Below are 62,890 nucleotides of genomic sequence, written 5' to 3'. Positions count from 1 at the left end.
AGTTGCACAAATCCAGCCACAGTCTGGGGCTCCTGGCCCTCCTCCTCAGCTGGTTCCCTAAGAACAGTCTGCTCCCAGGTCTCTGGGCATGCAGGAGGCCGGGTGGTCTCTGAGCCATGGGGAACGGGGCTGTTTCCTCCAGGATTAGTGCTGAGGAATCCTGGGATAAGGCTGCATGCTCTTCCTCATCCCAAGAAAGGGGAGGCCAGTGCAGGCCCCAGGCACCTCCTATGCTCCCATGGCTGTGGAGGGCCAGCAAGAGAACTGAATATGGAGGAGCTGCTCAGGGAAATTGTGGAGTTTCCTCCTCTGGAGATATCCCAAACCCATCTGGATGCATTCCTGTGTCACTGCTCCACGTGGCCTTGGACAGAGGGGGGCTGGGCCAGATGTTCTCCAGGGGTCCCTTCCAACCCCAACGATTCTGTGATTCCGTGAGGCTTTTTTAGCAACAGAAACTGCACCATTGCCATTTCAGTCGAAATCCAACAATTCAGGGGCTGTTTATTACAGAAGTGAAAATGGAGGAATTCCCCCCAGCCGGTTTTGGTTGCTTTTTCTGTTGGTGCTGGGCGGTGGGTGAGAGGCAGCGAGAGGAAGCACTGCAAGAGCACCCGGGCTCCAGCCGCATCCCTCTGTCCCTGGCCACACGTCCCATCCCAGGGACAGCCAGGAAGGAAACACAAACCAAAGCCTGTGCGGGGAGAAACCAAAACCAGAGCCCAGGGAAAGCCCCTGGAGCCCCCCAGCCACAGGCAGGACTTTTGCTGGAAAATCTGTGGGATTGTCCTGGGGAAAGGTGCCATGGCCAGGGGCTACAAGGCAGCACGGAGGCTTTGGGGCACGGCACTGGGGGATGGGGGGGACAGGGGGATGTCCTACCTGCTCACCAGCCCAGCTCCCACCTCACGGCCCCTGGTTGTGGAAGGGCTCGTAGCCGCTGCCCGAGGTGCCCAGCGAGCCACTGATGCTGAAGGGTGGCACCAGCTCCAGTGCCACTGACCCCAGCCCGCTGCAGGGAAAGCAGAGAGGTCACCAAGCTGCCTGTCCCCCTCTAGCCCCTGCCAGCCCCCTGGCAACAGCAGAGCTGGGTGGATTTGGGAGTGGGGAGGGTGTGTGACACCTTGGCACTGCACAAAGGGAGCTGCCAGCCTGCCCTGGTCCTCCCATGGTGTCACTCACCGCGAGTGGTAGAGGTTGAAGACGAAGTCAGGCCCTGGGGAGGCAGGAGGAAGAGGAGGGAGAGGTGTCAGAGCCATGTGGCGCCATGAACACACCTCTGCTTTGCCGTGAGTCTGTGTGGCGGGGGGGGGGGACAGGCAGGACAGCCAGCGGGACAGCACCAGGACATCACCGTGCATCCCTTCCTCACCTCAGAGTGCCCCCAGCTCGGCCCAGAGCCCCCGTGCACCAGGGGACCCCATCCCCCCTGCTCCCCACATCCCAGTCCCTGCAGCCCCATGCTCCCCACATCCCAGTCCCCGCAGCCCCATGCTCTGAGCCCTCCCTGCCCTGTCCCTCCTGTCCCCTGCCCTGTCCCTCCTGTCCCCTGCCCTGCCCGTACTCACGGCGCCGGGAGCGGCCCCTCCGGTACCACCGGATGAAGGTGTAGCCAAAACTCGCCAGGATCAGCAGGGCCAGCCCAATGCCCAAGACAACCCCGATCACCTTGATGGGCTCTTGTCCTGGAAAGCAGAGGGAGGAGGGGGTCTGCAGACAGACACCTCCGGGAGCCTGGGGGTCCCGATTGTCCCCTGCAGGGTCAGGACACCTGGGAGCTGGGGTACAACTCTCCGGCGTGCGCTGTCCCCACGGCCGGGAGGGACTGCACCCTGCAGGGCTGCCCAGGATTGTGGCACAGAGATTTTTGCTACCCCCAAAGGCCCATGATGGAGACCACCGCTGTCCCAGGTGAGCTGGCAGGTGGGACGGTCACTGGGAAGGGAGCTGGCCACCCCGACAATGCTGTATCCCCACTCCTGGTCCCACTCACACCTTCGCGGGGTGATTCTCCTTTCCTGGTGGCACTGGAGCGGCCGATGCGCGCAGCCAGCCCCGCGCAGCCCCATTTCTGGGCTGGCAGTTCCCTCTAGAGGATGTTCTTGTCAGGACGAGCAGCCTCCTGCCGCCAGCGCCGGGCGGGGACGGGGCACGGACGGGCTGTGCGGGACATCTGCGGGCTCTGCACCGCTCCATCCCCCCCAGCCGTGCCGCAGGGTCTGGCAGAATCCGGCACCGACCAACGATCCTGGCACTGTCAGGACACCAAGGTGCCCAGCACAGCCCCTGAGTATCGATTCCTGTGCTGAGAGTTCTGCTGGGGCTGTGCCAGGAGGGCGCAGGGGGTGTGGGCACTGCCCCGCAGCATGGTCAGTGCAGGGCACAAGGACGCGGTTCAGTGCGGCACCGGGAGCGAGGAGACAGCGGAAAGGGATGACCTAAGAGCAGCTAAATTTAGGCAGATGCCATCGGAGTGAGAACATTTCCCCTGTGGTCACGGTGTTTACACAGCGAGCAAGGTCCCCGGGCGTCCTGCAGCCCGCAGCACCCGCTCCACTTGATGGATCCACAAACAGCCGCGGCCGCAGAGCATCGCGCCGCAGCTCCCAGGGTTCGTGCAGAGGAGCAGGACCTGCCTGTCCTGCCCTGCCCCTTCCAGCCGGCGCTCCTGGCAGGGCTCAGGGTACGTGGGCAGCCGGTGTTTCTGCTGGGGCAGGAGCGAGCCGGAGCCCCGGGACCCCCGGTGTGGGTGAGGTCAGGGAGCTGCTGCAGCCGTGACTCACAGCGGGAGCTGCGGGGCAGGAGGAACGTGGTGCAACAGCCTCCCTGAATCAGCCGGCTGCCGAAACTGCCCCGTCTCCACGCCCACTGCCCGTGGGAGGGTGACGGCGTCGTGCCCAGGCCCTGCCCCGTGCCGTGTGTGGGAGGCGTCCCTGCTCTGGCCCCCTCGGGAGCAGAGATCCCCACATCCCGGGGGATGGCTCCGAGCAGCACTGCTCGGGCAGAGCCACGCCAGCACTGAGCCCCAGCCCCAGCTCACGGGGCAGAGGGGAGGGAGGTCACCAAACCACTGCCCAGGCATAAACATCCCACCTCTGCCCCGTGAGGGTGACAAAGGCCACCCACTCACCTGTCCGGGGGTCCATGTCCCGGTGTTTTGCCACAGGAGCTGCTCTCGGTTATCCCAGGCTGGAGGCCGCTGCTGCAGAGCCCTGTGTGTGCTGGAGCCTGGCACGTTCTGCCTGTCCCCTCCTCTCCTGATGGCACAGCTGTCTCACTGCAGCGAGGCTGAGCACCAGTCCTGGCCCACTGGTCCAACTGGTTTGCAGGGAGAAAGCAGAGGAGCTGCAGCAGACACGACAGACAGCACATCGCCGTGCCCAGCCCGCCTGCGCGGGCAGCTCTGCCCTCCCGCTGCTGGAAGAGGCTGAACTGGGAATACTGGGAGCCTGAGGGGCAGGGACACCCTGGACACAGGTGTGTCTAGCTCTGGCAAGATGCCGGGGTGGCCGTGTCCTCCGACTGCCACCTCCTGGCAAAGACCAGCAGCCAGGAATGTGGCCGAGGCCCACGCAGAACCCAGGCTTGGAGCCTCATGCAGGACCCCAGGGGACAGGGAAGGACGGGGTGACCCTCACCAGCTGCCCCCCGTCAGACATGTCCCAGGATGGTGCACTTACAGCTGTATTGGATCCTCTTCTCAAAGTCCCAAACCACGGGGTCAGGCGGGAATCAACTCCTGCTCGTAGAAAGGGAAAACCACCTCCCGTGGCTGCAGGGAAAAGTGACAAACAGGTACAACCATTAACAGCTGGAAACTGGGCATCCAGGGGCAAAATTCCCCCCTGCTTCGTGCTGCACAGCCTCCGACCCTGCCGTGCCCAACGTCAGTGGCAGCGGGCGGCCAGGGCAGGAGCCAAGCCCGCAGCAGCCCTGCCCAGGGTGAGGACCTCGGTGCCAAGAGCAGAGGCGATGCCTAGGGCCTGCAGGGGTGCAGGGCCAGCAGAACACTGATGGGACAATGGGAATTGCAGCCCCCCAGGTCCTGGCAGTGGTCCCAGCCTCTCTGAGCTGGGACCACTCCTTGCTGGACAGCGAGAGGAAGGGGATGGGGGTGTGTCCGTGCGGCTCGGGGATGCTGGTGGCCACTCAGAGCCCTGGGTCATCCCTGAGTCAACCCTGCCTGACCCCTGCCTGACCCCAGTGGAGCCAGACGCCCAGAAACCTGTGTCATGCTGGACTCTGGGAGCAGGGAAGGGTGACTGGCTGCAGCCAGACTCCAGGAAGCAAAGCCCCGGAGCCTGTAACGCATCTGCAAACCTGAGCTGCTTCCTCAGAGCCTTCAGAACCTCAAAGGAGGAAGGGCTGCTCCTGCCATGCCGCCGCTCCTGGGCTGCTCTCCCCTCCATGGCAGCAGGGCTGGCACTGGGATGCTCTGGGGAGGCTGCCAGGACCTGCCAGGTGCACCAGCGACCCACAATGTGCCCAGCTCCCACTGCTGCAGCCCCTAAACCATTTTTCAAGCTGAAGTCTGCCACAGTAGCACAGGCAGCCTCTGGCTGGACCCTGCATCCCCTATTCTCTGGGCATCGCATGGACCACGAGGGCTGAGGACGCAGCCAGACGAGGTCCCCACACCTTTCAGGGGGGCTGGATCCTCAGTGTGAGTGTGGGGAGCTCTGCCCCTTACCTGCAGAGCCACAGGTGGATCCCTGGCCAGGCTGTGGGAGCGGGCAGGACCCCTCTGGCAGGGATGAGCTGGCACAGCGATGGCACAGCTCCCTGAGGTCGTGGGTGCTCCGCAGTCTCCCGCTGGCACAGCCACACGCCTGGCAGCAGCAGACTGTTGGGAAAGCCGGATTAGCACAGGGGAAGGGGGTAATTAGCTGCTCAGCACATCCTGAGCACCCAGCACCTGCAGCATGAGGGTGCAGAGGACAGCCCGCAGCCTCCCCGACCCCAGCCCGCTCCCTGGGCCACTCTCACCCCGCTGGGGCAGTGGCTCCTGCACCGTCAACCTTCCTCCCACCCTGCCAGGCTAAGGCAAACCGCTCCATCCCAGAAGGGTTGATTATTCCTGGATAACCGCAGATCCACGGCCCTCAACCATCCCTGAGAGCGCCCTATGGTCCCCTCCTGGGGTAGCCTTCCATGGGCACCCACTTGCCTTCCCTTCCCTTCAGCTTCCCCCAGCTGTGACCTGGGGCTGGTGGGGACACACAGACCGAGTGACCCGAGAGCACAAACTCTCCTCCTTTCCTCCTCCACCTACTCAAACATCGGTTTGAAAACAACCCAGCGCAACGCGGAAGAGCCGGACAAAGAGCGGGATGGCCGTGGATCCTCTTATCATCAGGAGGAGCAGGAAAAATCAGTCCGTTCACTTCTGATAAGCTATTTGGTGACAGCAGCCCCGCAGATGAGTCACCTCCAGTGGCAGATGCTCGGGAGATTACCGCAGGTGGTGGTGCTGCTGATAGACCGGTGTTGTATTACAATACAAACCATAATTCCTGTTTCACAACTCCCCTTGTGGGTTTTAAGGAGGGCCGGGGCGGTGCTGCCCCAGTGGGAGCGCGGCGTGGGCACCGAGCGCAGGCACAGGGGCACGGGAGCATCGCCGGCCCGGCTCCAGGGCACCGGGGCAGCCGCAGCCTCCCCGGGTCCCGCACCGGGGCAGATTTGCCGGGTTTCTGCGGGCAGAAGGACCACACCGGAGCTGGATGAACATGGTGAGTCACTGGCAGCGCTGCCCCTGGCCCCGGGATGGGCACCAGCCCCCCGCACACCCCGTGCCTGGCCCTGCTCCGGGCCCGGAGCGGTTCTGAGAGGATGGGACAGCCCAAGTCCACAGAGCTGCTGCTCCCCGGCCTTGGCAGCAGCCAGGGAAGGGTTTTCCCCCCGTTTCTCACACCCCGCCATGGCTGGATACAGCACTTGGGTACCCCCATGAGCTCCTGCTCCCACAGTTCTGGGGCTGCCTTCCCCTCTCCCGGCCCCGAGAGCAGACAAGCAAGGCAGTGTCCCCCCTGCCGAGGGGAACAGGCCCTTCTGAAGTGTCTCATCCCATCCCTCGAGAAGGGGCTGGTTCCTGGGCACCGCCTGGGTGATTGCCAGGCCCTGCCACCCCCCAGTGCAGCTCCCAGCGCGACACTGCCGGTCCCTCTGCTCGGCACAGGGGACACACCTGTGCAGGAAAAGCCATGGCCACCAAACCCCAGCCTGGCATGCAGTCCCTCCTTGGGAGGGAGACGCTTCCCCGAGAGGGCAGGTACCTATGACCAAGCTCGCTGGGCACTGTAAAACCCTCCAGCAGAAGCACACTGGGACATCAACCCCTTCAGGGTGGGGAACTCACTCGCCACAACATCTACACACATCCACGGGTTAAATCCCCGCAGCCAAGGAGTCACCCTCGGAATCTGATCACCCCATGAAGCTTGGTTTGGTGAAGGAACATCCCACCTGCTCCTGAGGGAGGGATGAAACCCAGCTCAGCACACCCTGCAGCCCCCCAGCACGGCTTCCCAGCTGGCGAGGGGTGAAGAGGTTCATCGGAACCCCACGGCTCTAGGGCCGGCACTGGCACAGCCTGAGCCTGCAGTGGCCGTGGACACCAAGCGCTCCGAGAGAGCACAGCAAGGGAGCTCGGTTAGTTTCGGTAGCATTGAGCTCTGCAGGGAGTCATGTGCCTCCACTCCACGCAGGAGCAGGCATGGCTCTCGCCTTGCTTTGGATTTAACCAGTGCAGCTCCTGCTCATGGTGTGGGTTTGAGAGGAGTCATGGTGAGGCAGCTCCAAGCTCTGAATCCCATTGAAACAGAAGTTCATGGGCTGAAGAAAATGCAAGAAAAACCCCAAAAAACCCTAATAATCACCTATCTCATCTGCATCAGCACCAGACCTGGTGTCTTGGAAAGGAGCCCAGTGCTGGATGATGTGATGGGGACAAGTGTGGGTAGTGTGGGGACAGGCAGGGGCAGCCGTGCTGCTGCAGTGGGGCCTGGAGCATCCATCACGACCTGGGACCGTTCCTGCAGGGAACCGTTAGGATCCCATTATCCAGGTGGTGCCCAACCCAGGCCCATGGTGACACAGGAGGTCAGCATGAGGAAGGACCGGCCCCACGTTCCCTGGGCTGGCTGTGCTGAAGATGTTGGTGCAGCATTACAAAATTCCCAGGCCTTCGGGAGCTTTTCCCTTCTCCGCAGAGAAGCGCCTCAGGAGGGGCAGCCGAGGTGGGAGATGCAGGACCCAGGTTCCCTTCCCATCCTGCCCTCCTGCTCCCAGCATCTCCCTGCCACCAGGAAACAGGCTCTGCACCCCAGGAGCTGAGCAGAGCCCATCCAGGGGTGGAGAATTTGGCACAAGCTGCCCACACTCGGCACAGGCGCCGGCTGGGCCTGGCTTTAGGAGAAAGGCTGCTGGCATTTCCTCAAAGAGCCAGACACCAACATGCTGGGACACAGCCACATGGCACCAGGCAGGATCCAGTCCTCCCCGGCACAGGTCACTTCTTGTTCCCAAAACTGGCAGCCCAAGCCATGCGGCAGGGCCACGACAGCGAGGCACCGTTTCCTGGCACACACAGCCAGCCTGCCTTTGTGAGCTAACCCAGGGATAATGGCTTGGCACTTGCTGTAAAATCCTGCTGGAAGAGCGTGTGTGCATGGCTAAACATGCCCTGGCACCGTGACCCGGGCAGGGAGGGCTCAACTCTCCTCTGACCTGCTGAGGGCTGGCACAGCCCCCTTCAGCTGTGCCACATCCCCAGTGCCCCCACAGCGCCCTGCCAAGCCCCAGCCTCTGAGCCCTGGCATGGCACAGGGACCTCTGCTCTCATTTGAGGTGACAAACACCATCATCTCCAGACCCATGCTGCTCTTGAAGTTCAGCAGTTGGAGCAAAGGCTTCCAAATCCCAAACCCTCCTGGATCGTGCACCTGGATCTGTGGGTTTATCGCAGCGGGTTTAACCTTCCTTCCCTCTGTCCATGCAAAAATCTTGTCTTACCTGTGGTGGCACAGTCCAGAAGCAACAGCAAAGGAAAAGAGCTGACTGGGACTGGCGGGGCATGGAAGGGACCAGGCTCAGTGGAGCAGGAACCCTTTTCCAAATGGCTGCTTGGTGGCACAGCACAACCGGGGCTGGAAAGCACGGAGCAGACACCTCCAGCGCCCACCTGAACCCTCCCAAAGGGGCTCTGGGCTTCAGCCCATCCACCAAGCACAGGCTCACAGCACCTGCCCTCCCATCGCCGGGGGTTTCTCGTAGAAGGGATTGTCACAGGAGGATAACTTTGAGGAGCTCAAGCGGATCAATGCCTGACTCATGCCCACTCCAGCCCTGGCTGTGTTTACCTCGTGTCCTAGCAGCAGCACAGCTCCCTCCCTCTCCCTCCCTCCCTCCCTCCCCGCCCTGGCAGTGCTGGTTCCCCTGGCTCGGGTTGGTTCCTCCGGTGCTCCTGCAGCCCGTGGGGAGCACTCGGGCTGTGCCACCCCGGTTCTGATCCTACTGAAGACACAACCCCGTCGTGACATGCCCGTGTGCCGCAGCCCCGCAGGCGTGTGTATTTTGACTCAGGGTTTCTCGGCACATCAGACAGCGCCTCTTTTGCAACATCTGTGACTTTTTAAGCCTCTGGTGTGTTAATGGCAGTAACTCTACACCACTGAGAGCCAGTTACTGGAATTGCACAGGTGGTGTCTATGGGAACAGGGCAGCAGGTGACCGCAGAGCCAGGCGTTGTCACACAGGACGTGCCACCCCCATTCCCAGCAGCTCCAAAGCCACCTCTGATGGAGGCTGGGGCAGTTTCCCTGCTGCCCTCCCAGGACTGTGAGCTCACCATGGGCTGGCTATCCACACTCCAACACACCCTCCCATCTCCCAGCTGCTTTTTGGCTGCTGTTTCAGCTCATAACTGGTTTTCCCCTCTGCTTTGCAGGACTCGGCCTTGGAGCGGCTCAACAGTAGAGGTAACACCTGTGGGAGCTGGGAGAGATGAGTGGTGCCAGGCTGAGCCCAGCCACGCAGGGCCACGCTCCTCTGTGTTGCAGATCCCTGCACGAGACCCAAATCCTCCAGGGTGTCAGAGTCCTTCAAGCGGGTCGGGATCCTCGTCCTGGCCGTGGTGCTCACCCTCGCCTGCCTGGTCGCCATCGGGTTCCTGGGTACAGCTCCTGATCTCCTCTTCCCCTCCTTTCTCACCGCCACAGCCCAGCAAACGCAGACCCAGCTCCTTGCTGAGCCCCCCGTGCCAGCCCTGAGCCTGCCCAGGAGCTGGGGCTCTGCGCTGAGCCCCCCTCTCCCTCCAGTGAAGATTTACCTGGACCACCACTACCTGTTCTGCAAGCAGCCCCTGAAGCTGGTGCCGCTGAAGCAGGTGTGTGACGGGCAGCTGGACTGTCTGCAGGGCGAGGACGAGGCCAACTGTCCCCAGTGGGTCCCCGAGGGGCCACCAGCCAGGGGTGAGTGCAGGACACCCCTGCAGAGCTCTGGGGGCTGGGCTGCTGCAGCCCCCTGTGCCAAAGCTGACTTTGTGTCTGCCTCCAGCCCGCGTTTCCAAAGACAGATCCATCCTGCAGGTGCTCAACAGCAACACTGGAGCCTGGTCCTGTGTGTGCCACGACCACTTCACCCCGGCGCTGGCCAGGGCCACCTGCGAGCAGATGGGCTACAGCAGGTACCTGGCTGCTCCCCCTGCTTCACCTGCCCCTCTCCCTTAAAAGCTCTTCTGGAGCGGGGCTCTGCTTATCTGCAAAGCACTCAGAGCTCTGCACTAATGGTTTCAGTCCATCCCCAGCACGCAGAGCACTCTGTGAGTCCCCAGGAGCTGGCTCGGAGCCCTGGCAGCCTCCTGTGAGAGCAGAGTGCCGTGCTCCACTCTGTCACAGCCCACGGGCACCCTGCCTTGCTCCTGCTCTCCCTCCATCCCCCCTACCTGCAGCCCTGCCCTCCCCAGAGCAGCCCAGGGTCTCCCTGCCAACACAGCTCATCTGAGGAGGAGGCTCAGGGCCCTGCACTTCCCTTTTAAGATGGGTTCTGGTGTTTGAGCCACTGTAGGAGCCCAAACTGAGCCAAACCTGGTGTTTTCCAGGCCCAAAAAGTCATTGGTTGAGGCTTTGAACAGAGTTCCCAAATGTCACAGCAGCAGGGACCCCCTGAGTTCTCCCAGAGCCAGCTGCTCACCCCTCTGCATTGCAGGGAACACTCTCCCCTCCTTCAGTTGCTCCTGTCCCTGGTCCTGGGCTCAGTGTCCCGGCCCTCCAGGGCTCTGACATCCCCACTTCGGCATCCCTGTCCTGAGGAAGCCCCTTTTTGCTGCGGGATCCAGGCTCCCGAGGTGCTGGGGCTCCAGTGCCTGTCCTCCCCCACACCTGAAGTCCTGTCCCCCCGTGTCTTCCAGCACCCCGACTTTCCACGGAGTGGAGGTGGGTGCGGAGCAGCTGCCACCTCCCTACGAGGTCGTGCTGAGCAATGGGAGCATCCAGGTGCTTGAGCCGGGCAGGTGAGTGGGGAAGGTGTGGGCCCCAAGCAGGAGCCTGTGGTGCCTGGCAGAGGAGCCAAATCCAGCTCTTTTCCTTCCTCTTGCAGGAAATGCCTCTCGGGGTTGGTTGTGTCACTCTTCTGTTCCAGTAAGTACCACGGTGGTGGCTGCACCTTGCGGGCTCTGGGGCCTCGCCCTGCTCCAGGTCCTCGCTCCTGGCACGGCCCAGTGGGAGCGTGGCTCCATCCCAAACCCATCCCGCAGTGCTTGCGCGAGGAAAGCTGGATTTAATTACTGCTAACCTCGTTAAGGCAGCACAAACCTCCCAGAAACAAAACTCCTAAAGGAGGCTTACCCAGCTGCCTGCCTGGCTTTACTTTTACCGGCGAATTACCCTGATTAAACTAATTATCCTGGGGGGCTGGACCGGGCAAGGGATGTCTGGATCCCTTCCAGCAAGCCTGGGGATGAGGGGTGACAGCAGTGCTGTGGGCATGAAGCACGCTGGCCACGCTCCTGTCCCTGGGAGCCTCCGTTTGCTCTGTCCCAGCCAATGTGTCGCCTCACAGGCTGCGGGCAGAGCGGGAGGACGCCGCGGGTGCTGGGGGGCAGCCCGGCTGCCATCGAGACGTGGCCCTGGCAGGTCAGTTTGCAGTACAGGAAGGAGCACATCTGCGGGGGCAGCATCATCGGGCCCGGCTGGGTCCTGACGGCCGCGCACTGCTTCAAGTGAGTGGGCACCTCCCCGCTGGGTCTGAGCCGTGTGTGGGTTCAGTGTCCTGTGATTCCCAGTTTGCACAGGGCTCTGGGCCTGTCCCCGTGGGGGGACGAGCGGTGACAGCGCTGTGTGTGTGCAGGAACAACCCCATCATCCAGAGCTGGCGCGTGAAGGCCGGCTCCGACCTCCTGTCAGGCGCTGCCACCTTCGCCGTGGAGAAGGTGTTCCTGGCAGAGGTGACACCCGCGTCCCCCAAGGACAATGACATCGCCCTGGTGAAGCTGCGTTCTCCTGTGCATGACACAGGTGAGCCTGGCAAAGCCCTCCTGTGGCAGGAGTCACCGGTGTCCCCTGATGGCACTGGCATGTGGGCTGGGAGGGTGATGCCCGGCATGGCAGCGTTCCATGGGCACCGAGTGCTGGGGCAGGAAGCGGGGTACCCGGCTGGTGGCTGTCCCCAGCCAGTCCGGGCCCCTTCCCTGTGAGCCCCTCCAGACATCTCTGTTCCAGACAGCACCAAGCCCATCTGCCTGCCCTATTTCGACGAAGAGCTGGTGCCGGGCACGCCCCTGTGGGTGATCGGCTGGGGCTACATGGAGGAGCACGGTGAGCAGCACAGCGTGGGGGTGAGAGGGACAGGGCAGAGCCCCCCAGCACTGCTGGCAGGAGCAGAGGGGCTGGAGGGCTCCCTCCTCACCCTGAGAGGCTGTGGGTCACGCAGGGAAGCTGTCAGAGCGCCTGCAGCAGGCCGAGGTGCAGCTCATCGACAAGCGGAGCTGCAACCAGGCCGCCTACCACGGCGATGTCACCGACAGGATGCTGTGTGCCGGCCTGCCCCAGGGCGGCGTGGACACCTGCCAGGTGGGGGCCCGGGCTGGACACGGGGGTGGGTCTGTACCCATCCATGACACGGCTCCTCTGAGGGAGGAGCTGTATGGGAACAGCTGCTGTGAGCAGTCAGGTGTGCAGGCCCATCCTGAGGGTCTGTCCTTCACAGGGGGACAGCGGCGGGCCCCTCCTGTACTCGAGCGGGCACTGGCAGGTCGTGGGCATTGTCAGCTGGGGCCAGGGCTGTGGGACCCCCAGCACGCCCGGCGTCTACACCAGCGTCCGTGCCTACCTCGACTGGATCTACGCCGTCCGCAGGGTCAGTGCTGTCCTGCTCGAGGGGCAGAGGCGGCTCCCTTCAGCTGAGCTGCCTCCTTAAGGACACAGCTACTTTCCTCTTGGTTTTGGCTGTGCTTTCAAAGCTTTCAATTCCTTCTGTTCCTTTCTCTCCTTGCAGTCGGAGCTCTGAGACCTGCGGGAACAAGACACTCTTCGTCCCGAGCCTCCCTTCCCATCCCTCTGCCCTTGCTCTGGCAGCAACAGGGACACAGATCTCTGGCCACGGAAGGTGAGCAGAGGCTCCCAAACCATCGCTGGCAGCTGTGATTTAGGGCACCAGAGCCCAGCCAAGGAGGCAAAGGGTGACTCGGAGTGACAGCCGCTGATCCCATGAAGGAATCTCACCAGCTCAAGCTCCCTTCCGGAGAAAGATTAATTTATTGCCCTGTGCTGACCCTGCTGTGGCAGGGTGGCTCCTGGGGGGCCAAGCTGCTGTGAGCTCACTCCTGTTGTACAGAGAGAAATTATGTTTGATGTTAGAGCGTTCCCCTATTCCCATTAAAGGAAAGGATTTGTTTTTTCATACAGCCTCCCCAGCCTTTGTCCTGCTTCCTCACAGGGTTATTTTTACCCAGCTGCCCCCCCAAACCTAAACAGACACCCCAGACACTCACAGCAACCCAAAACCACAGCGAGTTTCTCTAGTAAACGTAAACTTTATTTCATTCAAGGCAAAGCTAACTAAACCTCTACAGTGCAAAGATGTGCTGTAAGTCATCACACAGCCCGGCGCGCACACACCCCGTGCTCACACGCAGGTTCCTCTCACACAGCTTTACATCTGCTTGGACACACACACGTGCCTGTGGCAGCACACTCTCCCGGGGGCCCCTCTCCCCGAAATGCCCCGGAAAGCCTCTGCAGCCCCCCCAAAGCCCCGGTGACAGCAGGGGCCCCACCGGTGCTGGCACAAGCCCCCGAGGCAGCCCGCTCCCCCGGAGCACCCGTGTGCACATGGAGTCACATTCCAAAAACTGCTTATGTGGACTTTTCCCATCAAGCCAGAGGAGTAATCCATGCATAGTGCAGCATTGCATATCCGGCGGGAAGTGGAGCTGCGTCCACTCACCGGCTAAAAAAGGCCAACAGGTTAGGACAGCTAAAAATAGTTCTTTAAAAAAACTCCCTTCCTCCCCTCGCTGTCCTCCCCCACGGGAGGGCTCCTCCAAGGGCGGGCCGGGGGTCTCTCGGGGTGACTGGGAGGTTTCACAGGTGGCAGTAGTGTGTCACAACACCTGGCACCAGAGCGCCTTCCTCCCCCGGATGGTGGCAGAGCCGTGCAGGGCACCTCACACCTCCTGAGAGGTAGCTCAGATTCTCTGTCCCCAGCTTACAAATGGGGACACTGAAGCACAGAGAGGTCAAGTGATTGGCCTGAGGGTCCCACAGACCATCAGAGAGAAGATCAAGGTCTCGACTCCTACATGTCTGTCTTAGCAACAGCCAAGGGAACCTGCCTGGGGCCAGGTGCCTGTCCCTGTCCCTTGTCCCGAGCACACAGCCCTGCTCCAATGGGTGCCCCTGAGCCCAGCCTGGGGTGACCAGCCCGCTGTGCACCAGTATCTCCAGAGAAGGTAGCACCCAGCCTTTCCTTGTTCACCTTGGCCACCAAATCCTTGCCTACCTCCCACTCCAGCACCTCTGCCAGGGCACAAGCCCCCACAGCAAGTCGTGGCTCAGCTGTGAATCCCAGTTTACTGTGGGGACGGGGGAGCCGCCTGTCCTGCAGCTTCACTGTCAGACACCCACAAATTGGAGAAATAGGGAACAAATCACATTTTAAAGGACATTGACAAGCTCATTTGTAGCTCTCTCACTTCGTGTCTCACATCCTTGTGAGTCCACTCATGAAGACCCCCCGGCTTTCTGCAGCACCCCTCACCCCAGAGCACTTCACCATCATTAGCCAAGGACCCCTCACACCCACCCCGTGAGGTAGAGCAGTATTATTGTCCCCATTTTACAGATGGGGAAACTGAGGCATGGAGAGGCAGAGCAACTTGCCCAAGGTTGCCCAGTGGGCCGGTGGCACAGCCCTGGCCCGGCTCCCCTCGCCAGGGCTCGGCTGTGCTCCCTCCCTGCGTGGCCATGGACGCCACGGTGAAAGGGAAACGCAAGTGGCTGCTTTCCCCCTGGAATCTCATACAAAAATATCCACGTAACGCGTTCAGCCTTGGCACCAGCATCAAAAGCATCGCTGCTCTGAGTGCCGAGCTCCAGAGAGAGGGGAGGGGGCGGCACAAAGCCGGGGAGCGCTGCCAGGATGGCTGCCTGGGGAGAAGCACCCCTGCTCCCAGGGATGGCCCTGCACGGAGACAAAGCCAGTGTGAAATGTAGCATCCCCCCTATCGCGGGCCAGCAGTGACCCTGGGACACGGCCAGCCGCCCAGCCTGCTGTGGGAAGGACCGAGGCACAACCAGGGTCTCTCACGGATTTGGTTCTCCATTGTGCTTAACACAGCCCTGCTTCCTCCCGTGCTCCTGTGCCACTCCATCTGCACGGCCAGCTCGGAGCATCCTTGCCCTGCTCCAGAAACCTTTCCGACGAAGCAGGAGCTCCCAGCCACCTCAGGTCAGCATCGCCAGCACCCACCGTGCCACCCTCCGGGCACGCCGGGACCCCCGCTGGCCCAGCACCCGCCCCCAGACCCCGGCCCCAGCCCTACCTGCCCGGCACCCTCCTGCCTGTGCTCTGAGCGGAGCCGGCGGCTCCGTCTGCCCCAGCAGCCTCCCAGTCCGAGTCCGCGAGAAGCTCCCAGTCCCCCCGGCAGCCGCAGCCTTCTCCGAGAAGCAGTGCAGGTTGCAGGCACGTGTGTAATAGAAACATGTCTCAAGCGTTGGCAGTTCGGAAAGAAAACAAAAGGGGAAGGCTCGTCCCCTGCCCGGGCTCCCGCGGCGGGGCGGGGCGGGCTCGGGGCGCTGCTGCTTCGTTCATGCCTTTGGTGGTGCTTTTTGTTCCGCCTTGGAGCCGGCCAGGCCGTTCTCGGTGTTGTCGTTCCCTGACGAGCTCACCAGACACTCCTTCCTGCACGGGGAGAGCACACGGCCAGCTGGCAGCCCCTGTCCCCCGGCCCCGCTCACCGCGACCCCGCGGCAGCAGCCCCGCACTCACTTCCCGTCCTGCATCTTCTTGATGATGAACAGGACCACCCTCTTGATGAGCATGAAGAGGATGAGGAGGCCGATGAGCCCCCCCACCACGCCCACGATGATGAGGGTCACAGTGTTGTCTGTCTCCACCACTGCAAGAGAGAAGGTGCTGAGGGGGCTCGGGAGGGGAGCAGGGAGCTCCCAGCTGCACATCCCACCCCAAAAAGCCATCACCCCCTCCACCTGAAGGCCCCACGAGGCTTCCAGGGATGTCAATCACCTCCATGCATCACCACAACTGTGAGCCAAGGAGGCTGTCACTGTGTGTTGGCATTTCCACCAGCCCAGTGCCACCCCGGTGCCCTGGCCAGCACTCACTCTTATGGACCACGGTGAGGAAGATGGTGGCGTTGTGCTGGGCATTCTTCTCCTTGGGGTTCTTGACATGGCAGGTGTACTTGCCGGCATCGCTGAACTCCACGTTGTTCAGGACGATGGAGATGTTGTTGTCCTTCTTGGTGGTGGAGCCGACAAACTCCACGCGCGGGTTGTGCTGGATGACGGTGGGCTCCGAGGCTTTGTTCTTTATCTTGCCATGGTAAATCTGCAGAGGCAGGGAGGCAGGATTAGCTGGGTGAGGGAAAGGCTCACATCCTCCTCAGGGTGCCCAGACTCAGCTCTGCACGCACAGACACCCGTGCCAAATGTCCCATTACACCCCATTAAAGCAGGAATGGCCGTGGAGAGGAACCTGATGCACATCCTGCTGGGAAGCAGCAGATCCAACCTGTCCTGAAGTAATGGAACAGACTATGCAAAAAATGGGAGATCCCTAGAAGCGAGCTCTTTTGCTGGCCAGAACTGCTCCAAACCAGCTGTCCTGCTGAGGAATTGAGGAGCCAAATATTCCCAGCAGGAAGCAAATCTGTACAGAACCTTTCGTATTTCAGAGCAAGCGAAGGAGGAGGAAATGAACCATATTTTGCCCCAAGTGCAGATTTGCACCTGAACAGCCAATTTATGAAAACAAATGAGCCTGTGGGCAGCAGCAAACCTAGAACAGCTTTGTGCCAAAAGCACAGATGTTCTGGGGTATTTGAGTCACCCCGTTTGCACAGCCCTGTCCCCCCCAGAGCTGGTGGCACTTGAAGAGAAGGGCATCCTGCACGAGGAGAAAGGGAACAGCAAGAACTGCAGTGCTGGGCTGTGCTGGGGAAGCACAAAAGGACCTGCCAGGAAAGCAGAGGCAGAGCCCAGAGAGCCACCCACCAGCTCTGTCGAGTTGAAATACCATGTGAAGACCAGGTCCTGGAAGCCTATGCAGGTGGTGAAGGTGCAGGGCAGCAGGACATTGGAGTTATTCAGAGCCATCACCGTGTTGGTCTTCCCCACTGACACCTCCAAGGCGAAGGCGATGGCGAAGACGTGCAAACCTGGCAGGGAGAGGGGAGGAGAGAGTGAGGCCATGGGTTTGTCACCCCTCATCCCCTTTGGCACACCAGGCTGCCATGGCAGGAGCAAAGGTGCCTGTCCCCAGCCCCAGAACTGCTCGGTGACAGAGGGGACCTGCTCCTGCAGAAACTGGGGCTGGGTCACCCACAGAGACAGCGCGGGTTCAAAGGGAACCAGAATATCCCCACGAATAAAGCGTGCAAATGAGAGCCCTGATTTGCATGTTATCCACAGGCCTCCAGCTAGACCTTCAAGGGGGAGAAGAAAGCCAAAGCGAAGCAGAGCTCTGTTCTTCAGGCGGGAGCTGGAGCAGTAATTAGCGTGGCTGTCCTGGCCGCCTGCCACCCGCTCGCCCTCCCGCAGCCCTGCCCGGCCCTCTGGAGCAGCCCCTCACGCCCGGGAGCCGAGAGTCCCAGCTCCCTCTGGAGCTGCCAGATGACCTTCAAACTGCAGGATGCAGCTCTCCCTCTCCTCGCCTCCCCACGAGCAGGGAGAGAGGAGCAGGTAGGAGCCCAGCTGCAGCTGAACGCTCCTGGGGTGCAGGGACTGGCATTGCACTGGGCTGGGCCACCACTGTCCCCACAGATCCTCTCTGGGGGCACAGGGATGCTCTGGTCCTGGCCAGAGAAGCAGCCCCGCTCCCCATCCCCATCCCACCACAGCCCCATCCCGTTGGTGCGATGTGGCATGGCTAAGATGTGACACGGCCCAGAAAAACACTGTCCTTCCCTTTCCCGGACCTCAGCCACCCCTGCAGAGCTTTCCCGGGGCACAAAATCCAGGGGACACAGCTTTTTCCATGGCTACAAGCTGATTCCCAGCTGCCCCAACACCTCAACTCAGACAAGCTGCCCTCAGTCTGGGATTCACCTCTCTCTGCAGCCACCTCAGCTGCTGATTTATTCTCCCACACAAGCCAGTGCTAACAACTCCCCAGGCACATCACAGCCGGAGCCAAGCCCGGGAGCCCTGCATCCTGGGCTCCAGGCCCTGCTGCAGTGCTGCATTGCAAGCACTGCAGGAGAGGAGTTATTTAACTTTACACAGAAGCACTCCTCATTTTGCTCGAGAGGCCGGAGCTAACGTCAGGGAGTGGTTCCCGGCAGATGGAATCTCCTGCAGTTGTCAGGCTTGAAGAGCAGCCCTGGGGATGCTACAGAGGGGACTTCATAGGCAGGAAGTTGTCCCCCTGGAGCAGGAGTTGGCAGAGGGATGCCTGGCTCTGCAGGTATGTCTGAGCCTGCAGCGTGCTGCAAGCGGACACTCACTCACAGGAAAGATGATTCCTTGCAGCTTGTAACACTTTAAATCCTGTCTGCCACCCTTAGAACGCAATCTGGATTGAATGTGTGGGGTAAATCGAGGCTGACCTTGTTCCTGTCATCCTGTGCTCTCAGGAAGACAAAATTGATACGTTACCACTAAATAAAGCACCAAGGAAAACACGCTGGGGAGCACTGACTGAACCTGCCACGCACCAGCTCTCAGCGCTGCTTCTCCATACACGCCCAAAGCTGATGCACTTTGCACCAGCAACCCCCCAGCCTTCAGGGCGACTCCCTGGGAGCTCCAGGCTCCCTCCCGTTGCCTGCGGGCACCAGCGGTTCCCAAAACACAGCCCAGGGAAACGGGGAGCGGCCACTCCTGCTGCTGCCAGAGCCTTGGCTGCCCGCGCTTTGCTCTTGCCGAGGGTGAGCCCCCCACAGTGAGGGGGCTCGCTGTGCTCCCCCAGGACTGCCATCTGTGGGAAAGCTGCTCTAGGAAAACTTTCACTGCCCATAAAAGTCAGCGTGACATCCTGGCGCAGGCAGCAAGCCGTGCCTGGCAGGCTGGCCGGGCTCCTCTCCAGCGGGGATCAAAGGGAGGCGCTCCTTGGCCAGCCCGAAGCCAGGTACGGTGCGCTCTGGGACAGGACACACGGCCCGCACCCCTCCCATGGAAGGGGCTCTGCCGTGGCTCCCTGGTGCAGCCAGGAGCCCGCTGCCACTCCCTGCGGGGCACGGCATCCCCGAAACCTACAGAAACAGGGAGACCCGCCCCGCACTCCCCTGCCCAGCGCCCTCTCCAGCTCCCAGCCCACCTGAGCGACCCGTGGCACCAGGTTCCCACCTCCACGCCCTGGACCACAGATCCCCGAGTGGTCTCAAGCGTGTCCAAGTCTCTCCTACCACCCCTCTGCCAGCCCTGGTGCTGGCACCCAAATCTCGCAGGGGGTCAGGTACTTACATGAATTTTTGTGTCTCCAGCACCCTTAAACTTAAGAACTATGCCCTCTAAAACGCATCCCACAGGAGTTCCCCAGCAGCTGAGCGCTGCACAGCCAGCCCTCGGTTCCAGGCTGACATGAGGATGACCCACGGGAGCAGGAGTGCAGCGGGTGCGTGAGGCCGATGCAGGTGGCTGGAGCCTGCCCCAGGTGTGCAGTGGGGAGGGGACGGCTGCCAGCCCCTCCCCGCACCCTGTGGCAGGGGATTTCGGGCATCCCTGGACACAGGGCTGGGCATCATGCTCCAAGCAGCGGCCCTGCAGCGCGGGTCGTTCTCCGCGCCAGGGACAAGCACATGCGAATGGTTGTTGTACCAAATGAACTGTAAGACAATGACCTGTCGGCGGGCGTGCTGGCGCTGAAGCAGTGCACGGCCTCCCCGCGGCCATCCCCCGGTCCCGGGCAGGCAGGCAGCGCGGTCCCCGCTCGCCGGGCAGCGCAGGAGCGGGGCAAAGCGGGGTGCAGCCGCAGTGCTCGCAGGAGAAGCGCTGGCGACGGGAGCGCCGGTGCGGGCAGGGCAGGGGCTGGAGCCGGGACTTCGGAGCTCGGGCTCGGCTGCGAAGTCACCTTGGCCAAGTGACTTATCCCCGGCGCTCCGGACCGTCCGTCTGCAGAGCGGAGAGCGGCGTTAGCGCCCGCGGGCGGCATCCCCGGGCGCGGCGGGCGGGGTGCAGGGGCTGGGCGCGGAGCGGGGTTCCCCCGCCTCGGGCTGCCGCGGGTCCCCGGGGCAGGGTCCCCGCGGGGAAGCCGGGGTGGGGGGACACAGGACGCGGGCGGTACCCGGAGGGGTCCCCGCAGCCCCCCGCGCCCCTTACCCAGGAGCGCGGCCAGCAGGCGCGGCGCGGCGCGGCGGCGAGCGGCGGGCGAGCCCGGGGCCATGGCTGCAGCGCGGGGCGGTGCGGAGCGGAGCGGAGCGGTCCCTGCTGCCCGCAGCGCCCGGCTCTGGCCGCCCCCGCGGAGGGCGAGCGGCGCCGGGCGGGGCCGCGCCGGGCGGGGCCGCGCCGGGCGGGGCCGCGCCGAGCCCTCCTCCGCGCTCCTCCGCGCTCCTCCGCGCTCCTCCGCATCCCCCCGCGCATCCCCCCTCGCTCCCCCGCCCCGCGCATCCGCCCGCCCGGGGGATCAGGGAGCGCTCCCTGGGCCGGGGCAGTGACGGTCCCCCTGTGCTCGGCACGGATGCAGCCGCACCCCGAATCCTGGGTGCAGTTTGGGGCCCCTCGAAAGAAGGAGATTGAGGTGCTGGAGTATGTCCAGAGAAGGGGCTGGAGCACCAGTCGGAAGAGGAGAGGCCGAGGGAGCTGGGGGCTTTTAAACTGGAGAAAAGGAGGCTCGAGGGGACCTTCTCGCTCTTGTCAAACTCCCTGACAGGAGGGTGGAGCCAGGTGGGGGTCGGGCTTTTCTCCCGGGTGACAAATGACAGGACAAAAGGAAACGGCCTCAAGCTGTGCCAGGGGAGATTTGGGTTGGATATTAGGGAAGATTTCTTCACTGAAAGGAAGGATTGTCCAGCCCTGGCACAGGCTGCCCAGGGCAGTGGTGGAGTCACCAACCCTGGAAGAGTTCAAAAAACACGTGTCTGTGGCACCTGAGGACATGGTTTAGTGATGGCCTTGGCAGTGCTGGGTAAATAGCTGGACTTGATCTCAGAGGTTTTTTCCAACCTCAGCAATTCTGTGGTGGCCTGCAAACACTGGACTGGTGTTGCCCTGGGCCACCTTGGCAAGAGGCCAAAGTGCCACTATGGCCGGTGGCTTCCCAGGACAACAAAACAGGACAAGGCTGGGGCTCAGCTCTCATTCGGGGCACCTCTGCAGTGTGACACCGGGTGTCCCTGCCCTCCATCCCCAAGGCAGACAGCAGACACGGGTGGGGATGCAGAGCCAGACCCCGATGGCTGCAGAGGGACCCGCCCGGCGCCAGAGAGAACGCTCTGAGAACTTACTTTTCTCACCGTGAGCTTGTTCCGGGATAATTGGCTGCACAAAAGTTCATGTCTCAGCAGCCTTTCCCTCGCCGTCGCATCCATTAGGCCTGCCCTCGGCACACCGCATCCCGACGGCGGCGGTGGGGGCCCTCCTAATGTAAGCCCGCGGGGCGTGGTGTGGGCAGGCAGAGCTTCACCTTCGTGCCCAGGTCCATTAGACAGCGAGCCCTGCGCAGGGAACAGCGTTTGCGGGAGGTGACGCATCCCAAAACAGGCACGGCGGGAAGGGGAGGAGGCACTGCCACACTCCCGGAGCAGGCACGGCGCTGACTTTTTCTCTGGCCTGCAGTGACACGGGGCACACGTCCTGCCAAAGCTCGCCCCAGGGACCGGGCATGGCTTCCTCGAAGTGGATTGATTGGATTTTGGGTGTGAGAGCAGCTCACCTGCAGGGATGCTGCCTGCATGTCCAAGGTGCCGCGACCTGTCACCTTCAGGGCACGATGAGGCTCCCCCTCCCCATCCAGCCTCCTTTGCAGCAGCATGAAGCAGCAGGGAGGAGGGAAAGCAGGAGGCTTTGCAGGGCACGGGGACATCCCAGGGGAGCCTGAGAGGATGCCAGCAGTGCCTGTGGGCTGAGGCGTTAGGGCTGCAGAGCTGGCAAGAGAGGCAGGAAAAGTACAGGCGGAGCGGGCTAGGCAGCGCTGGCAGCCGGCGCTGCGGGAGCGGCGTGCACGGCTCTGCTGATGCAGCAGAAGGTGCCTTGGCGGGCGGCTGGGATGGATTCAGGGAGGGGATGGAGACAGGGAGGGGATGGAGACAGGGAGCTGATGGATACAGCGAGGGGAGCGGAGCCGCAGGCGCTGTGAGGAGACGGCAGGAGGAGCGCAGCGTTTGCTGGAGCATCACTAATTGTGAGAGGGCAGGCAGAGAGAGCCGAGGGGGTGGCGGGACGCCTGTCACCCCTGCAGGGGTGCCTGGTGGCTGCTGGGGCCAGAGGCACAGGTGCAGGTGAGTTTGAGGCCAGCATCCAGCACACAGGAGCATGGAGACCTGCAGCAGTGGGGACCTGGAACAGGAGCACCCCTACCCTGGTGCAGGGAAAGGTGTGCAGGAGCCCCTCCTGGGACGCTCAGGTGCCTGCCAAGTTTGCTTCTGAAACGAGGGGTCAAGCTGGGACGGATTTGGCCAAACTGCCACTGGGAATCTCGCCAGCAGAGCCCTAAATGCTTCTCGAAGCAGGAAGGTTGGGAAACCTGGCTGGAAGGGTTGGCCAGTAAATACAGCGGAGCTGCTGTGGGTGCTGGCACCAACAGGGTGCACTGGGCAGGTGGGCACCCAGCTAGATCCATGCTGACATGGCCCGGCGGCCACGCCTCCCTGCTGAGCATCCCCGCAGAGCTGACAGCCTGGCATCCCCCTGCCCTCTCCCCTGCACGCCCGGGGCAGCTGTGCCCACGCAGCCCTGGGGCTGGGAGAGGGATGCTGGCTGTCACCAGCGCCTGATGGAGCTGTCACACTTGGCAGCTCCAGCCGGTCTCCTCGGCCGACTGATCCCGTGAGACATCTGCCACTGCCGCGGGCCTGGACAGGGCTCTGCTGTCCCCCAGCCCGGCCGCTGCCGTGGCCGGGAAGGGCACTGGCAGCAGCTGGCCCTGGGATTTCGGCAGGACGCAGATGTCCGGCGTGGGATCCGGGATTCCTGCGGCTCAGCGGAAACTTGTCCTGCTGAGTCCAGCACCAGGCGGCTGCGTCTGGTTTCAGGGAAGGCGAGCCCCCTGTGCTCGGACACTGTCACCTCCCTGGGGGACAGGAGGGAGGGCTCAGGTGTGCTGCCAGCTGGCTCACAGCCTGCCGGGGGGGCACTGTGGCTGCTTGTGTGCCCTCAGCCCCTCTCACCTTGCACTGGCGGAACTGGGAGGGTTAAAATGCCAGGCTGCTGCTCTCCGAGGAGGGCTCCTGCCTCCCTCCACGTGGGCACCGACCAGGTAGGGCTGAGCAGAGCAGTTGGGCTGCAGCTCCCAGCTCAATGCAGCAGGCGCAGCGCTGGCCCCGGCTGCCCTGGAGCATCCTGCCAGGGGCTGCCCCAGGAGGACACTCCCAGCCTCCTCCCAAACCTCCCCGAGCCAGACGATGCTGTGCTCCCGGACCCGGAGCAGGCAGAGCCCTCCTGCCGATGGAAGGGGAGGAGGAGGTGGCAACGCTGGAACAGAGCTTCCCATCAGCACGTTATGTTTACTGCAAGGTCCTCTGGCTGTGACCTTTAAAAGACAAGGTGGCCTGGCATCCCGGGAGCTGGCAGTGGGCAGGAGGCACCGCAGGGATCAGGCTCTGCAGGACTGTCCTGGCTGGGACGGACTCGCCGGGCTGGGAACTGAGCGAGAGGTCCCGGGCACAGACTGCGGGTGAGTACCTGCCTGCTTTTGTCATTCCAGCTCTCGGCTGCCTGCAGCTCTCCCTCGGAGCGGTGCTTTCCCCTCTCCCTGCCAGCGCTGCCGCTGCCTGCTCGTCCCCGCCCGCAGAGCCGCCTGCCCTCCGGAGCGCACAGGTTCCTCACCCCCCTCCACGGGCCCTTTAAACACGCGGGGGAAGAGCGGCCGTGTCCCCTGGCAGCCACTGCAGAGCATCTGCAAGAACCGCTGAGGCAACCCTGCTGTATCCCAGGAGAAAGTTTGTTCCTGACCCTGCACAGCCCGAGGCCACCTCCAATGAACCGTCCCCACTCTGTCCCCCCAGAGCTGCCCTTCACACCCCTCACTGCCCCGGGCCTCACTGCCCCAGGCTGTTCCCTTTCCAGGTGCCCCCTCATTCCTTCCAGCCCCAGGAGCAGGGCGGCATTGCAGGGACTGTGGCTCTGGACTCTCCCTGAGACACCCCAGCAGTCCCCCGTGACTGCACAGGACCAGGCAGAGGTCCCTGCCACCTCCCACCCCTTCTCTTGTTCTTTAACATCTGTAATCCCACCTGGCCCGAAGAAATGTTCTTGTTCTGTAACAAGAAATGTCCCTGGTTCTGGAGAATCCGTGAAGCCCCAGTGCTGGGGGGTTGCTGTCACTGCCCTCAGTCCCCTGCAGTGATGAGAATTCACCCTTCTTGTGTCCCACGGGGTCTCCTCTGTGATCCCACCACTTCCCTCAAGTTTTTTGCCAGCAACATTCTAAGAAGTATCCTGAAAGTGCCAAGCTGAGGGTCCCCCATCCCCTTTGCCTGTGACTGCATTTGACCCCCTGAAGCTGGGTTTGGATAACTCCATGTCCTCCTCCGAGGAGCCGCTGCTCCCTGCATGGCAAAGTTGTTCAGTGCCATGGGCCAGGGATCGATTGGCTGCACCCCCCGGCAGCAGCCCAGCACTGCAGGACTGTGTCAGCAGCACAGTGGAGGTGATTTGGGTGCCCTTCCTCAGGGAGGGAGAGGTGCCATGGGGAGCTGGAAGTTTTCCGCAGCACTGACCCCACGCTGAGGTGTCCAGGGCGCAGTGTCCGGGCGGGCAGGGACAGGGACACTGCGAGAGCTCATCCCACTGGCACTGCTGCTGGGAACAGCGGTGAGCTGAGAAAGGCAGGGGGCTGGGGAGGGGGCAAGGCACGGCTGGAAGGTGGAAAGAGGTGGTGGCAGTGCCTTGGGGCAGTGTGTGGCCAGACCCTGCTCGTGTGAGGAACTGGGATGCGCCAGCACTCGGCAGCCCCGAGTGAAGGGCAGCAGGGAGAGGCACAGCAGAGGGCGGCTGTCAGAGCTTCCCTCGTGTCTCCACGGTGGGTGAACTGATGGATGTGCCTATTAACTGTGCCCCAGTTGTGTCGTGCTGCTCCGGAGCATCCCCATGGCGTTGCTGGGTTGGGAGAACAGCTGGTTACGGGTGTCCATCACCCAGCACATGCCCTGGGCTCTGCTGGAGCCTGCTGAGCCTTACCTGCCGAGAGCAGCTATCAATCCCAGCTCTCTGAGAAGCACGGGTGGAGAAGCTGACAGGGCACAGGTCCTGGAGGTCCTGCAGTGGGTGTGGAGCACCCCTGAAATCTCCCTGTGGGGAGGCTGGGGCAGCACTGGCCACACTCCCACCCCCAGCACTGCCCTGGCTCTGCAACGGCTCCCAGGGACAGAGCTGTGGACACACAGGGTGCCCTGGGCTCCCTCAGCACCCAAAGCACCCCAGCAGGACAGAGCTCCACACTGGAGCGGGCTCATCCCTCCAGGCAGAGCAGATGAGGGACCCATCCTGCCCCTCCAGGCAGCGGCACAAAAGCATCGAGGGCAAAGTCGGTGTTTTGTTGTTCTTTCGTTTGTTTGACTGTACAAAGAGCAATAAAAACATCCTGCGCTCGGCAGAGTGCTCGGCAAGGGGAAGGCGCACACCCAAGGCCCCAGCACGACCCACAGCAGCTCCTCCTGTGTGTACAGATCTGTATTTGTCTCTGCTGTGTACAGCCATGTACAGACAGATGCATTGGCAAGTTGCAATCCAAGGATAGTGCACGAAAGAAATGAAAGGCAGATGCAAGACTGGTCATGTGCAACACTCAGAGGCCTCTGTACCCCCGAGGTGCTGGCTCAGTCCCACCAGCAGCCAGGGACAGCCCGGCTCTGGCGGAAGGCGGTGCGGGAGCCCTGCGGCACGGGGCACCGCTGGCACTGTGCGGGGGTGCGGGGACAGCCCGGCCCTCCCTGGGCAGCAGGGCCCGGGGAAGGGAGCCACGCGTGGGACACGGCACATTCCTGCTGCGGATGGGAGGGGAGCAGCGTGGAGCCCAGGGGGGTCGAGTGGGATGGACAGGGCACGTAGGGCTGGGGTGGAAAGCGATGGGGCAGAGCAGGGAGGGCACAGCTGTCCTGCCATCCCTGGGGCCTGATGGCATTGCCGGGGTGGCACCTGCACAGGGACATGGCAAAGGTGTCCCTTCTCTCCACAGGGACACTGCAAAGGTCTCCCTTCTCCCCTGGCAGTGCTGCTCGTGGGTGACGGGACCTCCACCACCTGCCCCTGGGCAGTGTCCCCCGTGGCTCCGTGCACTGTCCCCCTCCTGGCAGCCACGGGAGAAGAAAAGCTCAGGCCCGGTGCCACAGGGGACACTGCCCTGGGTCATTCCCTGCCTGAACCCCTGGTGCTGCCCAGCACAGCTCACCTGCAGGGGAGGCAGGTGGCACACGGGGCTGGGCACGCTGGCAGTGCATTGCCGTGGCAGTTACGGGTGTGCAGTGCTCTGTGGGGAGGCTGGAGGAGGCAGTCTCAGCATGACAGGGCTGCTCCAGGGTGACAGAGCTGTCCTAACTCCGGGCCTGCTGTTGTGCCCAGTCCTTCCCAGCAAGTGCCCAAAAGCTGCTCTTCCTCTGAGCAGCTCTTTGTCTCCACCACCTCAGTCTGACAAATCAGCAGGACATTTCCCACCACAATCACCCTCCCCAAGAAGGAAACAAGCACAAAAACGTCAGCCCAGCACCTTGGGCTGAGATGCTCAGACCCAAAAACAGCCCGAGAGGCAGAAGGGTCCATCCCTTGCACACCTAGAGCCATCAATGGTTCCCAAACACCGCAAAGCTCCAAGATACCAGGTGTGCTCATGGCCTTGGCCCCTGACTTCTGAGCAGCCTGGGACAGTCCCTGAGGAGCACGAGCTTGCAAGGAGGAGACTGGAAGCTATCGGAATCCCTCGGGATGGGAACGCCAGTGCCAGTGGCCCAGGCACAGCAGGAGCACCTCGGGATGAGCTGTGACCCGCAGGGCAGACTGCTGGCCCCTGCTCGCATCTTCTACTGAGACAGAGAGCAGACAATGGGGCACGGGGCTCTCCAGAGCCCTCTGCCCCTCCTGGCACCCCCTGCTGCAGTCCTTCCATGTCTCACCTGCCCCAGCCTGTCCCCAGCACCTCCTCACGGCTCTCTGGCACTCAGAGCAGGGGACAGGCTGGTCCCAGCTCAGCCTCAGGGGCTGCAGCCCCCCCTCCCCAGCCCTGCCCAGCACAGCCAGGCTCCAGGGACCTTCCCTCTGCGCCCTGCTCCAGGCTGGGTTGGGTGTTTGGATGGAAGGAGGGATGCTCTGGGGAGACAGAAATCCTTGCTCTGGGAAGCACATCAAGAGGGTCACGCTGTACAGGGGAGAGGAGGGAGGGGGGAGCAGGGGGGCGTTACTTGGTGCCCTCGTCCGGGTTGCCTTCGCCGTCCGTCTTCCCTTCCTCCTCCGTCTTCTGGTCGTCCGTGTTGAGCCTCTGCTGCTTTTTCCGGCGCACGCATTTCACCACCATCAGCACCAGGATCACCACGGCCAAGAAGCCGCCCACAGAGGCGCCCACGATGACGGCCACCGTCGAGTCGTGCTTCGGGGGCTCTGGGGACACATGGCAGGAGCTCAGGGCACACAGTGTCCAGCGGGAATGGCTGGGAACGGGCAGGGCTCTGGGAGCAAACCCTGCACCCGTGGGTGCCCTGCAGCACAGGGGACCACTGACCTTTGGTGAGCACCTTCAGGCTGATCTTGCCGTGGCCCCGGTGCCGGTCTGGGGGGTTCAGGACGTAGCAGTTGTAGGTGCCCTCGTCCTCCAGCTGCACGTTTTTGAGGGTGAAGGACACGTCGTACTTGGCGGGGTTGCCGGTGAACTCCACGCGGTTCCCGAAGCGGTCCAGCTGCTTGTTCATGATCTTCGTGCGGAACTGCAGGAACTGGGCAGCCATGGGGACAGCAGGTGAGGCACCCCACGGGCTCATTCCCCAGCCAGGCACCCCCTCCCTGCACACGCCGCCCTGTAAGGAACTCCGAGGAACACCCTTTGAGGCGGTCCCAGGACCTCCAGCAGATCCCCAGTGAGACTCACCAGCTCCTCCGAGCAGTTACTGCACTCCTGGTACGTCCAGTTGAGGGAAAACTGCTTGTTCTCCACCTTGTAGCAGGAGTTGAAGGTGCAGGAGAGCTTCACAGAGGAGCCATTCAAGGCATTGATGGTGGCAGGGGCCATGACCTCCATGCCCAGTCCCGGGGGTGCTGCCAAACGCAGATGAATTAGGGGGGTGTCACAGGCAGCCGTCCTGTGAGCCCACGTCCCCACCCTGCCCTGCCTGCACAGAGCTCTCCCTCGGGCCTGGCACTGCCTTCCAGGCACATCCACGCACTCTGCATCCAGCCAGGACCGGAATTCCCCTGCCCAGCAGGAACAAGAGGAGCAGCCCCCAACCCTGGCACCGTCCCTTGGCTGCACAGGAAAAGCATCATCCCTGCGCTGGCAGGGCTGATGAGCCTCCTGTGCCATCCCCGGTGCTGAATGCTGCTGCCTGCAGGCCAGCCCTGCTCCCGGCCGTCCCCCGGGGCTGTGCTGCTGCGGGATCGATGGCGCTGTGCGAGGCTGCAGCGTCAGCTCGGGGGCCCGGCGCCACAGCCACACGGAATTTATGGCTGCGCTCATCACATTTCATTCCCAGCAGGACACAGCTACGGCAGCGAGGGCTGGGATCTGCCAGGGCCGGCCCCAGGGGCTTCGGGGGGGGAATGCAGATGCTTTCCCCTGCCAGCAGTGCCCACGCAAGGATTCTCCAGCTGGGAACGACCAGAGCAAGATCTCAGTCGCTGCTGGGGGAGCAAGGCCAGTCCCTGCTCCCCGGCCTTGCTGAGAAACGGGGGCATTACCTGGTGCAGCTCACAGGGCAGGACTCACCTGGGGAGTGGGCAGGGATGGGGGGTCTGCCCTGCTCCCTCCTCTACTCGTTCCCTGCAGCTCCCCTCAGCAGCACCCAAACCCAGCGCCTGCATCCAGCACCTGTCCCCAGGCTGGGCGACAGGAACAGCCAAGCTGGCTGCAAACACGAGGCCAAGCCCTGAGAAGCGCAGAGACAGGGGGACAGCGAGCCCTGGGAGGGACCGACGGGTACAGGGGGGCTGTGACACCCTACAGGGCAGGGACAGTGACGCTGCCCCCAGGTGCTTTTATGATCACCTCACCTCTCCCCTTGGGCTGCTGCTCTTTGCTCTCAAACCTTCTTCCCGAGGCCAAGCTGGGTGCATGTCAGGGCTGCTCCGCTGGCCGCTCCGCTCCGCCTGCAAGCAGGGCAGGAAAGGGGCCAGGCTCTGCAGCCAGGGAGAAGAGCCTTTCCCAGCTGCAGGTACGGCTGTGTCGAGCCCCAGGTCCCGCTGCGAGGTGTGAACCAGCAGCGCCCTGAAGCTCCCTGGAGGCAGAGCGGTGCCCTCGGGTACGGCCAAGCCCTGGAGACGGCTCCTTGCTGTGCTGGCAGCTGTGGGGAACAACCTGCACCCAGCCCCAGAGCAGGGAGGGCTCCCACAGGGCTCAGGGACACAGGGATGGCACAGCTGGTGCATGGGGACGATTACAGCACCCAAGGCAGGAAGAAATGTCCCAAGCCAGTGTTGCAGCCTTGCCTGGTGGCAGCCACCACCAGGGATGGGAGAGAAGAGCCAGGAGCCGGCCTGCGCCAGCAGGAATGGTTGGAGGAATCCCTGCATGGAATCACTGTCTGGGTGCCCCTCACACGATGCCCTGTGTGCCTGCGGGTGGGTGGCATGGCCTTGTCCCATGTCCTCGGGGCTGCCCCGGGCTCTACAGAGGGATGAGGTGCCACCAGCAGCAAACCTGCCACCCCAAGCAGGGAGACCACGGCCTGGCAGGACCTGGGAGCACCCACGTGTGTGGGTCCAAACTTTGCCACTGTCCGGGCACTCAGCCCTGGGGGACAACAGAGGTGGGGGAAGAAAGCCCCAAAACCCCTGGGACCATCCAGGCCGCGTCCTGCGGCGCTGCGCAGGCTCCCAAACGCTCTGTCACGCTGCACCCAGGCTGGGGGGGTACAATTGCGGCAGCCTCTACAGCAGCCCTGGCTAGGTTTTGTATCCTCCTTTCCCAGGCTGTCTCCTTGGGGAAAAGCAGCCCATCAGGAGCTCCAGGACAGCACTTCAAAGGAGCGATGCGTGCCCGGCTGCGATTGATGCGGCTGCCGAGCTGCTGACACAACGCTGCTGCTGCGGGGCCGGGCAGCACGCACGGACCGCGGCCCCCAGCACAGCCACCAGCCCAGGGACAGCCACAGGAACAGCCACAGCACCCCTGCCAGCACCCAAAGGACAGCCACAAGCCAGCCCAGCCCACCCACCAGCACCTTCCCAGCCCTGTCCCCACGCCAGCCCGCTCCTCTGCCTGACATGCAAAGGGCTTTGTGCTCAGCCCCCAGCGAGCAGCATGCAGGGCATTTTTAGGAGAAGATGCAGTGGCACCATACCCCCCACCCTGCCCGAAAGCAGGTCACCCTGGCTGGTGGCTCTCTGCAAGGTGCACGCCAGACCACCTCCATCCCCATCCCTGCGGCACGGCGCTTCCCGGGGCTGGGACACGGGCAGGGGGCTCCTGGCCAGGGACACGGGTGTCTCCCCACCTCGGCACATGCAAGGGGGCTCAAGCCGACACTTACCCAGCGAGAGGAGCAAGGTGAGGCCAGTGAGGAACAAGGTGGGCTGCGGGAGCCAGGCTTCCAGGCTCATTTTGACGGACTTTTGTGTGTGGAGAGGACGTGGTGTTGGTGTGGATTGTGGAGGTGGTGGAGGTGTTTTTTCGAACGCCCGGGTTATTTGCAGGTGACATAGAACATTAGAGCCGCTTTCTCCCCACAGCCCAATATGGCTGGAGCGGTGCTGGGGCGAAAAAAAGCAGTAAATGCTGTGGTTGGTGGATTGCAGCCGCCGGAGTGGGAGGGCGGAAAAATTTTCCCCTGAACTGCAGGCGACAGCTCCTGGCACTGCCGGCTCCCTGCTCTGAGCAGGGGCTGTGGCACACGGTGGGTGCCCGCGGCCCCCGCAGCCCCCCGGGTGCAGTGGGGACGTGCAGGTGTGTCCCCTGTGCCCTGCTGGAGGCTGGCGGCCAGCCCCGCTCACACCGCCCGCAGCAGCAGTTCCCGTTCTGGAGAGCCCAGCGGGGCCCAGGAGCGTTGGAAATGCCCTCCTGGAGCCGGGCAGGGAGCAGAGGGGCTGCTCCGGGCTGGGGAGAGCAGAGGGGCCCGAGGCGCCCAGCCGGGATGCCCCAGGTAGGCTGCAGCAGGTGGAGGTGCTCCCGGTCACCTGCGCGCTCCCGGACAGCTCCATCGCTTCCCAGGGCTGCCAGACTCTGCTGGAGGCTCCTTCCGCTTCTCCAGCAGCACCTCCTCCCAGGATAACAGTTCTCTTCGCCCAGCCCTTGGGACGGGGAGCCTCTGCCCAGCAGTAACAGGGCTGGAGAAAGTCTTTGGTCCCCTTCGCACCATCAGTCAAGGAAGCGTTTTGGCCCTGGGCTCCAAACCTGGATTCAGGCTGCAGAAATGGGTGCAGGAAAGACAAGAAGACCTCCTGGAGACCGGAGTGGCAGTGACAGAGCTGCTCAGGCCCCGGGACACGGGGTGGTGGCTTTTGCTGGGACAGCATCACTGGGGAGAGAGGAGAGGGATGCCCCGGAGCCAGAGAACACCTTGGTTCCTGTGCAGCAGAGCCCTGGGGAGGCACGGAAAGGGCAGCAGGGAGGCAGGAGGGGTGCAGGGGGGCTCTGCTGCCTGACCAGAGTCCGGAGGGGAAGCAGGACAGCCGGGAGAGAAGGCACGGGAGTGTCCCAGCAGCCCCGCTCAGCAAACCCTCACTGCACACACAGCCCTTTCCCACCCACCCTGGGCAGGCAAAGCCCGCTCTGCTCTGCTGCTACAGCTCCCACGACCCTACAAAGGCCCTGTGCGACCCCCGACCCTCCCAAATCCAGCTCCGGGGGCTGGTTCCTCCCGAATCCCGTCCCGCGGCTGCCTGCGGGAAAAGAGAGCAGGGTGTCAACGAGAACCAAGGAGCGCAGCGCGGCGCTGCAGTCTCCCGGCAGCGGTGGGAGGTGGAGGGTCCCGGCTCCCTCCGCACCTGGAGGTGTCAAACATCTAAAGATAGAGCGCGACAGCGGGGATAGCGCCCAGCACCCAGAGACACAGCGGGAGCAGCGCCAGCGCCGGCCCAGACGCTGCCCCGGCGGCCCGGGAGGGGTTGCCGGGCTCCCCCCGGCCAGCGCTGCGCGTCACCCGGCTGCTCACCCGTGGCCAGGGGACACACGTGGGGGACCCCACTGCCCGCGGGCTCTTGTCCTGAACCCCTCCGTCCCCATCCTGCTGCCAAGGGACCCCTTTTTTGTCCCGTTTGGCTTTGTTCCCGCCTGGAGCCAGCGGGGCTGGTGGGTGCCCATGCGAGGCTGCACAAGGGTGCAGGGGCTCCCAGGCCCTGGGCCAGGCAGACTTTGGCACACTTGGACATCACACGCTTAGGCAGGAGGTAAAACGAAGATAGGGTCAGGGAAGACTCCCTGAGTTTTATTATCTACAGAAAAATAACGTGACGGCTCCTGCTGCATCTCCCCCCTGGAGATCCTTATCCTGTGCCAGGATCAAAGCTGGAGCATGAGGCTGTGCCCACTGTGCCCCTCTCCAGAGACCAGGGGGCAAGGCCCAGGTGTCCCCTGGTTCCCTGCAGACAGCTGGGCTGGGCTGTGCCACAGCAGTGCCCTGGCACGGAGCACACAGTGACGTGTCACCAGTTCTCAGTCCTCAGGCGGACGAAGCTGTCTTGGACACTCCTGGACAAGGGGCTGCTATCCCACAGCACAGCTATTTCTCCCGTTCTGGAGCCCAGGGAAGTGCTTCCTGTGGCCTGCTGTGGGGTTCCTTGCTCTGCCCATCCCCCTGTGTCCCCTCTGCCATCCATTCCGACGGGATCGCCCTCTTGGCCAGCTGCACATAGACGCCGTTGTCCCGGCAGTGAGAGGGGTGCTGCAGGGAGCAAGCGACAAGGTGTGAGCCTCACCACGGGTACCAGGGTGGGTTTGGAGGGGGCAGGGGGCACGGGATGCTGGGGTCTGGCATGGGGAGTGAGGCCCTGGATGCTGTGACCCTGGTAACAGGGACAGCGATGTGGGGGTCCCACCATGCCTGCTGCAGCTCCTCACCATGGTTATGTACGTGTCCTCAGCTCTCCTTTTCTTCTTTGCTTCCTGCTCAGCCTTGGGTATCTCAGCTCCAGGGATTGAGGAGTAAATTGCTTCCTGCAAAGGGCAGATCGGGGTGTTTGGAACCGAGCAGCCCCAAACACGGAGGGGCTGCCTGACCCCAGTTACAGGGCAAGCAACATGGCTGGAGCTGGCCAGCAAATGGCCCCTCGTGCCTGGGCAGTGTGGGATCCCCTCCTTCAGCCTCCCCAGCCCTGGGCCCACACACCCAACCCCAGTGATCCCTCCAGCCTCAGCTCTCACCTCTGCTTTGTTGTTGCTGCTGCTCTTCCCCATCCTCTCCAGGGCCGTGTTGGTTGCAAACCTCGAGGGAAGGCAGCAGCAGTGTCACCTCCGGCGAGAAGCAACACCCGCTGCTCCTGTCCCTCCCTCCCTCCCTCTCCCGGGACACTGGCATCCCTTTGCCCATCCCTTTGTCTCTGCTGCCTGGGCACAGCCCAGGAGGTCTGGGAGCCGAGGGGACACCGGCCAGGGCAGGGTGACACTAGATGGCAGCAGGAGGCTGCACCCCACAGCTGCGGAGCTGAACCCTCGCACCCGAGAAGGTCAGGGCAAAGCAGCGAGAGCAGCGCAGGGGGGGCTGCAGGGAGGTGCTTTCTCACCCCCCTAAACCCAGAGCCAGCGCCGGTACCTCTTCCTCACGCAGAGCCCGGCCAGGAACGCCACCACCACGGCCACGCAGCCACAGCCCACCACGGCCGGCCAGAACCCAGAGTCTCTCGGGGGCGCCGCATCCTCGGCGTCTGCTGCTCCTCCTCCTGCCGGGGAGACACCAGGGCAGGGGATGGCACCGCGGGCAGCTCCGGGAGCCTGCGGGCGGAGGGAGCAGCCCCGGGGCGCGGCACGCACCTCTGAGTACCGCGGGGCTGACGTGCAGCACCGTCCGGCTGCGGAAGATGCTGCTGTTCTGGAGCAGCCGGAGCTCGCACTCGTAGATGCCGCTGTCGTTGACACGCGCGTCCTGCAGCCGGATGGAGCCGTCCCAGCGGGACATGTTCCCCTGCCACTGCACCCGGTTCTTGAAGCGGCCCACGGGGACGCCGTAGTTGCTGTAGTAATAAAACACCAACTCCTCCTGCCACGGCACAGGTGAAGGATGTCAGGTGTCCTGTCCGCCCTCAAGAGCCCTCAGATTCACGTTCTCTCCTTATCCCGTGGATTGTTCTCCTCGCACAGAGCCCGGCGCTCTCTGGGAAGGCTCCAGGATGCAGCAGCCAGAGCGGTGCTTCCCCGGTGCTGCGGGGCCATGCGGACGGGTCCCGCCACCACTCGGGGACCCTTCTTCCGCTCATGGAAACTTCCTCTCCTCGTGGCCTGGGGACAGGCGGATGGGCTTCCCCACAGCCTCCCCACAGCTGCCTTGCTCCCCTGCCACCGGCCCCCGTGTCCCCTCCTCGCCACCCCTGTCCTGACCCACCTGAGTGCCAGCTCCTGCCTTGTGCAGCCAGTCCACTTTGTGCAGGGTCCATCCCTTGCTGTCGGGGTCCAGGAAGAGGCACCGCAGCAGCACAGAGTCCCCAGCCCTAGCTTGGAGCTGAGGCTCCATGAACACCCCGGCAGCCCCGCTGCATCGCTCTGCCGGGTACAAGGACAGCAGGATGAGCCCAGGGAGGACGGCCAGGTGCAGCCTGCCTGTCCCCATCACTGTCTCCTCTCCAGGGAAGCCTGGGGCTCCCGGCCCTGACCAGTCCAGAGGCCAAACCTGTGCCTGACCCCTGCTCGTGGCGTGCCTGGGATGTGGGGCAGCACATCCTCCCGCCGCCACACCAAGGGCTGCTGCCGTGTGATCCAGCCGAAAGGAGGCTGGGATGCACAACCCTTGCCCTGCACGCCTCGGAGCCAAAGTCTGCAGCTCCTGCAGGGCTGTGCCTGTGAGTCACTGGCTGGGAGAACCTGTGCTGCTCTCATCTGTACCAGGCCAGGGGCAATTCAAGCGCTTCACATGAAACGCTTCAGTTCCTCCCTCACTGCCCATTTGGCTTCCTTCCCCTTTGCTCACAGGCTCCAGACCTGGGCTTGTACTTGTCTGGCCACGTAAACACAGCTTGAGGTTTCTAGAGAAGCTGGACAGTGGGAAAAAAAGCAAACCAGGGGAACATCAAAGAGCAGAGAGCTGACAACCGGCATGAAGCAGCTGCTGCTCGCTGGCTGCAGAGTGTGTGGCAGGAAGGGGATTAAAGGTCTTCTCCGAACTAAACGATTGTCTGAAATGAGTGGGGCAGAAAATGTCACTGGGGCTTGTCAGCAGGAACCCCACCTGCCTCAGAGCCTGCAGTGAGCTGCAAGGGGAGGCTGAGGCTCTGGCTGTTGTTTGCTGAGAGCTGGCTGAGCTGATTCAGCAGGAGCTGCTCAGACAGGCAGGCTCGTCCTCATGGCTGGGCTACTCTGCTCAGCCTGTCCACAACCACCGAGGGCTGGGCCCTGGCCAAGCACCAAGTGTTTGTCTGAAGCCCTGTAAATAATGAATGCAAAGTGCTGCAGCTTCCCAAACAAGTTCTGTTGGTCTTGACCAGCTGAGGAGCTGAAAATGACAAATATTTGCCAGCGGAGAGGACCAAGGGAGCTCCTTGCCTTGAGCAGAGCCAAAATCAATACCTTGGAAACCTCTCCCTGTATTTAGACTTGGCAAAGCAGTTCTGCTTCTTTCAAAGCCTTGGAGCCTAAACACAGGACACGTCCAGGGATGCCAGTGCAGTTTGCAGCCTATATAGGGGAGGTCTGTGGGAAGGGGAGATGAGCACACGCAGGGCCAGAGGAGGGACGGGCACCCAGGAGAGGAGCAGCCCCAAGGGGTTCTCACCACAGGAGGAGAGGCACTGATGGGTCTCACAGCAAAGGCAGGGGGGAAAGCAGAGGGAGATAAAACTTAGTGCTCACCCAGCCATGTCAGCAGCAGGGTCAGGCTCAGCAACATCTTCTCACTCTGAAAAGAAGAGCAGAGGTGACACATGCTCCAGTGTCCCCTGGGGCAGGACACCAAGGACTGGCAACAGGCTCAAGGTCAGAGGAAGACTGTGATGTGCAGCCTCTGAGGCTGGGAGGCTGAAAGTCAGCGCAGCACAGGGGGCAGGGAGCAGGGCTCTGGTTTGTGAGACCGCGCTGAGCCGGGAGAGGAAGAGCGAGCGTGGGGGAGAGGGCTCAGCCTAAACCCCTTCGTGTTTTCTCCTAAGTCACGAATCTTTCCGGTGGTTTGGGGGTCGAGCCTCTGACATCTGAGCTGAGATGTTCACAGGTGCTGACTCTGCTCCGAAAGCAATCGGAGGTTTTTAATATGACAGAATCAGAGAAGCTTGGTTCTAAAACACAGATCCCCTACTCCAGAACTAAATCCTTGCCCGTGGGTGCTGCACACGGTGAGAGGTTCTGCTGGAGCAGTGCCACACTTGGTCCCTGGATTCAGCTTGACCTGCTCCACATCTCTCAGAATAAAGCTGACATCTCCTTCCTGCACATCACAGAACTCTCCTGCAGCCCAGGGAAGGACTGGCTGTCACCACCGGGAATGTGCCAGCCAGTGTCCAAAGGAAGGCAAGAGGCAGCACCCTGCTGCCCTGTCCCTGCTCCACGAACCCCAGCTGTGGCCATTCCAAACTTATTTAAGGGTAAAAAGTTACTGAGAGCAGCTCTCCTGCCCCACATGAAGCTGGAATTGAGGCTGCCATTACCAGCACTTATTTTCCAATACTGCAGAAATGAAATAGAAATAGAAAGACAAGAGCTGAATCATCTCTGGCATCTTGGTGGCTTCTCTCTCTTTGCTCCATCATGCAAGCAAGAGGATCTAAAGGTCAGCCACAGTGAGGGATTCCAGGCCCAGAATCAGCTGCTCGGGACCCTTGGATCAGTTCTAGGCTGAGAAAGTCACTACAGCTTTGTACCTTCATCACCTTGCCCTTTCCACAAACAAAATATCCTGAGAAGTGGCAGCAAACCTTCTGGAATCCTCTCCCACCTGCCTCTGAAAACACAGGAGCCCTCTGGGGCTGGGTTTTTGCGTGGTTGGCTGTGCTCTGTGCAGCTCTGCCGTGACACACTTTGCACACCCGACCTACAAACACAACTGCTGCCCAGCCCCAGGGCCCTCAGCACGGCCAGCACAGCTCAGGGCAGCAGACACAGCATCCTGCTTTCCCAGAGACACTGCCAAAACCTGCAGAGCTCCACCCTCCCAGGACCACCCCTGTGCAGCAGCCAAAATAGCAGCCAGCTCCACAAACAGTCCTCAGCTGCAGAAAGCTGAGGTTTGTATGCCCAGAACCTCCAAAAAGTCCCTGCAGCTGAGCTGCTGGGGCTCTGGGCTTTATGTGCCACCAAGTCCTTGCTGGATTTATTGCCCTGTTTTCGAGAAGGATTTCTGGTCCCATCTGGGGACACATTTTGCAGGGTCTCCCCCTGTGCCACACAGCAGTGGGAGGGTGCTGGGAGGCACCAGCTGGAGCCAGCACCCACTCACCAGCTGTGCTGCGTGTGCCAGTGCTGACACATCCAAATCGCCTCTCCCAAAGAGATCGGGGGAGAAAGGGCACGGACACCGCGTGGCCTTCACATCTCCCTGCTTTTGCACGTGGCATCTGAGTCGCCAGCACTTCTGCTCCCCTGGTTCTCTTCCTGGGAAAAACAAATGAAAAAGCATCCAGGAATAAATATTACAGCAAAAAATACTCACCTAGTGTGGCCTGGGGAAGCCAGCTTGTCTAGCATGAAGGCTTCTTCAGCGACTGATTCAGCTACTCTGAATCATCCCAAGGTCGCATATGCAAGACCTTTCTTGGCAGTTCCTTCTTTAAGGTTGAGTCTGGTGGTCACTTTCACACGCAAGAGAAAGCGGAACAGCAAATTAGGATGTGCACCAGAGAGGAGAAACCAACTGCAGGTGCACCTGCCTGAGAGGGGCGAAGGGGCAGCTTCAGGAGGCAGCTCACAGGCACGGCTGTGCCTCAGGCCCAGCGGGGCAGACTGGCCTGACCAGTCACGATGACCAGTCCAGGACACAGAGGTTCCTGGCCCACACCCTGTGCTCCCTCCTGCTTTGTTTTTCGGGGCTCAGAGCTGGTTGGAGAGCTGCCGCTGCTGCACGCTGGATCTTGTCCCAGTGAGGCAGCAGCAACACTGAGTGATGGGGCTGTGCCTTCCTCCTGCTGCTGCCAGACCCCTCAAGGGGCTGAAGGGCCCCTGGGCCTGCCTGGCACAGCATGGGCAGCTGCTTCCTTCGGAAACACACACCAGCCACTGATTTTCATCACTGCTTCCCCTCCTGGCCACTTCGAAAGGCCATTTTCACCCTTCCTCTTTCCTTGAAACACCAGAGCAGCTCCTGTTCTCCATTCCAGTAGCACCCTGTTCTGCATGGTGCACCGAGAAATTTCCATGTGGGCGGCAGAGGAAGAGAAAGCTCAGCACCAGTCACAGCTCCAAGGTGGCAGCTCAGCTTTGCACCAGGGAGCTTTGCCCAGGATCCAGCACACTCATGGCCAAGGAGGCAGAGCTGAAATCCAACATTTTGCAGCAAAAAAGAGCCTTTGGTTTTCACAGAGAAGTCATGTGGGTGTGAGTGCTGAGAGGGGAACAGCAAAGCCACTTCCTGCAGGCTGCACAATCCCCCCAAAAACCTTTCCCAGGAATGTTTTGGCTGACAGAGGTGTTGTGTCACCAGGGAGCACAGACATTTTAAATATTGCTTTATAGTAGACAGGAGAAAATTTTATTTCTTTATCTGGAGGCACAGATCTACAGCTGACCTACTTCTCAGTGGGAGCGTCACCACACCTGAAACCTGCAGCCAGCCCAGAGCTGCTGAGGGGGGACCTGGTACCTGTCCCCTTTTGGGTTAAATCTGCTCCCTAAAAACCTTTACCCATCATCACACGACAATTTTTACACCTCAGGATGGCAGTTTTATGAGTTCAGCTCTATTTAGCCAAATAAAGAGACCCACAGCCCAGAATGAAATAATGCAATTTATTGGCAATTGCACAGCAAAATCAACAGCAAACCTGTAGCACATCTGTAAAAGGAGAATATTTGACTGATACAGAAAGACAGCAGCTTTTTAGGGATTGAGTGAGTGAATTCCTCTGCTCTCTGCCATTCACTGTTGGACAAGGCTGGGGAAAGAGGAAATGCCCTTCCTCGAGGGGAAGTAATGCTGCACAATTAAACATTTCCATAAAATGGGTCCTAGGAGAAGGGAGGAAGAAAACAACTACTGCAAACAGAACATTCGTTTGGGCAGTGCTTGAGTCCATGGCTGAGGTAGATGGGGTTGTGTGTCCCCAGAAACAGAGTCCCCATTGGCATTTCTGATTTAAAAAAGAAGAAAAAAAAAAAAAAAAAGCTTTCTATGAATTGTGCTTCACTTCTACAAGTAGAAGGAGAGGTACCCAGTGATGCAGCTGAATAAACCAAAAAATACTTCAAAAGCAGTAGGTTCTCTTCACTCCAAGACAGAGGATGCCAGATACCATCATCAAACTGGTTTGAGTCAGTATGTTCCACAAAAACTGAGAATAAACCTTGTCAGTGCCCAAAGGCAAGCAGCCCAGAGAGCTGGAGCAGCCTTTACTTCACGAAGTTGGGTTTCCAGGGCTCAGGAAAGGAGGAATGTCACCAAAAAAAAAAAAAATCAAACCAATAAACAAAACCAATTTGCAGGTAAACCAAGGCACGCTGGCACTGTAGGCACTGAGGCTTCTGTAGGCCCCGCAGATCTGAGGGCAAGAGACTTTCTTTTCCCCAATGTATTAGAAAGATTTTTTTAAAAAAATCATTATTTTGTGCTTAAATAGAAGTGAATTATCCCATCAGCATTATTCTTCCAATCCACAGAGAGCAGAGCACATCCTTCAACCTGCACTGGTTATCCAGCAGCCTCTGGAAGGATCTAACCACAGTTTTCAGTGCTGAAATTTTAGTATTTTTCCACAGCTTCAGTCTTCCATCAGTATGGATCTTCCTCATCCGTGTCCTGAACAGGGAACATGGAGAGAGAAACTATGTGTGAAGACATGAATGAAGTCATGAGTTCAGCCAAATGCTGAGCCTGGCTGGGCTGCTGGCAAGAGCCTAAACGCTTCCCAGAAATGCTGCTGTGCTTGAACAAGCCTGAGGACTTGCAAAAACACTGCTGTAAATATAAATGTAAATATAAATATAAGTATAAATATAAGCACTAAATCTGTTTGACCTCTCCCAGACACAATGACCATGGCATAACCCACAAGTGAAATGTGTTTCAAGAGAAGCAGCAGCTAAAGATGAACCAGAAAGTGCAGCACGGCCCTGCAGAGACAGTCCTGAGCAGCACAAATTATTGTTTCTCAGCCCTGACAGACACCCCATCATTGCTCTAACCACAGCACTCATCTGATGGTGTCCCCACAAGCACCTCTGCAGCTCTGAGCTGGAAACTCACCCAAACACCTCAGCTCTACAAGGGAAATCTCACTGACACTCCAGACTTTTTGAGCCTAAAGAGGTTTTCCATTGGCTTTGCAATTTTAATTGCTTGGTCACATACGAAGCCTGAAAAAGCACATTAGAGACACCTCAAAAATGCAGAATCATTAAAGTGAGTGGGGCAGCATTCTCAGAGACCTGATCAGATAAACAGTGCAGTATCAGACAGCAAAGGATCACACCTGACAAAGTACTCTCTACATGAAAGCAGCAGGATTTTATCGCTCCAATTTGACTCCTCCCAAAGGATGAGAGGACACTTTTCAACTTTTAAGATCTCCCATTCCCTGACAGCATTTCCCTCACCAAACTGGGGCTCCATCCTTTCCCACCTCCCCACCTGGTGCTTCCCTGGTTCCCAGAATGTCACCTGGAACAGCCTTTCCACCTCCCAAGGCAACTCTGCCTTTGGCACAAAGCATTTCCTGCTTCCTGCACCTCTCCAAAGCCTCGTTCCCAACACTGCAGCTCTGTACCTGCTGTGTCTAATGCAGAACTGTAAATATTTTATGTTCAACTTACGTAATTGCCTGTTTTTCATCCCGGATCTAATAGAAACCATCAGCACACGCCTGTCTGAAGGCTTGGGCATTTAGGACATTTTAAATCACTGGCATTAGAAGAGCAACACATATTTAAATCCTCCTTAACACACGTCCTGACTGCGTTCATGAGATTCAAAGGTGCCCCTGAGGTAAATCTGCTCTGCAGGACATGGTGGAAGAATGAAAGCCCTCTCAAAGCAGGCATTACTCTGGAATGTGCCATGCTTGTGGTTGCTGATTCCAGCACACAGGACTCACACAAAACAAGGGCAGCAGATGGCAAAGACACTCAGGAGCTGGAGCACAAGGCACCTGATTAACAGGAGCTGCTGCTGGGGTGGGAAGGGAAGGAGCAGAATTAGAAGGCAACCACCACTTCAGAGAGCACAACAAACAAAAAGCAGAAACAAACAAACAAACCACAAGGGTTTAGCAATGTTCTGTCATAATGAAAACGAGGTGAAAGGAGGAAGATCTCCACCGCCTCTGCAGAAACACGGGGGGCTGGGGGGTGACTGCCTGCCTGCCTTCCCCACTGCAGCACTGCCAACCCCAAACTGCTCACACAGAGCCCCTAAAGAAACCTCACAGCAGCTGGCACTTCAGCCCTGATTTTTCTTCTTAAAATGACAGCTTTGATTCCAATCAAGTCAAATGAGAAATCAATTTGATGGATGTCATGACAGCTTCCCCACCACTACAACCAGCAGTTCTCAGTCCCTATAGCTGGGAAGCTCCCAGGAGCCATTTGGGACACACCTTGGACACCCAGAGATGTTATGACACTTTACCTGCTGCTCCTAGCACCTTCTTTGAGCACCCAAGTTGGCAAAACCTCTGTGAAAACACCAACTTTCACTTACCACACAGTTCAGGCACCACTCCCTGAGTTTTCCCCCGCAGCCGGCTGTGTCTGTGTGCTCAGGCCTGCAGGAAAAGCACGGCATCAGGTTGGACTTTTCCCCCCCAGACATTCCAGTATCTCCTCTGGACTGAATTCTGGTTACACCACATGGAACTGAAGGTTTTTCATCGTGAGGAAAAGCCTTTGACTCCACACAGCAAAGCCAAAAGGACTGAAAGCTGCCAGGTGCCTCCTTTTGAAGGCAGATATTTCACTTAAGTGCCACAAAGATTAAAACAAAAGTTGCTTTTTGGCTGGCAAATCTTATACCACCAATCAAAAGATTCAGAGACTGCAGCAAAAAAAAAAAAAATCATTCTGCAAGGAATTGAGCAGAAGGGAATTCAGTCTCCAAGGCTCCTTCAGTATGTGGCATCTCTGCTCAGGCCACCACAGGTAGCATTATCGGGTTTATTTTGTTGTTATGGTGACTTCAGTACAAAATGCAACACACAAAGCTCACCATGCAAAACACTGTGCTGACTCAGGCTAAAAAAAAACCTCATTACAGAAGTGAAATAGTGTCTGACCCTAAACTGCTGCAGTTCCACGGCATTCCTCACGCGAACGACAGGAAAAGGGGATGTGCACTCACTCGGTTTATGCTCCAGCACAGGAATTTCCCAAAGCTTTCCCACTGCTGGGTGAGAAGCAGATACCAGTGACTGAACCACAGACAGTTTGTGCTGCAGGACAGTGGGGAAATCATCCCTCGTGCCTGCGCCAACACCCTGAAGTGGAAATACAGGCTCCAGCCTGCAGCCAGGACTTACTCATCAGACACTTCGATGGAGGATTTCTTGTAGCCACATTTTCCTTTCTCCTTCATCAGCTGGAATTTCCTCCCCATCCTCACCAGCAGCAGAATGACCACGAGGATGGAAGGGAGAAACACCAGGATGGAGAGCAGAGCTGCTGAGGTCAGCTGGAAGGCCAGGCCTGAAAAGCAGTGAGACACAGCTTGGCTGAGCCTCTGGCACAAAAGCTCACCCAGAGCACAGCTTGGTGGCCCTTTCACATGAAACACAGGGCTGGCAGACTGGAAACAGCCTGTCCCCACATCTGCAGGGCTCCAGTGCCCACATCTGCGGGGCTCCCGTCCCCAAACCCAGCCCAGCCAGGTGCCTCCACTGCAGAGGAAGGCAGGGCACGACACAGTTCTATCAGCACGGCTGAGCTGGGAATTTGGGGCAGGGCTGGCACGCAGGGCAGATGAGGAAATTATTACTGACAATCAGCGCTTGTGATGTGGAGATTATTTTTAGGCCAGCGTTTCCTCAATGTTTAACTTGTTCTGCCACAATTTGCGGAGGCTGAAACTTCTGAACAAAGGGACGCTTTTGATTCCTGTTATCACCACAGCTTCCCCTGTCCCTTCCTGCCCCAAATCAATTCAGTAGCTCTCAAAGTACTGAGCTCAGAGAGCGGGGCTGAGGCAACCCCTGCTGAAACTCCAGCAAGGAACTCCAGGGAGCATTTCCCACATGATGCTCAGGGTTCCAAGATCCCAGAAAGCAACTCCAGCACACAGGTGAGGCCAAATTCTGGGCAGGGAGCCTTACCCCGCTCTGTAACCACCAGCACTGTCTGGGGAATGTTGTGATAAACGTCCGGAGGGTTCTTCACGCTGCAGATGAACGTCCCGTTGTCACTGAGCACTGGGCTTTGGATAGCGATGGAAGCATCACCGTTAGCAACATTCCCAACCCAGGATATCCTGTCTTTGAACTTCCCCGCTGTTGTGGGGTGTGGAACAGACTGATAATGAAAAACCTGCAAGGAGGGAAAGGCAATAATTGTGGCAATAAAACACTCACCCAGGAAAGCAGAGTGAACTGCTTGTTGCATTGCAAAAATAAAGGAATAATGACACACTAAGAAGCCAGGCAGGATATTTCCTATATAAGAGAAATAAAGCTACCAATCAAATCTTTACAGTCATTCTGTGTAGCGCACAATGCAGCACTTGTGGCAAACCCACAAATTTATCTACTTTATCATTATTGTTCTATTTTGTCTTTACATAGAACACTTTTTCACCCAGAGAACACCAAAGGAATTTTACAGGGGAAGGAAGGCAACAACGAGACTCCCAAACCACAAAGCAAGGCAGCAGCCCAGCAAAGCAAACAGAAAATTCAGATAGGTCCACCTACTGTCTCCATCTGGCCCCCAGCAAGGGGACGGTAGGTCCAGTCCACCAGCAGGCTCTCCGTGATGGGGGAGCTGGATTTGAAGGAGCATTTCAGCAGCACTTGCTCACCCACAAAAGCTCGGACTTTAGGACTGGCTTTAATTTCCAGGGAAAGAACATTGCAGACATCTGATGGAACAGGCACAAAAGGCAGGGATTAATTTCTTGTTACCTGTGAGATGCAAAATTGTCCCAGAAATACCGACACGTGTGCAGGTCAACCAAAATTCAAAGACTAAAGCACAGCAGGGCCTCCCTCCCCCACACTGAAATTTGAAGAAAAGCAGCAAACTTCCCTGACCTATCCTCCGTGGGGCTGGAACGGGCTCCAAATAAAGTACCTGGGAAGTACCAGCACAGCTGTTCAGGTGTGGAGACCAAGAGCCGAGAAATGGAATCAGCTGCGTCTCTGACGAGTCGCAAACCCTCAGCTTTGGGTACTTTAATGCAATTCTGCTCTGTGTTTCTTGCCACAGCGCCTGAATTTCACACGCACCGGGTCAAAAGTCTCCCCACAGCACCAAGGGCTCTCAGTTCTTGTTTCCAGCGTGTGCAGCCACTTCTGCCCCGTTCAGCTGCCGCGATGCTCCGGCCCTTCCCGAGGCTCCCACCGCTCCCGGGAAGAACTTTGTCCGAGCCTCCCACCGCTCCCGGCCGGCCCTTCCCAGGCTTCCCACCTCCTCCAAAGTGCCCACCGCCCCGGGACCATCCACCGCCCCCAGAGCCGCAGCCCGGGCGCTCCCGGCCCGGTTCCCACGCGGGACCCTCCGGAGCACCGCGGGCACCGCCGCTCCCGTCCCGTCCATCCCATCCCATCCCACCCCGCCCCCTGCAGCCCCCCGTTACCGAGCAGCAGCGGGAGGAGGAGGAGGAGGAGGAGGAGGCGGCCGCCGGCCCCCGCCGCCCCTCGGCGCCGCATCCCGGCCGGGCTCAGCCCCGGAACATGGCGCTCACCTGGCGCAGGTGAGGGCGGGGCAGCCCCGAAATGGCCGCGGCGCTGGGGACGCCTGGGACGGCCGCGCAGCCGGCCCGGGGCCAGCGGAGGGGCCGGCGTGGCCACCGCGGTTGTCCCCAAATCCCCGAGCGGTTCCTGTCACCGCCAGCCCGCTCCCTGCGCTTTTTTTTTTTTTTTTTTTTTTTTTTTTTTTTTTTTTTTTTTTTTTGGGTGCTGCCGCAAAACAAGGAATGTGTCAGGATGTTCCTCGCTGTGAGATCTTTGTAGATTTTCAAGCGCAATCAGCAAAAAAAGGGAGACCTAATCAGGGGAACAGGCAGCAGCTGCATCCCTTAGCCAAGGACATCCTGGAACCGACACGTTTTGAGGATGTATTAAATCAAGATGTTGATGTGTGTCTATGTGTACATGGCTAACTGGGCAAAACACCCAAGGTTTATATATCCCAGAGCTGAACTATCTTGGTTATAATAATAAAAATCACACCTACAGGTCAGAAAGACCCTGGCCAGGTGAAGACCCTTCCCCTGAGCAGGGGTAGAAGTTGGCTGGGGTGACGTAACTTGTACGGGAATTAATAACCCAGCGTGAGAGAAGGGCTGTACTCGGAAAGTTATTAATGCTGAATTTCTGTGTATAAATAATGGCATGAAAAGTCTGCTGGGGGGTGCTGGGTTTGTGAGACACCACTGAGCACCCAGGCCTGGGCTCCTCTGAAATAATAATCAACATCTCCATGAAGTATTTCACTATTGGTTTGTTGCACACCAGGTAACAAATCCAATTTTGGGGACAAACAGTGCAAATCTGCTCATCTGAGGCGTCAGGGACTCCCAGGTCACAGCCCCCCTCCACACCAGCATAGCTCTCAGCAAGGTGCCTTTATTTACAACACAGGTGAGAGAAAATGAAAACAAACAGCCAGGAACAGCCTGGGAACGTGCGGGCACATCACAGGTTGTAAAGCAATAAAGACGCCCTACAAACAAACTGGTCAAGGCTTTGATTTGGGGCTGGGTAAATACTGTAATGGGATTGATTTGGGGCTGGTTAGACGCCGTTATAGCTCTGTGGGTTCCAGTTTTGGGGGCTGGAACTAAGGGGAACAGAGGGGAGCACTGGGATAACGAGCGTGGGAATGTGAACAGGAGGGGGAGCTGCTGAATCCAGGCAGAAAACTCCTCAGCCCCCAGAGCCTCCCAAAGCTGCAAGAGATGGATGTGAAAACCACCCCGGCTGGCGAACGCTGTCCCTAACAAACAGCACACATTGCCCAGCTCTAACACTGTCCATCTAACGCAGAAAAGCGATTCCAAGTACGTCTGTTGTACCAGCTGAGCCCTCACTGCTCAGTCCTCCTTTTCAGGATTTCAGGGAGGATTCTCAGGGAATAAAAACAGGGCAACACAAAGGCACGTTGTGGTTTCTAAGGTGCAAGAGTGCATCTGCTCAAACACCTCCCAGCCCTCCGTTCAGTCTGCTGTCTTGGCACTTCCGTCTTCCAGAGGAGCCTTGCTCGCATTCCACAGGTGAGAAGATGGAGAGGAAAGTTCTTTGTTCATGGGGCAAGTTCCTCCTGCTTTGCTTCACTGGAGGGAATTCACAGCTCATGTAAAGTCACCCTATTTCCGTGCAAGACTTTCAGGTTGAGCAGAGGTACCACACGGGCAGCGTGGGGCGTCTGTAATCCAGCTTTGTTCTAACACCCCAAATTACAAGCTTTCACCAGCTGCTTTGGAAGTACCTGAGAAGAAAGATTATAAGAAAAACAAACATCCATTACTCAGGGTTATTGTCAAAAACCAAAATAATAGAGGCAACTGCTGACCTCAGAAACTGTGGGTAAAATTTATGCTGACAAGTTTAGGCAAAGCCAGGGAATATGGAAACAGTTCCAGTCTTCCTGTAGCAATTTTAAAACAATAAAGGTTAAAGTAATCAAAAAGCAGATACAAAACTGACAAAGGGGAAGTAATTCATTCCTCTTCATCCACAAAGCAGGAATGCCATGGAAAGCAGCAACAATGGCTTTCCTACAAATGCTCCTCAACACCAAGGTGGAGAAATCTCTTGCATATTTATGAGGCTGTGATGATTCAGGGATTGTTCAGCTGTCTCTGAAGGATCCTCAACAGCAAAGTGTGACTGTGGCCTCAGCTCTGACTGTGAATAGCAGGAAAATACCCGAGGGAATCTGTCCTGGAGAGCCCACAGGAACACTGAGACATTAATTACAGAAGGTTTGGATGTGTACCTGCATTGTGCACACCAGCAAAGACCTTTAGTCTTCCAATGGAATGGGTTCCTTTTCTTCCCTCATCTTCAGACTCTCCTTTTCTTTACTGTTATAAAAAGGGGAGAAAAGAGAAAAAAAAAAAAATCCCAAATCAGTGTCATGCTGAGCAGCAGGGTGTCCTGAGTCACACACAGCACACCCAAGGTGAGATGGTGAGTGTGCCACACGTGTGGTGAGCACAGCTCAGGGGACAGGGTGGTCACCTGCCAGCCACCACCACGGCACCTGGCTCCTTCTCTGGGTGAGGAGCCACTGAGAGAGGCAACAGCCAAATGAGGACTCCAGAGCTTGTCCATCCTGGGGCTCTGTTCTGCCTGCACACAGCCAATTATGGCTAATTGGGTTGGCAGTTTTGCATTGTAGATGCTCCGTGCAGGGTCCACACCAATAATTCAGAAAGGCCGTGGAGATAAAGTTGACAAGCTCTCCCAGGAGCCTCTCCCTCCCTCCCTCCCTCCCTCCCTCCCATGTCCTTACAGCTCAGTGTCTGCCACCTCGATCCTCTTGTCTCGTGCTTTCCTGCGATGCTGCCGACAGATAATCACAGCTGTCACCACGATGATCATCAGGCCAGAGGCCGATCCGATGGCAATGGCCAGGAAATGGATTTCTGAGAAAGTCACTGCGTGGGGAGAGACAGAGGAGTGAACCAGAGGGACACCCAGGAGGAACGAGGCTGGGATCCTGTATCTGTGAATAAAACCTTCCCTCAGTCTCCTCTTTTTCCCCTCATGCTTTCTACTTACAACCCCTTTTCTCCCATAGTTTTCCCGGGTGTGGAGGAAGGCCACTCTGGCTAAATCCACACGGCCTCGGGGGGAGTTTCTTGGCCTCTCACCTTTCTGCACAACCCGGAGTCGCACCTCCCCGATGGTGCCATAGACATCTGGCCGGTTTGTCACCTGGCAGGTGAAGGTCCCGTTGTCAGTGGGCTGCAGGTTCCAGATGATGATGGAAACATCGTTACGCTCGATGTTCCCATCCCAGGTGACTCGCTCTTTAAACCTTCCAGAGGGGGGCTTGTAGGGCTCCTTCAGGTAGCGAAATACCTACAAAAATCACCGAAATGTCGAATGGCCTGGGTTGGAAGGGACCTGGAAGATTTCTGAAGTTGCGTCAGGTGCAGGATGTCACCTAAGACAGGGCTCAGCTGTGGTGTCAGCAGGTCCAGCTTTATCAAGCCACAAATATTTTAACCCTGATCACCCAAAACTAAACATGAGAGGGTGTTTTTTAGGCAGGGTCTATAAACAGAACTCGGATTAATCACTACAAGTGACAAAGGCCCAAATGTACTTGTGGATTTTGGGTGTGTCCATACCCACTCCCTGCTCACTCAGTGCTGGGTGTTGGGGCAAGGGTGAACCCCTGAAACGGAGCACAAAGATCTCACTCACCGGCTCGTGAGAGCTCAGGTCCTCGGGCTGGAAGTTCCAGCTCACTAACAGCTGATCGCTCACGGGGCTGCTGCTGGAAAAGGTGCATTTCAGCCGCTGGTTGGTCCCGTTCACGGCAACCACCTCCTTGGCAGTGTGAACTTCCACTGCTGCCGCCAGCCACAGCGCTGCAGGGCAAACAGAGGGCTCAGAGGGGGGAAATCGCTGTTTGGAGTGAGCTCATCACTGCTCCTTATCAGCTTGAGTTCTTTGGGAGCCTTATGTGCGCTGGCAATGGATAACCTGAGTGTGTCAGGCACATTCCAAGGGGGGTGGTCCTGTAGATTTATTCAGAAAAACCTTCTCAAACTGGACTGAAACCCACTCAATAACTGCTGTTTCCCGTGCTAGAACTTCCCTTTATACACTTTATACTCAGCCTCATGCACACCACAGTGAAACTGCTCTTACTGATGTATCCAGAGCCAGTTTTAGAGGGTTTATGGCCCAGCTGGGCAGCTGCAGGTAAATTCAGTCAGGCTGAGGAATTCTAGAGGAAATCCTCAAGGTAAATGTGGATTTGTTTATCCAAGAAACATCCCCACAACCACCACAGCTGCTGCTTTAAAAATAAGTGAGCATCGCTCACTTGATGCTCCCCTGGAAGAGGGACAACCAGCAGGAGGGAGAGCAAGGAAAAGAGAGGAGGAAAATGAAAAATAAGAAAAATTAATGATTGCTAGTGAAGGAAAAAGAAAATATCACTATCCTGTCACCTTAGGAAGTTAACTCACCCCAGTGTGATTCCAGCCAAAAAAAAGCTTATCTAGGGCTGTAAAACATAACTTCATAATAAAGACGTATTTGGAAGTAATTTATGACTAAATACTTCCTTCCAAATAATTCCTTATCTCAAAAGGGAAAATATTTGGAATGCCGAAACACTGAGGGTATTCACACGTGGGAAACTTCACTGGCAGAGATCACATTGCTCATACGAAGACTCGGTGCCAAATCTTTTCATTTTAAACTCCTTGAAAAGAACTAAGTGAGAAATAAGTGTAAAATACTTTTTCCCAAGGCAGATTACACCCGCGCCGCGTGCTGATGCATTTGGGAAAGAAGGATGTGTCATTCTTAAAATCCGGGTGTTTTGATATAAACCACTGAAAATCCAAGTGAGTTTCGTGTCCGTCTGGAACCTTTGCTGTGTAAAGGATCTGAACCTGGGGCTCCTGGACAATCCCTGATTGTTTAGGAACAAAGGTGGGGGGGAAAAAAAAGACAAAAAGGCTGGGAGTAAAGTTCAGATTCCTGGCAGGAGAGAAAAAGACGTTGAAACCCGAGCTGAGGAGGAGATCAGTGAAGGAAATCGGTGTTCTTCCGCTGGAATACGCCTAAACCTGCCGGGGAAGAAACTCAACCGCTTCGTGCCACTTCCAGCGAACCCCGCACAGAAAGAATCGCAGCAAGGACGGGGGGAAAGCCTCTGCCTTAGGGATAATTTAAGGGATCAGAAGCGGGGGGTGAGGACGGCAGCACGGCCGGCCAGGGACAGGTTTCCTTACCTCGGAGCTGCACCCCAAGGACGAGCGCAGCGCCCAGCCAGGTGCGGCCGCGCATCGGGGAGAAAAGTCCAGGTCTGCAAAGACAAATCCGCTCCGGGCTCTCGGTGACCGGGTGGAATATGAGTTTCACAAAGTCTTCCCAGCACAACAGGGCAGATTCCTTGCCGCCAGCTCGGCCTGCAAGGGAAGGTGAGCGCTCCCTGCCGAGGTGTGCCCAGCCCCGCTCGCTTCTGCCCGTAAACCAGCGAGATTCCCAAGGTAAGATTAATTTCTCCTCCCTCCCATATTCCCCTCCTCTTTTGTATTGCAATCATTCCTCCTCCCAGCTGCCACCTGAAACCACTCCCCTCTCGTGGGAGGTAAAAGAAAAATTGCCTGGAGGTGTTCATAGGTGGCTCGAAGGAACGCGCGCCATTTGTTCAGCAAAAAACCTGCAAACAATCCCCAAAAGAGCAGCCCAAAACTGACAGTCCGCGGCCGCAGTGCGAGCACTCATCCAGAGGATGGAAACGTCCCACCAAACCACAGGTACCTACCCTAAAATAATCGGAACATTCAAGGATTGGGAGCCTTGGCTCTTGGAAAAGCCAAGTGGAAAATGGGTCAGCCTGGCCGCATTCCAGGCACAGCTGGGGAAGCCCTGCGGTGCTCCACAAGGGAGAAATTCCGTAGAACACGAAATATTCTGCTGGAGGCACGAGGCAGTTGTGAGAATGTGAAACCAATCCGAGCCCGTGTGTTGGCGAAATGAGGAAGTTTGCATTTGAGGGCCATAAATCACTGGCTGTGCCAGTGTTTGTGTCTGGTTCACGATCCCGTTCCAAGAAGCCATCCCAGGTTATCGGTGGTAGCTGTGGCTGGTGCTGGTTTCCTTTGCAAGGGTGCCAGGGCAGGGTTGGGGATGGTGCCTGAACCTCTGGGTGTTTGGAGGGGCTCCCTTCAGGGATTTGGCGGTGGAAAAAGAGCACTGAGGCCATGAGCTCCGTGCATTGTCCCCCGAACAGAGCAGGGAATCCTGTGTCTGCTACCACATCCCTGCTAACAGCTCCGAGACACCAAGGATCTCTATCTCCCTGGGAAGGATCTGGGCCTGTTGGCCCTTCATCACTGCATCTCCCCGGATTTCCACTCAGTTACTATTGCAAAGTATCACCTCCCTTTCTTTCCTTGCCACCACGAATATTTATCAGTCTGGGGCTTTGTTCAGGTTGTGTTTAAAGTACCTGCAAGCCGATCTGCTGCCACTTCCTAATCCTGGTTCTGCACAGGGCTGTGAACAGCCGCTGTTCCCACCTTTGCCTGCAGACTTTTGCTAATCTCCATCTTCTTTCAAAACACGTGGACTCCAACTTTTAAGAGAAGACCACGTCCCTGGCACACCCACCAACAACCTAAATTCTCCGGCGTTCCATTTGGAAACATAAATAAGGAAAAGAAAGCTCTGACGGCCAAAGAGAGCACCCCAATCAAGGAAACGGGGCACAACAACGTTCCCTTTGTCCGTGCCACTTGGAGTGCCCCTGTCCCGGTGCCACGGCGGGTCTGTGCCCGCCCCAAGCCCGAGCTGGGAGGGACCGTGCCCTGCGTGCGGCGCTGGCCGGGGCAGGAGCCCCCTCTAGTGGGGCCGGGCCACTTCCCCGTGGGAGCGCCCGGGCGGGAGAGCCTCCCAAAAATGCTGCTGGGATGCCTCCGGGTGGGCCCGTGAGGACGGGGCTGAGCGCAGGGCCGGGCAGGGAACGATGTCCCGGCCTGGCGCGCCCAAGCTCCGTTCAGGGGCTCCTGTGCTGAGCTCCGTGTGGTGCTTCTGGTTCCTTCATTCCAAACTTCCAGTGCCTGAAAGGGACCTGCAGGGAAGCTGGAGAGGGACTCTTGATCAGAAACTGTAGAATAGGACAAGGAGGAACGGTATGGAACTGGCAGAGGGCAGGGTTAGATGGGATACAGGGAAGAAGGAATTCCTCCCTGTGAGGGAGGTGAGGCCCTGGCACAGGGTACCCAGAGCAGCTTGGCCCCATCCCTGGCAGCGTCCAAGGCCGGGTTGGACGGGGCTTGGAGCACCCTGGGATGGTGGAAGGTGTCCCTGCCCATGGCAGGGGTGGAATGGGATGCTCTTTAAGGACCCTTCCACCCCAAACCATCCTGTGATTCCACGTGAAGTCGTTTGGCACAGCTGGAACTTCACAAGCTCTCACTTTGAGAAGCTGTTGGGAAGGTCCTGCTGGCGAATCTGATTCTGGCTCATTTCTCTGTCCTGCTGCTCCCAGGGCAGCTCCTGAGCCCTGCAGAGCTGGTGCAGAGCAGAGCAGCCACCCCTCGCTGGCGGTGACGTCCCATGAAGACATTTTGAGCCTCCGCACTTCCTGACCTGGGCTTATTTCACGTGTCTGGGTCTGCCTTGGCCGCCCTGGAAACAGTGAGTCCCCCAGCCCTGCCCGGGTCGTTAGCAATTCTGGGAAAAAAAATCCTGGGCCTCTTTCTTGAGAAGCCACCGTGTTCTTTCCTGCCACAGCCACGCCAGTCTGATGTGGTGGAGAGGAGCAGGAGGAGGAGGAGGAACACGAGGATGAGGCTGGAGCGGTCCCTGCCCCTCCTGGGGCTCCTGCTGTGTGCAGGTGAGTCCCCAAACTGCAGGCAGCAGCGCTGGAGCTCGGTGCACTGAGAACTGAGAGGTGCCGCGGTCTTAAAGTTTGGGTTTATCCTTTATTCGTGCACTTTCCTTAAAGCATTTCGTGATCCTGGGTAAAGAACTGCAGACTCGGTGGGATATCAAGGGTGTGGCGGCAATTTCAATACCGGAGCAGTTTGAATGCTGGTTTAGGATGAGGTGCAGAGTACCTGTAGAGGCTCTAAAGAAGCCAGTAATGAGGAGAGATAAACTCGCTAGGGGTTCATTAAGAGTTGTTACAATAAGACTACAGCTACTCTGCCAATGTGCTGCAAATACCAGCGCCTAGTTTATCAGTGGCCTGTTCTGGTTTCAGATTTAAATTCATCTACATAAAATAAAAAAGCAGCAGGTCACCTTCTCTCCAGCCAAGTCCGCTGTCTGTGGAATTCAAATCTATTGTAAAAAGACAAATGTCTTTAAAGGAAATCGCAGGTCTGATTCACACCTCCTAAAATCGGTTTCTTTGATGCTCCAGAGCCTTCCGTGGAGCAAGTTGTTTCCTACAAGGCAGAAAAATCACGCAGATAAACTGTTTCACAGCGTTACACCAACGTCAGGGTCCCACTCCCCAGCGGGTTCCCTTGCTGAGGACAGAGCCTCTGACCAGGGTTTTCCAGCAGTGGTTGCTCCATGATAATAAAGCAGAATTTTGGGGTGCACAGAGTGCAATAACAACCCTTTTTCTGAGCTGGGTCAGGAAATGATTCAAGTTTCCATTCTGCGTTAGGCTGCGTTAAAAATGGCTTCCAACTCCAGAACAACATCCTGTCTCACCACCAGAATATTTCTAATGCTTTCAGCGTGAATGGGGGACTATGAACATCTCTTTCAAGCAGCTGAGTTCAGAAAGGATGTCCTGGGAGTAGGAAATCATATCATAGCAGAAGCTCAATTACTTAATAATTCTTACTCTTTTTTTTTTGCAGTTGGCACCGCAGCTCAGCAGGGTAAGTGTGTTTTACCACCATCCTTAGCTATTTAGCATGCTAAAAACCCCAAATATGCCTCCAAAGTGAGAACTAAGAGTCAAATAGAAATATTTGAATTTTGCAAATATGGCAGGGTAGGAAAAATTCACTGTTCGTTAATCGACAGGGATCTTACTGATTGGAGAAATTGGTCCCTAATTATTATCAGTGTTGGGCATTTCCAACAGCACCAAGCAGTGAGGCAGTTGTGAGATAATTTTTTAACACTCCTTATTTTCTGTTTTGCAGATGAAGAACAGGAGGGTAAGTGAATTTTATCAGCATTCTTAACGGTTTAGTGTACTATAAAAACTGCAGCTGACTAAAAAAGAGGTAGAAATATTTGAGGTTTCCCCTTAGTTTCCTTTCTCATTGGTCTGTCTTCCCAAGGGGAATTCCTGGTGGAGATTTCTGGCACCACGGTGACAATCACGTGTCCCTTGGAGGACGAGGGCATCAAGTGGGACCCATCTGGGAGAAGAGGGGACATCGAGGAGGGAAAGTTCATTATAAAGGACCATGACAGCACTCCTGCCAACCTGAGCTGTTCCTTGGGTAATAAGAAGCGTAAGCTGTACTTGAATGCCAGAGGTGAGTGCAGACCCTTCAGCCTGCACATTCCAGTGGCAGATTTTGGGAACTGGGAGTTCATTTTCAGTGCTGGGGTGGGTAAATATGGTGCTGCCAAGCCCCTTCCTGCTCTGTGTGGGCAGTAAGAGTCTGAGAGCAGATTTTTGGCAGAAGGAATCTCCCCTTTCCTTTCAGTTTGCCCTTTTCCCCTTCCCACCTGCCTGTAGCCCTGTGCCAGCACTCAGGTGAGCGAGGCCAGGGCTTTCCCTGGCTCTGAGCATCTCCCCCTCCCCTCATCCCCCGGCAGTGTGTGCCAACTGCGAGGAGCTGGATGCCCTGACCGTGGCAGGGATCATCACTGCAGACCTTCTCATCACCCTGGGGGTGCTGATCCTGGTCTATTACTTCAGCAAAGGCAGGAAGGGACGAGCCAGTGCTGGTGGGGACAGTCGGCCACGAGGTAAGAGCCATTCCAGACCCCCCTGCTCCCCGTGACATCCGCTGAGCACCCAGTGAATCCCTCATCCCCACTGCGTGACGTGACGGAGCATCCTCTGCTCTCCACGAGCTTCCAAACGATGCTCCTGCTTCCCACGTGTTCTCCAGGCTGCCTGTGTGTGCAGGGATGGGAGTGGCTGCTGTGCCAAAGGCTCCCTGCACACAGGAGCCCATTTCCCAGGCTGTTGTGCTGGAGCCAACCCTCCAGCTCCTGGCAGCAGCTTCAAGAGCTCAGAATAAAGCTATGGGAGCTGACCCATGGTGTGCCTGGCTGTGGGATCATCCTGGAAGTCCCTCGTGACAGGAATCCCCAAGGATTCCCTCTCTGTGCCTCTGTTTCAGGTCCGAAGATGCAGCGCCCTCCCCCTGTCCCAAACCCGGACTATGAGGTGAGGACTATCCCTGGGCTTTCCATCCCTGCTGCCTGGGGAGGGATAGCCAGGGCCGGGACTGGGGCTGATAGCCAGGTCATCTATCCTTGAGGAAGCATCCAGTCAAGCTCCAAGTTTTCCTGACAGTGGAGGAAAAAGGTGGTGAAGGTGCAGCCCCTTTTCCTGGTGCTGCCACAGGGATGTATTTGGGAGCAGAACTGCAGCTTCCCCTGCGCTGCCCCTGCTCTGTTGTGCTTTTCTCCACGTATTGTGCGGGCTCAGGTAAGGATTCCTGAACCAGGATCTCTGCTGTTCCCACAGCCCATCCGGAAAGGCCAGCGGGAGGTGTATGCAGGCCTGGAATCCAGGGGCTTCTGAAATCCCCGGGGATGACAGGCTGGAAGCCAGCAGCACTGGGGCTGAACGCTTCTGCCCAGCTTGTTCCCAGCTCTCTGCAGCTCTGCTGAGGCCCTGGCATTTTGGGATAAGCCACAGGACAGGGACACGCTGTCGCACCCTGGGGCGTGCTTGGGTTTGCCATCAGGGAACAGAAACGAGCACATTGGCAAGAGGAGTTTTCCTTCTCATTAAAGAACTGCAGCCTCACTGGTGGTTCCTGGTCTCCTTTTCCCCTCACACTTCTCTCTGCTCCAGTTGGTTTTCCCTCCAATTTAATTTCTGCCCTCAGTGGCTCCATCTGCTCCCGTGGGGCTGAGAGTGGGTCCTTCTCAGAGGGATTTGCCTCTGATCTCATCCTGCTCTCACCTTCACAGCCTGACCCTCATTTGCAGCCAAAGGAGCAGAGGCAGGCAGTAAAAACCCCCGAACAGCCCAGCAGCAGCGGCACAGGTTAAGAAGGGCCCCTGGGTTGCTTTGATGCCTGCGAAGGTTTCAGGTCGAACCCTGGCTGAGCCACCCCCGTTTGTTCCTGAGCAGAGCAGCAGCTCTGAGCAGAGGAAGCGGCAGCAGAGCCGGGCTGGGGGCGGTTCAGCCCCGGCGAGGTGAACACCAGCAGCTCCGGCAGCTCCGGGGCAGAGCCAGCCGCGCGCCCACAGGATGCGGTTCAGAGGCACAGCTGGGTTTATTCACCACAACAGGCCCTACACCCCGAGCAGGGAGATGGCAAGATACACACAGCACTAACCCCCAGCAGCTCCAAAACCACTCAGGGCCATGTTCTTACGTGCTGCAAACCAGCACTGCTGCAGGGCCGCCTGCTCAGCCCAGCCGTGCAGGACATTCCCACCCTGGAGTGGGGTGGGAGAAGCTTGGACCGCTCTGGGTGTATGAAGCCTAAATTTTGCTTCAAAAAACCTAAATTTTGCTACACCCCAGTGCTTCTACCACCATTTTTGGGGTACAGCAATGTACAAGTTTGCCTCAGTGTTTGCCCCAACCAGTACCATCCCACACATTCCTTGTCTCAGCAGGATCAGCACTCACCCAGTGACAACAACTCTGCCTCTGTGCTTACCTGCACCAAAGGAATACCTCTTTGTCCTTCCAAGGGTGAGGCGATGCTGGCTGGCCCTGTCTGGTGCCAGTGTCCCATTCTGGGGACTCAGACCACATGAACTGTTTCTGCTCAGGGCTGGGGAGCGGAGACCTGGCCTGCCCAGTGACCAGATCCCACCCCAAGTGCACCTTCCCAGCCACCAGATCCCATCCCGTGGGCGCCTTCCCCAGGACCTCGACACAAACGGATGGAGCAGGGAGGCTGTGGGACAGGCTCATCTTTAATGACAGGAATACAGAAGTGCAAGAGGTCATGGAATGAGCACAGTGCTACAAGCAGCCCATCCTGGAGGGGCCTCCAAGCAAAACCAGCGTGCTGGTGAAGGCAGTCACAGAGTGTCAGAGTCTTCCCACTTCACTTGCGGGCGCGGGCAGGAGCCAGCCGGCTGTACTGCTCATCCTCCCGCTCTCCAAGGGGCTGGGAGGGGGAAAAAAAGGGGACATGAGCCAAAACTGTGCCTGCCCAGCCCTGGGAGGGGGAGCTGGATCAGCCTTTGGGAAGATTCTCTCCACACTGAGGTGCTGAAGGTGTCCTCCCCCACCCCACACACACAGAGGGGTGCTGAAGGTGCCCCCACACTGACCTGGTAAAGCTCGTTGGCAATCAGGTTCTGCCTGTCAGAAGCTGAAGGAAGAAAGAAGGTCACGGTCAAGGATCAGGGGAGCCATGGGCAATGTGGGGAACATTTACAAACAAACCCAAGAGCTGGCTGCGGCCCCGGGGCACCACACACGGCCCCCGGAGGTGCCCAGGCACAGCCCTCGGGGCTCTCCCGTCCCTCACCTCGTGACGTGTGTCCCCTGTCGTGGCCAGTGATGCAGTACACGGCCACTGCCAGGAACAGCGTGGCCACGGCGTCCGCGATGACGATGCCCGAGATGGTGGGAGCGTCCACTTCGATGCAGTTCTGGCACACTGGAAGCCCAAAAGGACACGGACACTGAGAGCAGGGGCACATCCAGAGTGCTCAGCCAGCTCTGCCAGTCCAGGCCCCAGCCCCGCCAACAGAGACCAGCTGGGTTTGCCGTGTGAGCCAGGGCAGTGGCACAAGCTGCCACGTGTCCCCCACACCCAGTGCAGGGCCAGAGAGGCAGGTTATGGCACTAAATAAGGCTGCAAAGCTGCCACAGTGACACCACACACAGAGGAACCTGCAGCAAACTGGTGGAGACACCCCCAGACAAGGGGAAATTCCCTCAAGATTTTGCTTGGGTGAAAACTCCAAGCAGCTCTGGCTCTAGAAAAGCAGGTGTGCAACACTTACTCCGATAGTGCACCTGGAGGCTTTTCCTTTGGCCTCCTGTCTCACACACGTAGAGACCTCTGGGATCGTCATAAGCTGCGCTCAGCTCCAGCTGTGCTTCGTTTCCCACAGTATTCCCATCTTTCCACCATGTGATGTTTTTGTTGCCTTGGCCTCGCACACATTCCAAGAACACCCTTCCACTGAATTCCTTCACGAATATCTCCTGCCCTGTGAAAGGAAGAGAGAGCAGAGAGCTTCACCTCTGAGTTACCGACAGCGGTGCAGAGCTCAGAGCTCCTTATGGGGATGAAGCACCACATCAGACTGTCCCAAAAAAACTCTGGGAAAAGCAGACTCTCCCATCCTTGTTGCACCGATTCCTTTTTCCCCATCGACATTCCAAACCTCATTCTCTGGCGGAAAACCTCATCGAGCCGCGGGGCTCCCTGCCAGCACCCCTCCCAGCATCTCCAGGAACAAGTGTCCGGCCGCTAACCCCACACCTGCGGACTCACCTCGGACGCCCCAGCTGGCCACGGCCAGGCTGGCCAGCAGTGCCCAGGCACTCAGGACCTTCCCCCTCATGGTGGCACAGCGGTGCCAGCCCTGTCCCCGCTCGCAGGACGTGCGGAGAGAGCTGCTCACCACAAGGCACCGCCCGCCCGGGGCTGCGTCAGGTACCGGATGCTGGGGGCCGATCCTCGCTCCCCCGGCAGCTGGGGATGGATGAGGGGCTCGGCGCCGGCCTCCTCACCCCAGCGCAGCCTGCAGCCCGTGGAAGGGTTCTGAGGACGTGAGGGGCCGAGGTCGGGATCCCCTCTGCAGCCATGGGCTTCCAGCAGCCAGGGACCCCCAGGAGTCAAGGTGCCCCAAGTCCACAGAACCCAGCAGCATTCACAGGTCCTCCAGCATCCAGAGAGTCCCCCCCCAGCATCCAGAGACCCCTGCGGAGCTGGGGAGCCCCCAGTATTTCCATGTCCCTCCCCAGTCACTGCCCCCCTACAGTCACAGACTGCCAGCATCTACTGGTGTCCCCCCAGCCATAGACCTCCAGCATCCACTGGTGTGCCCCCAGCAGCCACAGCTCACGCCACCCACAGAACCCTGCAGCAGCCCCCCGGCATCTCCGTGTCCCCACAACCGCGGACCCCGACCCCGCCATCTCGGGGTGTCACCGCGCAGCCTCGAACCCGCGGCCCCCGCGATCGAGCTCCGCCCCGCGGCCCCGTGTCCCTCGCGGCCGCCGTAGGGTGCGCGGCCATGGCGGGCAGAGCGGGCTCGCTGGTGGCGGCCGTGCTGGAGCACTCGGGCCAGCTGGACAAGGAGCACCTGGGGGCCCACGTCGGGCGCCTCTCCCGCCGCGTCGAGGAGCTCAAGGTAAGGGACGGGAATGAAGGGGGCGTAGGGAGAGGCGCGGGACCGGCGCTGCGGCGGAGCCGCTCAGGACCGAGGTGTCCAGCACTGCGTCAGCTCGGGGTGCCCAGCCCTGGGTCAGGGGGTTCCCAGCCCTGGTTCATCCCGGGATGTCCAGCCCGGGGTCAGGGGGTGCCCAGCCCTGGTTCATCCCGGGATGTCCAGCCCTGGGTCAGCTCGTGGTGCCCAGCCCTGGTTCATCCCGGGATGTCCAGCCCGGGGTCAGGGGGTGCCCAGCGCTGGTTCATCCCGCGGTGCCCCAGCCCTGTCAGGCTCGCTTGCTCTGCTCCCGGCGCTCCTGTGCTGCTCCCCGCGGGGTGACGCTGTCGCGCTGCTCGCTGTCCGTAGGAAGAGGTCTGGACCATGATGAACAGCAAATACAGCGAGTTCCTGCCCAGCGTGCAGAACAGAGAGGACCTGGTGGCAGAGGTGGAGGGGCTGTGCATGGACATCGACCTACTCAAGGCGGCCATCGAGAACGAGGTGACTCCGGGGGGGACATTCCGCTCCATTTCATCCCAAATCTGTAGCCCCACCCCGGCACGGAGTGTTGGGATTGGTTTGGGGGAGGAGGGCGCAGCCCCAAATGTGCCAGAGCTCAAGGAGTGTCCGGACAACCCTTTCATGATGGGATTTTGGGGTGAGTGGCAGGACTCGATGATCCTGGGGGTCCCTTCCAGCTCAGGAGATTCTGTGATTCTGTGACTGAGATCCCTGGGTGGTCCTAAAGAATGCCTTGAGGTGGCACCAGGGTGTACATTAAGAGCTGTCATTAAGGGATCGTCACTCCTGTGTAGGTAGAGAAGTGTGTCACAGTGTCCTTCAGAGAGAAGGACCAGCCTTGGCTGTGGCAGGGGTTGTGACACAGGAATAAAAAGGATGGAGTCTTTTTTTCCTTCTCACCAAATTATTCTGTGAACAGAAATAAATGATAAATGAAATTTAAAGTAAGAGAAAAATGTGTGTGCTAACAAATGCTGCCAGCGAACTGAAAAATCTTGTTATTTTAGGTCCAGCAAGATCTAAATGTCGCTGTTACTGAGTTCACAGAGCTGAAGCAGCAGCTGGAGAGGGACTCAGTGGTCTTGAGTGTCCTGAAAAAGCTTCAGGAGGTGAGGAGGGGGAGCAAAAAATCCTGCTCCCCCGTCTCAGATATTATTCTGGGCTTCCCTTTGGAATAAGTGGCTGTAGCCTACAAATTGTAGTGTAGGAGCAGAGCTGCAGTGACACCTGCGTGTGTTTGGCCCTTGCAGTTTGACACAGCTGTGAAAGAGTTCAGCACTGCCCTGCTGGAAGAGAGGTACATGCGAGCAGCTCAGCGGCTGGAAAAGGTAACAGTGACCCCTTGGCAATGTAGATTCATGCACTGAATAAGTTGCAGAGGATGCTTTTCCCTGGCAGGGGCAGCACTTGCCTGAGCTGTGTTTGCTCTCCCCCACCAGGCACGGAGCAGCCTCAGGAACGTGGAATCCCACAGGGGCTTTGAGCTGAGGATCCCGAAGGCCCTGCGCAAGGAGCTCACAGTGCAGGAGCAGAGCATCATCTACCAGCTCGGGAAGGAGTGGCAGAAGCTGATTGTGTGGAAGCTTCCCCATTCCAAAGGTGCTCACAGGTTTTCCTCTCTTTCCTTTCACTCTTTTCGCCCCACTGAAGTGCCTGCTCTCACCTGCCAGGTGGGACATGCAGTGAAACTCTTGGGCTGAGGGGGTTAAACGAGCTCTTGCTCTGGGAGATCTTCGCTTCAGCTGACTGCAGTGGCTTCTGCTGTGACACTGTGACAGCCCTGGGCGTGTCTGGTCTGTGTGCAGGGAGCAGCAGCCTGGAGGCCGTCGTGCTCTCGGAGCTGCACTTACACGCGGTGCCGCCGCAGGGTGAGGACACTGCTGTCCCAGCCGTCGCTGCCGTGCTGCAGGCCTTGGCTGTCATGGGAGAGCTGCACTACAAGCTCAAAGATTTTGGTAAGACTGACCCCAGAAACAGCCCCAGTAGCTCAGGTGGATAGTTCAGGCTTGTTTTAACGTGGATAGTGAGATGCACTTCACTCCAGCAGGACGCTGGAAAACGTCTCTCTCCTGGCTTGTGTTTCCCGCTGGGGTGAATGCTGGGGTTCTTATTAATAGGAGAATATTCATCCCAGTATTTACCTGGGATTATGTATCCTTTCCTGACAATTCAGTGTACTTTTGATCTATGACTATGTGGTTTCATAGTCTGATGCTTAAAGAGCCTTACCTCATTAGTAATTCCCTGATAGAACTGATCGAGGGGGTGTTCCTTCCACTCCTTGCGGTCTCTAAATCCAGAATAGTCAGGGTTGGACCTCACTGGAGCAATCTGCTGTTGGAAAACCTCTGTTTTTCCCTTTCCTCAGGCCAGTTGTTGATGGAATACATCCTGAAGCCGCTGATCTCCTACCCATCTCTGGAGCCAGTCACAGAGGAGCAGCCAGATGTGTTCATCCTGAGGTTTAGGTCCCAGGAGCCTGCCTTGGATGAGTTCTCTCCTATAAAGGTGTTTGACAAGATCAAGCTGATTTTTGAAGTTCTGCACAAATACCTGCTAAGTAGGTAGTTCCTCTCTTTTGGAATTAGTTATGATCAATTAATTTAATGAGAGTTTTTTAGAATATCTGATTGTTAATCAGCATTACGTGCAAGGAAAATTAAGGAGGAAAAGCCTTTGAACTGATGGAGGGTCTGGTCCAGGAAGCAGCTGTATTAAAATCCATTTTTCTTCTCTGGGATGCAGATGTGCCTCTGGAGGAGCCTGGGAAAGGCGGAAAGGACGGCAGAGTCACCCTGGCAGAGCTGCTGGGGGAGCTCATCTGGGAGGAGCTCTCAAACTGCCTCATTCACAGCTGCCTGGTGCACTCCCTCCCAACCAGCAGCAGCCAGCTGGAGCAGTACAAAGAGGTGGGTCCCAAAAACCCCCTCAGGCTTGAACACAGAGCCCAGGCACTCCAGTGTGATGTCATTCCAGTGGTTAATGCCCTCCAAAGCCTCCTTCATCCTTTGCTTTCGGCTTTGATACCCAATTTTAACTTTGTTCTGTGGTTTTAGGAGCGTGTGCTAACATAGAACACATCTGCTCTCCTCAGGTGATCGAATCCACAAAGGAATTTGAGAAAGCCCTGAAGGAGATGCAGTTTTTGAAGCAAGACAAGACTGCCTTGCTGAAATACGCCTGCAACGTCAATTTCCACTTTGCCAACAAGAAGTGCCAGGATTTGATCAAGGCAGCCAGGAAGCTGATGACCTCAG

The 62,890-nt window shown here is 58.6% G+C and overlaps 10 protein-coding genes across 18 annotated transcripts in view; 4 read left to right on the top strand and 6 right to left on the bottom strand.

The window, feature by feature from the left end:
• The first annotated feature begins 5,549 nt into the window (after window positions 1-5,549).
• TMPRSS4 (transmembrane serine protease 4) lies at window positions 5,550-12,897 on the top strand. Its single transcript, XM_032134023.1, has 13 exons — window positions 5,550-5,732; window positions 8,948-8,978; window positions 9,060-9,173; window positions 9,318-9,470; window positions 9,556-9,685; window positions 10,409-10,510; window positions 10,597-10,637; window positions 11,059-11,218; window positions 11,347-11,513; window positions 11,718-11,813; window positions 11,929-12,068; window positions 12,205-12,354; window positions 12,493-12,897. Exons 1-13 carry the CDS (start codon window positions 5,724-5,726, stop codon window positions 12,502-12,504), a joined length of 1,305 nt encoding a protein of 434 aa, XP_031989914.1. The 5' UTR covers window positions 5,550-5,723; the 3' UTR covers window positions 12,505-12,897.
• Window positions 12,898-13,010: 113 nt separating this feature from the next.
• On the bottom strand, window positions 13,011-21,329 carry SCN4B (sodium voltage-gated channel beta subunit 4). 4 transcript variants are annotated; one of them, XM_032134031.1, is made up of 6 exons: window positions 20,368-20,438; window positions 19,520-19,790; window positions 16,734-16,897; window positions 15,843-16,068; window positions 15,487-15,616; window positions 13,011-15,399 (listed from the first exon to the last, which is right to left on the bottom strand). In XM_032134031.1, exons 2-6 carry the CDS (start codon window positions 19,569-19,571, stop codon window positions 15,306-15,308), a joined length of 666 nt encoding a protein of 221 aa, XP_031989922.1. In that variant the 5' UTR covers window positions 19,572-19,790; window positions 20,368-20,438; the 3' UTR covers window positions 13,011-15,305. The 4 variants fall into 4 exon arrangements, with proteins under 4 accessions (XP_031989922.1, XP_031989924.1, XP_031989920.1 ...); XM_032134033.1 differs by lacking the exons at window positions 19,520-19,790; window positions 20,368-20,438 and adding an exon at window positions 21,122-21,329; XM_032134029.1 differs by lacking the exons at window positions 19,520-19,790; window positions 20,368-20,438 and adding an exon at window positions 19,998-20,086.
• A 4,160-nt stretch (window positions 21,330-25,489) lies between these two features.
• SCN2B (sodium voltage-gated channel beta subunit 2) lies at window positions 25,490-30,694 on the bottom strand. Of its 2 annotated transcripts, none has more exons than XM_032134034.1 (4): window positions 30,503-30,694; window positions 27,907-28,073; window positions 27,544-27,754; window positions 25,490-27,422 (listed from the first exon to the last, which is right to left on the bottom strand). In XM_032134034.1, the coding sequence occupies exons 1-4, from the start codon at window positions 30,570-30,572 to the stop codon at window positions 27,223-27,225; spliced, it is 648 nt and encodes a 215-aa protein (XP_031989925.1). In that variant the 5' UTR covers window positions 30,573-30,694; the 3' UTR covers window positions 25,490-27,222. The 2 variants fall into 2 exon arrangements, with proteins under 2 accessions (XP_031989925.1, XP_031989926.1); XM_032134035.1 differs by lacking the exon at window positions 30,503-30,694 and adding an exon at window positions 29,025-29,113.
• A 208-nt stretch (window positions 30,695-30,902) lies between these two features.
• LOC116455775 (microtubule-associated protein tau-like) lies at window positions 30,903-34,181 on the top strand. 2 transcript variants are annotated; one of them, XM_032134026.1, is made up of 3 exons: window positions 30,903-32,872; window positions 33,373-33,632; window positions 33,734-34,181. In XM_032134026.1, the coding sequence occupies exon 1, from the start codon at window positions 31,382-31,384 to the stop codon at window positions 32,348-32,350; it is 969 nt and encodes a 322-aa protein (XP_031989917.1). In that variant the 5' UTR covers window positions 30,903-31,381; the 3' UTR covers window positions 32,351-32,872; window positions 33,373-33,632; window positions 33,734-34,181. The 2 variants fall into 2 exon arrangements, with proteins under 2 accessions (XP_031989917.1, XP_031989918.1); XM_032134027.1 differs by having other exon boundaries at window positions 30,903-32,890.
• On the bottom strand, window positions 32,359-38,214 carry LOC116455774 (junctional adhesion molecule-like). Of its 2 annotated transcripts, none has more exons than XM_032134025.1 (8): window positions 37,754-38,214; window positions 35,965-36,010; window positions 34,505-34,662; window positions 33,937-34,162; window positions 33,719-33,845; window positions 33,331-33,391; window positions 33,028-33,123; window positions 32,359-32,851 (listed from the first exon to the last, which is right to left on the bottom strand). In XM_032134025.1, the coding sequence occupies exons 2-8, from the start codon at window positions 35,999-36,001 to the stop codon at window positions 32,690-32,692; spliced, it is 867 nt and encodes a 288-aa protein (XP_031989916.1). In that variant the 5' UTR covers window positions 36,002-36,010; window positions 37,754-38,214; the 3' UTR covers window positions 32,359-32,689. The 2 variants fall into 2 exon arrangements, with proteins under 2 accessions (XP_031989916.1, XP_031989915.1); XM_032134024.1 differs by lacking the exon at window positions 37,754-38,214 and adding an exon at window positions 37,541-37,747.
• Window positions 38,215-39,031: 817 nt separating this feature from the next.
• MPZL3 (myelin protein zero like 3) lies at window positions 39,032-45,129 on the bottom strand. Its single transcript, XM_032134028.1, has 6 exons — window positions 45,032-45,129; window positions 44,148-44,314; window positions 43,554-43,764; window positions 42,765-42,930; window positions 41,951-42,014; window positions 39,032-40,051 (listed from the first exon to the last, which is right to left on the bottom strand). Exons 1-6 carry the CDS (start codon window positions 45,102-45,104, stop codon window positions 40,025-40,027), a joined length of 708 nt encoding a protein of 235 aa, XP_031989919.1. The 5' UTR covers window positions 45,105-45,129; the 3' UTR covers window positions 39,032-40,024.
• An 873-nt stretch (window positions 45,130-46,002) lies between these two features.
• LOC116455779 (myelin protein zero-like protein 2) lies at window positions 46,003-50,687 on the bottom strand. The gene is made up of 6 exons (XM_032134036.1): window positions 50,381-50,687; window positions 48,834-49,000; window positions 48,275-48,485; window positions 47,914-48,058; window positions 47,395-47,482; window positions 46,003-46,884 (listed from the first exon to the last, which is right to left on the bottom strand). The coding sequence occupies exons 1-5, from the start codon at window positions 50,433-50,435 to the stop codon at window positions 47,422-47,424; spliced, it is 639 nt and encodes a 212-aa protein (XP_031989927.1). The 5' UTR covers window positions 50,436-50,687; the 3' UTR covers window positions 46,003-46,884; window positions 47,395-47,421.
• Window positions 50,688-50,762: 75 nt separating this feature from the next.
• Window positions 50,763-56,061, top strand: CD3E (CD3e molecule). Of its 3 annotated transcripts, XM_032134037.1 has the most exons (9): window positions 50,821-50,908; window positions 52,645-52,793; window positions 52,890-52,992; window positions 53,975-53,995; window positions 54,266-54,280; window positions 54,407-54,607; window positions 54,894-55,046; window positions 55,427-55,473; window positions 55,777-56,061. In XM_032134037.1, exons 3-9 carry the CDS (start codon window positions 52,944-52,946, stop codon window positions 55,831-55,833), a joined length of 543 nt encoding a protein of 180 aa, XP_031989928.1. In that variant the 5' UTR covers window positions 50,821-50,908; window positions 52,645-52,793; window positions 52,890-52,943; the 3' UTR covers window positions 55,834-56,061. The 3 variants fall into 3 exon arrangements, with proteins under 3 accessions (XP_031989930.1, XP_031989928.1, XP_031989929.1); XM_032134039.1 differs by lacking the exon at window positions 52,645-52,793 and having other exon boundaries at window positions 50,763-50,908; XM_032134038.1 differs by lacking the exon at window positions 50,821-50,908 and having other exon boundaries at window positions 52,498-52,793.
• A 1,110-nt stretch (window positions 56,062-57,171) lies between these two features.
• Window positions 57,172-58,964, bottom strand: LOC116455686 (T-cell surface glycoprotein CD3 gamma chain-like). The gene is made up of 5 exons (XM_032133831.1): window positions 58,733-58,964; window positions 58,236-58,445; window positions 57,755-57,886; window positions 57,555-57,595; window positions 57,172-57,388 (listed from the first exon to the last, which is right to left on the bottom strand). The coding sequence occupies exons 1-5, from the start codon at window positions 58,800-58,802 to the stop codon at window positions 57,326-57,328; spliced, it is 516 nt and encodes a 171-aa protein (XP_031989722.1). The 5' UTR covers window positions 58,803-58,964; the 3' UTR covers window positions 57,172-57,325.
• Window positions 58,965-59,455: 491 nt separating this feature from the next.
• Window positions 59,456-62,890, top strand: part of ZW10 (zw10 kinetochore protein) — an 8,511-nt gene continuing 5,076 nt past the window's right edge. The window contains exons 1-9 of the mRNA XM_032133830.1: window positions 59,456-59,594; window positions 59,979-60,113; window positions 60,641-60,742; window positions 60,884-60,961; window positions 61,073-61,232; window positions 61,439-61,588; window positions 62,002-62,193; window positions 62,379-62,542; window positions 62,728-62,890. The exon at window positions 62,728-62,890 is cut by the window's right edge and continues 20 nt beyond it. Of these exons, the coding sequence (XP_031989721.1) occupies window positions 59,478-59,594; window positions 59,979-60,113; window positions 60,641-60,742; window positions 60,884-60,961; window positions 61,073-61,232; window positions 61,439-61,588; window positions 62,002-62,193; window positions 62,379-62,542; window positions 62,728-62,890 (1,261 nt within the window). The 5' untranslated portion in view covers window positions 59,456-59,477. The remainder of the gene's footprint in view (window positions 59,595-59,978; window positions 60,114-60,640; window positions 60,743-60,883; window positions 60,962-61,072; window positions 61,233-61,438; window positions 61,589-62,001; window positions 62,194-62,378; window positions 62,543-62,727) is intronic.

The sequence above is a fragment of the Corvus moneduloides genome, chromosome 25, assembly GCF_009650955.1.
Source record: "Corvus moneduloides isolate bCorMon1 chromosome 25, bCorMon1.pri, whole genome shotgun sequence".
NCBI classification, from domain to species: Eukaryota; Metazoa; Chordata; class Aves; order Passeriformes; family Corvidae; genus Corvus; species Corvus moneduloides.
The sequence above is the reverse complement of the archived record's forward strand: the minus strand, read 5'-3'. Positions and strand labels throughout refer to the sequence as shown.

Excerpts from the sequence above, each read along its gene's own strand:
- SCN2B (XM_032134034.1), bottom strand. The coding sequence starts at position 30,572 with ATGAGCCTGGAAGCCTGGCTCCCGCAGCCCACCTTGTTCCTCACTGGC. Across the intron at positions 28,074-30,502 it reads CACCTTGCTCCTCTCGCTGG|CACCCCCGGGACTGGGCATG; the intron begins GTAAGTGTCGGC and ends TGCGTTTGGCAG. Across the intron at positions 27,423-27,543 it reads CCTGAAGGTGCTCACCAAAG|AGCCCCCGAAGCACGACTCG; the intron begins GTCAGTGGTCCC and ends ATGTGTCCCCAG.
- LOC116455779 (XM_032134036.1), bottom strand. The coding sequence starts at position 50,435 with ATGCGCGGCCGCACCTGGCTGGGCGCTGCGCTCGTCCTTGGGGTGCAG. Across the intron at positions 48,486-48,833 it reads ACCTGAGCTCTCACGAGCCG|GTATTTCGCTACCTGAAGGA; the intron begins GTGAGTGAGATC and ends TGATTTTTGTAG. Across the intron at positions 47,483-47,913 it reads GAGGTGGCAGACACTGAGCT|TAAAGAAAAGGAGAGTCTGA; the intron begins GTAAGGACATGG and ends TTTTTATAACAG.
- LOC116455686 (XM_032133831.1), bottom strand. The coding sequence starts at position 58,802 with ATGAGGGGGAAGGTCCTGAGTGCCTGGGCACTGCTGGCCAGCCTGGCC. Across the intron at positions 57,887-58,235 it reads CCTCCAGGTGCACTATCGGA|TGTGCCAGAACTGCATCGAA; the intron begins GTAAGTGTTGCA and ends TTGGGCTTCCAG. Across the intron at positions 57,596-57,754 it reads CAGGGGACACACGTCACGAG|CTTCTGACAGGCAGAACCTG; the intron begins GTGAGGGACGGG and ends TTCTTCCTTCAG.
- SCN4B (XM_032134029.1), bottom strand. The coding sequence starts at position 20,061 with ATGGCCCCGGGCTCGCCCGCCGCTCGCCGCCGCGCCGCGCCGCGCCTG. Across the intron at positions 16,069-16,733 it reads ATTTCAACTCGACAGAGCTG|ATTTACCATGGCAAGATAAA; the intron begins GTGGGTGGCTCT and ends CTGCCTCTGCAG. Across the intron at positions 15,617-15,842 it reads CCTCACCGTGGTCCATAAGA|TGGTGGAGACAGACAACACT; the intron begins GTGAGTGCTGGC and ends TCTCTCTTGCAG.
- MPZL3 (XM_032134028.1), bottom strand. The coding sequence starts at position 45,104 with ATGCGGCGCCGAGGGGCGGCGGGGGCCGGCGGCCGCCTCCTCCTCCTC. Across the intron at positions 42,015-42,764 it reads TCCATCGAAGTGTCTGATGA|GCCTGAGCACACAGACACAG; the intron begins GTAAGTCCTGGC and ends CTTTTCCTGCAG. Across the intron at positions 40,052-41,950 it reads AGTGGTGCCTGAACTGTGTG|GACACGGATGAGGAAGATCC; the intron begins GTAAGTGAAAGT and ends TTCCCTGTTCAG.
- LOC116455775 (XM_032134026.1), top strand. The coding sequence starts at position 31,382 with ATGGGTGCAGGAAAGACAAGAAGACCTCCTGGAGACCGGAGTGGCAGT.
- LOC116455774 (XM_032134024.1), bottom strand. The coding sequence starts at position 37,720 with ATGCTTTTTCATTTGTTTTTCCCAGGAAGAGAACCAGGGGAGCAGAAG. Across the intron at positions 33,846-33,936 it reads CAGCCCCGCGGTACTCAGAG|GAGGAGGAGCAGCAGACGCC; the intron begins GTGCGTGCCGCG and ends TCTCCCCGGCAG. Across the intron at positions 33,124-33,330 it reads GCAGCAACAACAAAGCAGAG|GAAGCAATTTACTCCTCAAT; the intron begins GTGAGAGCTGAG and ends TGCCCTTTGCAG.
- CD3E (XM_032134039.1), top strand. The coding sequence starts at position 52,944 with ATGAGGCTGGAGCGGTCCCTGCCCCTCCTGGGGCTCCTGCTGTGTGCA. Across the intron at positions 52,993-53,974 it reads GGGGCTCCTGCTGTGTGCAG|TTGGCACCGCAGCTCAGCAG; the intron begins GTGAGTCCCCAA and ends TTTTTTTTGCAG. Across the intron at positions 54,608-54,893 it reads GCTGTACTTGAATGCCAGAG|TGTGTGCCAACTGCGAGGAG; the intron begins GTGAGTGCAGAC and ends ATCCCCCGGCAG.
- TMPRSS4 (XM_032134023.1), top strand. Across the intron at positions 10,638-11,058 it reads TGTGTCACTCTTCTGTTCCA|GCTGCGGGCAGAGCGGGAGG; the intron begins GTAAGTACCACG and ends GTCGCCTCACAG. Across the intron at positions 11,219-11,346 it reads ACGGCCGCGCACTGCTTCAA|GAACAACCCCATCATCCAGA; the intron begins GTGAGTGGGCAC and ends GTGTGTGTGCAG.